Here is a 72,089-nt window from a genome sequence, read left to right on the forward strand (position 1 = left end):
ATTCAGGTCAGAAAATAAATATGGTGCTACTCTGATTAAGGTCTATTTCGTCACATTAGGTTTATTGTGGAAGAAAGAACTTTAAAACGTGTGCAAAATAAATTAAAACATTTAATTTAACATGGACATGGATGACGGTATGAGTTTTTTTTTTTTTTTTTCTCTCCATAAGGAGACAAACTCGTATGTTCTGCACTGATTTAGTTATTTATTTAACGATTCGTTTTTTTTTTTTTTTTTTTTTTTTTTTCAGAGTGTCGTGGTCCCTTTAAGACTCGTTCCGTCATGAAGGCGGTGACGTTCGTCGCATATCTTGTCGGCGTCTCGGCGAGTGTGCCTTATCTGCTCTGGTTCAGTACAAATCTAGACCCGGGCTCACTTCCATTGACGGTTCGCTCATTTCCGATGGCATGTCATCATTATAGGGTTGAGTCATCTCATCTCTCAGGTTGTACGGTGCGGATATCGGCTTCAGCACACGGCCGGTGATGGTCGCACACGAAGCTGGAGAGAGACACCGAGGAGCGGCTGTGATTTCTGCGCTCCCTCGGTAAAACACATCCGCAGTGATGGACGCTGTACACTGCTTATACTATATATACTATATAATGCATTCGTGTAGATTGACATTTATCTTTTTTTTTATTATAAGAACAAATATGCGTTAATTGTATTAGGTTACATTAGTGAGTTTGTTGTCTATCTTGAGTTTTGAGCTTATGAATGTCTGTGGTTGCGCGTGCTTTCCACAGCTTAAACTCCGCGTGCCAACTCATCACAGCGCGCGCCACACGCCCGTGACATACGGTAACCAGCTTCTGTGTGTATGGATGTAAACATCTTTCAGATGAGCAGCAGATGGCATCAGCAGAACAACTAGGTAATGATGTTTGTTGCACGTCAGGATGAGAGAGACACACACAGGGGCGTAGCAGTCATTTTAAAAGTGGGGGGACACATCTGTCAGTAGGTGGCTAGCACAGACCCAACACTTGCATTGCAGTATTAATATATTCAGGGTTGGGAGGGTTACTTTTGAAATATATTCCACTACAGTTTAAAGTATACATGCTGTAAAATGTCATTTGTAACGTATTCCGTTAGATTACTCAAGGTCAGTAACCTATTCTAAATACTTTGGATTACTTCTTCAGCACTGGTAGATTTTTTCACTTGTTTTGACTATAAAAGCTCTGCCAGTACAGTAAGACAAAATACACATGTTAAAACTACATTCTCTGAAAAAACTAAATATCTTATGCAGTGTTGTTTCTAAAACAAGATAAATCAAACTGATTTTGTTTTAAGGATTTTTAGGGTACGTTTGCATGACAACGATGTACTTAAAACGGAATGGTTTTTCCTTTGCATTTTTGAAAAGTTTCGCGTACAGACGATAACGTTGTCAAAATGATCCCTGTTCACATGGATCCACAAAAACGACTAAAAACGCTGTATTATGCATGCCAGGCCAGTAGTTGCCGATGTCACTTTGTAAAGAAACACTACGCGCCTGCGCACATAAGCATTCTTCCACAGAGAGTTGAATAACAACAATGAAGATGGCGAAAGCATCGAGCAATTTTTTCTGGACGGACGATGAGGTTGCTTTATTACTACAATTACTTTGCTGGAGAAGCGTCAATAAACTCAAAACCTTGAGCAGCACAAACACAGTCCTGTAGTCCGCCATTGTAGTTTTGAATGTCATGCGCTTTGAAGTACTGGCACGCATGCCTATAGACTGAACTCTCAAGATTATTCAATGAACTGCTCATTTTTACCATCACTTTGTCTCCTGCCTTCTTCTGTATTCCCCCTGCTGACTCTTGGGCTGGTAGGAGAGTAAGTTAACATAAGCTGTTGATGTTGACTGGATTTGGATATCAGACAGAACTCTGATATATGGATATCTTCTGACGGAGAGAGAGGTCTTGTGTACACTGGATCTGACATGCGTTTTCACTGCCTCACGTTTTCATATTCCAAGCATATCATTGAATACTGTACATGGCATCACATGTCTGTCTATAGGCTATATACATAGGCGGTGGGTGAACGAATTGCAGGGTAAAGCTACATCAAATAAAATTAAGTAAATAAATAAATGTATTTGTATTTTAAATGTTTTCCCATCTGAAGCCATACATTAATTTCAAGATTTTCAAATTGCAGGTTCTGCTTACTGTACAATGTTCACACTCCATACAAAACACTCCAAATGAATAAATAGTTGATTATTGTTATTTGCACAGACACCAGTATTCATACTGATAATTATACATCTCAAATTGATGCCTATCAATCCATCATTCTTTATATAACACGTAATACGCGTGCGCATGTCATCATTGTTTACACAAATTTGCCTTTTTGTATGTTTACACGGAGACGATAACGGCATCGTTTTCAAAAACTTGCACTTTGAAACCCGTTTTCAAAAGTTTGCGTTTTCAGGCCCCAAAACGCCGTTGTCGTGTAAACAAACAGCCAAAACGCATAAAAAGTTTTCCATTTTAGTTGAAAATGTTGTCATGTAAACTGCCCCTTAGATATTTTTACAGGAAAACAATACAAAATGTATCAAGAATATGATTTTTGCCCTAATATCAAAGGTCTTACTAGAAAAAAAAAAAAAGAAATTATGATCCAACGTGAATTTTCTTGATATAAAAATTTGATCGTGCCTGGTAACGTGTGCATGTAAAATGGCTAGAAATAGTATTTTAGCTTAGCGTAAAGCTGACAATTTACACAAGGTTTATTTCTATTTCTTCTGCTCCAAACTTACTTCAAACTTACTTCTCTGTCTGCTCGTATGAATGTAACACATCATAAGAAAGTGTTTCACTGCTGTTCAAATGCACTTTGGATCACATCATTTATATGTATAAATGTTTTCCATCTGAAAGGACTAAATATTAAATCAAAGAATACTGTATACAAATCCACCATTTGGACTCGGTATGGGTTTAGCTTGGAAAAGCGAGGGGGACAAAAATCGCCTTTTTAAAGAGTGCGGGGTACGTGTCCCCTGCGTCCCCTGTGGCTGCTTTGCCCTTGGGGACACACAGAGAAAGGGTTGTCAAACTTTTCTGACCCAGACACTCTCTCTCTCTCTCTCTCTCTCTCTCTCTCTCTCTCTCTCTCTCTTTATGAAATGAATAAAGCTTCAACCTTTTGTAGACCTGTTTTTCTTGTGCAATACTTGAATTACATCCATTTTAATCAGGTCACTAGTTAGCTCTTACTACACATACATATGATAAACCATACATTTGATAAACCAGTGGTTTTGTTTTAAATATGGCATGGAGCAGATATGGAGGTGATGACTCCTCTTATGGAGGAGGCAGGAGATGAGGAGGAGGATATGGATGAAGATTCGGAGCAACTGCCGCAAGGCATCACGTGAGTATCATCTGTCAGATGAGACAGAAATTATTATTATGTCTGAGCCGTGATGCAGTGGTAGACACGTTTGAGCCATAGTGCTCAAGTGGGTGATTGGGGTTTAAGATTACAGTGCATCACGTTCCATTCATCTTCTCTCTGAGATAATTACCTTCCTCCTCTTTACTGTACTGTCTTATAGAATGTCACAAAAGGATCCTGGTTTACATATTTGTTTCGGGTAACCTGATCATAAGTGGACAGTGCAGGTTCAAAACATTTTGTAAACATGGACCAAAAAATTGTGGTCTGATCTAATCTTTTAAGCCACATTTGAAGGTAGTTAAAAACATGAATTTACAGTGTAAATGTTATTGTGTCCTGATGCTTCTCAAACAACAATAGGGCCTTCTCGGTTTATTAACATGTAGTAAAATACTGACAAGGTGAGTGATTTTATGTTGTGTTATGTTATGTTAAATGACCCACTCAAAATCCATCACCTGAGACAGATGGTAAGACCAGATGTAAACAGGCCCATTTATATACACAAAAACACTTGCATTGCCTCTTTCTCAACATATCATGTCTCTCTTCATTCTCTTTTGTTCTTCAGGTTTACTCAGACTCTTCTGCATCTCTTAAAGGGGAATATCGGCACTGGGTTGCTCGGGCTTCCTCTAGCAGTGAAGAATGCTGGGATAGTGGTGTGTAACATATCGACTTTTTATACGCTGGGTTACGAAAGCGACAGAACGTATTCTAGATGAGTTTCAAATGCAAAACTGAATCAGAACACCCACTTTGAGGTCCAGCACGTATTTCTGAGCTCACGGGCCTAAAAAGTTAGACAGTAAACACCTTCTGGACATAGATCTTTTAATAAAGCAATAAACCTTAGGAGCCTTGCTTTACAGTGATTTTACCACGGGTAAGAGGGAGTTTTTAAGTAAACAAGGGATGAGTTGAAATTCTGTTTTGTGGTAATGAACAGTATGCCACAAATGCTGTTAATCGAGTTTAAAGGGATAGTTCACTCAAAAATGAAAAGTTTCTCATAATTTACTCACCCTCATGGTATCCCAGGTGTGTATGACTTTCATTCTTCTCCAGAACACTTTTGAAGAAACATAGAAAAATATCGTAGCCCTGTAGGTCCTTAAAATACAAGTGAATGGAGATTTCTCTTTTGAAGCTCCAAAAATCACAGACAGTCAGCGTAAACATAATCCACACGATCCAGCTGTTAAATGAATGTCTTCTAAAGCAACACGATCACTTTTGGCGTGAAAAAGATAAATATTTAAGTACTTTTTTTTAACTCTAAATCATGCTTCCGGTCAGAAGCGGTACCCGCTGTGACGTAATCGCATTGACATTTGAAACACGTGAGAACTGACGCACGTGCGTCACAGCTGGAAGAGCAGCGCTGTTTACAAGTGAGAAGGAGGAACGCTGCACAGAAGCTTCATTGGTTTTGATTTAGATCTGTATCTGTTTTTTTTTTACTCACAATGGTGCATTTGTGTGCTTATCCTAGATGTCTCAACCAAGTGAAGAACATGAGATTACGTCGGTATCATGGCAACGCGAATACATCACACGAGAGACTGTTTGGACTCCACCCTCTCGTGAAGCTTACCGGAAGCGTTAGATTATAGTTAAAAAGTACTTAAATACTGATCTTTTTATGTGTCAAAAGTGATCGTGTCGCTTTAGAAGACATTCATTTAACCACTTGAGTCATATCGGTGATGTTTATGCTGATTGTCTGTGATTTTTGGAGCTTCAAAATAGAAATCTCCATTCACTTGTATTTTAAGGACCTACTGAGCTAAGAGATTTTTCTATTTTTCTTCAAATGTGTTCTGGTGAAGAAAGTAAGTCATACACACCTGGGATTTCATGAGGGTGAGTAAATGATGAGAGAATTTTCATTTTTTTTTTTGGTGAACTATCCCTTTAACTTGTTTTAAACCTGGAACATTCTTTTAATCACTATAACACACCTTAAGTGGCTTATTGAATTTATAAAAGAATGGCAACTGCAATAGAAAACACCAATGTTCAATTAATAGATACATTTATTATTATTATATGTTCCACTACGTAATATAGTCTAGTTCATTAGCCTACCTGCAAGCTGTTTACAGTTGCCAAGCAATGTAGCAACTTGTCGCATGCGATGTGCTATACAGTGCATTTTACAATGACTTTGAATGCGTCTCATCCAGAGTTTTTAGTCATCTGTTTTACATAGGTGAATTTGTTGTTCCACCCTCATTCTAAACACAGCATACTAACTGTTTTAATGGGTGAAGAGGTTAAAAAGTGAGTTCAAATACAGATCAGACTGGTTTGCAAATTAAATATTTGCTCAGCTGGTTTATATTGGCAGCATTGTTTGCTAAAAGGCTAATTGTTATTTAGTTTATGAAGATGTCTGTCCACAGGCTTCAATTGTATTAATTTATTGCTGCCATAAAGCCATCGTATGTAAGCAAAGTTCACATTGAGAGAGAGAGAGATAAGACTGTTGTTCTGGAAGAAACTTTGTTCACTGCAGACAGATATCAACACCCTTGTACATTGAAATATGCACTGTTCACAAATTGAAAAAGATAATAAAGCTAATATATTTTTTCTGTATGCCTAAAACATGGATTTGACATTATTTCTCTCTCTCTCCCTTTTTTTTCTCAAGCTTGGTCCGGTTAGTTTGGTACTGATGGGTTTGGTGTGTGTTCATTGCATGCACATCCTGGTCAACTGCAGCCATCAGCTCAGTGAGCGGTAAGGTTCCACCAATCACAGCCCACTTCAGTTCCAACAGCCAATCACATTTCAGGCTTATTTTCTGAACAAACAATTGGCCCTGGCATGGTATTTAAAGGTGTGGGTCACCTACAGAACACATTTTATTATTTGCATTGTGAAAAGTGAGTGTAGACACCAAGCAACCGTCAAAATGTAGTGTTCCATAGTGTTAAAACTGCATTTCTAGTTTCACTACTGCAATAAAATGTAGGTTGACATAATAAAAACATTTTTCACATCGGCTGGTGAATGGAGACTGAGGCTACTATGGTGCGTACCATCTCCTTTTTTGTTCCACGGAAGAAAGTCTACTAGTTTGGAACAACATTTTGGGTGCACTACCCCTTTAAGCCTTTGGAGGACGTGTCAGTCAAAGCTCAGGTCACCAAAAATGAGTTCCAGGTGACTGTGGCCCCCAGGTAACGCACAGGAGAAGTTTACCCTCTGGAATTCTGAATGGATGTTTGATTCTGGTGGTGATGAAGACCCAAAGGCTGTGACTTCACACTCAGCTCACATCATATGCAGCAATTCAAATGTGCAGACGGTGAGAGAGGCTTTGGATGTGGCATTCTTGAATAAAAGGATTCCTATCACCACATGTGGCATTTGAAGTATTCCCAGATGGAAGGGGCATTCCTGGTGTGTCGCTTTGAAATTGGATTTTGTTCGGGGACTCCAATAAGCAAGAGAGGCTTGAATTGAATGTGTCATTGTAGAAAGAACCAACTTCAGACCAGTATTGGGGAAGCTACTTTGAAACTGTAACTTGCCAAGCTTCAAGCTTCTCATAAACTACAGTCATGCATCTATGGTTGGGAACTGAGAACCGGTTCTTGTTCAGAAGTGGTTTCATATTCCGGAAAATACCAGAACCATTTGGTTTTTGTGACGTTTGACACTAACAGTTCTCGAACATGTGAATTTCCACCAATGTGGTTGAAACATTGTACTAAAATACTCTTACAGTGTTTCCTGCAGCGTAATTCAGCATCAGCGCTGCCCCCAGGGATGCAGGAAATGGGGGTGCTAACCCCAACCCACCCCCTGTTTTCACAGGACTGCAAATGCAATGCAAACAGGGCTGGGCAATAGGACGATGTAATCGGATACCGACGATTTCTGACAAATCATAATGCCGATATTGACGCTCATTGACAGATGATGATCAACAATATCGGAAAGTGACAAAACCATGTAGCTGGGAAGTTCTCATATATATATTAAATAGTAATCCAGGGTGTAAATTAGCACCCGCGAGTCGCGACCTGCCAGATTTCATGTGCAGTGGCATGTCATTTTGCTCACCTTCCTGCCACTGTTGCGGGCGACCTGCAAGATTGTTTTAAGTGATAAATGAAAAGAAGTGCTGTTAGACACAAAGACACGTGCTTAAAGAAACACACTCGATAATATTCTTAAGAACAGATGACAGAAAAGCCGTCGACGCACGTCTGATGCACTGTTTGTTCAGAGGCGTGCAGTGCGAGTGTGTCTCGTGGACCATGTGCATGTAAAGAATTCCCTCTCTATCTTCTCTATTTCAGTCGTCTTAAAACAGTTTGCAAGAATAGTGTCATCTATGAGAATGCTGCAAATGACCTAAGACATTCTCAGGAGGTGCTCTGAGTTAAGTTTGCTTTGTTTCCACAGAACAGTTCGAGCTTAATATGCTTTGTGAACGCAGCTCTGCAGGTTCATAAATTATAAAATAATACAAAAACACCTTGAACGTAAAATTGATTTACACTGGCGGCCAAAAGTTTGGAATAATGTACAGATTTTGCTGTTTCGGAAGGAAATTTGTAGTTTAATTCACCAAAGTGGCATTCAACTGATCACAAAGTGTAGTCAGAACATTACTGATGTAAAAAACAGCACCATCACTATTTGTAAAAAGTCCTTTTTGATCAAATCTAGACAGGCCCCATTTCCAGCAGCCATCACTCCAACACCTTATCCTTGAGTAATCATGCTAAATTGCAAATTTGGTACTTGAAAATCACTTGCCATTATATCAAACACAGTTTAAGCTATTTGGTTCATTAAATGAAGCTTAACATTGTCTTTGTGTTTGTTTTTGAGTTGCCACAGTATGCAATAGACTGGCATGTCTTAAGGTCAATATTAGGTCAAAAATGGCAAAAAAGAAACAGCTTTCTCTAGAAACTCATCAGTCAATCATTGTTTTGAGGAATGAAGGCTATACAATGCTTGAAATTGTCAAAAACTGAAGATTTCATACAAAGGTGTACACTACAGTCTTCAAAGACAAAGGACAACTGGCTCTAACAAGGACAGAAAGAGATGTGGAAGGCCAGATGTACAACTAAACAAGAGGATAAGTACATCAGAGTCTCTAGTTTGAGAAATAGACGCCTCACATGTCCTCAGCTGACAGCTTCATTGAATTCTACCCGCTCAACACCAGTTTCATGTACAACAGTAAAGAGAAGACTCAGGGGTGCAGGCCTTATGGGAAGAATTGCAAAGAAAAAGCCACTTTTGAAACAGAAAAACAAAGAAAAGGTTCGAGTGGGCAAAAAAAATACAGACATTGGACAACAGATAATTGGAAAGAGTGTTATGGATCTTAACCCCATTGAGCTTTTGTGGGATCAACTAGACTGTAAGGTGCATGAGAAGTGCCCAACAAAACAGTCACATCTATGGCAAGTGCTACAGGAAGTGTGGGGTGAAATGTCACCTGAGTATCTGGACAAACTGACAGCTAGAATGTCAAGGATCTGCAAAGCTGTCATTGCTGCACGTGGAGGATTTTTTGATGAGAACCCTTTGAAGAGTTTAAGACCTGTGCCCGTTCCATTTTTTTCAAATTGTAATAGTAATGTTTCACGTTATTAATGTCCTGAATATACATTGTGATCAGTTGAATGCCACTTTGGTGAATAAAAGTACCAATTTCTTTCCATAAGAGCAAAATCTGGACATTATTCCAGACTTTTGGCAGCCAGTGTTCATTTAAATTATCATTATTATTGTGTTTACATTTATACTTTCTTTAGATCTTAATTTGTATAAGTAGCCTAGTTTTCCACCTGTTGTTATAGACGGATATTTGTATTATGGCAAATGAGAGGTAGAGGGGTTGACAATGTAATCGGATATCGCAATATTTTTTCATTAAAATATTGTGAACATATTTCTTGCATATCACCCAGCAGTGAAAAAAAAATCAGTACAAAAGTTTATTTATTGGCCAATGTTTCAATAAGTTTGCATTTTGAGTTGTTTTATAGATGCTTCCTTCATATATTTATGCAAGAATTTCTACATTTATTAGGTGTGCATTTACTTAATTGTCTTTTCAATTATAATTTTACATTTTATGATTTCTTCCTCGAATTTGAAATAGCACATCATATATTTCCTCTTGGTTAACGCACATACAGTCATGGGAAAAAGAAAGTACACCCTCCTTATTCTATAGTTTTACGTATCAGGACATTATAAAAATCATCTGGTCCTTAGCAGGTTTTAAAATTAGGTAAATACAACCTCAGATGAACAACACATGACATATTACACCGTGTCATGATTTATTTAACAAAAATAAAGCCAAAATGGAGAATCCATGTGTGAAAAACTAAGTATACCCTTACTGCTTCCATAGGAATTAAGAGGCTACGTAGTAGCCAGGTGCTGCTAATCAAATGCCCCTGATTAATTGATCATCAGCAAGTGTGACCACCTCTATAAAAGCTGAAGTTTTAGCAGTTTGCTGGTCTGGAGCATTCAGGTGTGTGTTAACACAATGCCAAGGAGGAAAGACATCAGCAATGATCTTAGAGAAGCAATTGTTGCTGCTCATCAGTCTGGGAAAGGTTATAAGGCCATTTCCAAACAATTTAAAGTCCATCATTCTACAGTGAGAAAGATTATTCACAAGTGGAAAACATTCAAGACAGTGGCCAATCTTTCCAGGAGTGGACATCCCAGCAAATTCACCCCAAGGTCAGACCGTGCAATGCCCAGAGAAATTGCAAAAAACCCCAAGAGTTACATCACAGACTCTACAGGCCTCAGTTAGCATGTTAAATGTTAAAGTTCATGACAGTACAATTAGAAAAAGACTTAACAAGTATGGTTTGTTTGGAAGGGTTGCCAGGAGAAAGCCTCTTCTCTCTAAAAAGAACATGGCAGCACTGCTTAGTTTTGCAAAGTTACATCTGAACAAACCACAAGACTTCTGGAACAATGTCCTTTGGACAGATGAGACCAAAGTGGAGATGTTTGGCCATAATGCACAGCGCCACGTCTGGCGAAAACCAAACACGGCATATCAGCACAAAATCCTCATACCAACTGTCAAGCACGGTGGTGGAGGGGTGATGATTTGGACTTGTTTTGCAGCCACAGGACCTGGGCACCTTGCGTCTTTGAGTCTACTATGAACTCCTCTGTATACCAAAGTATTCTTGAGTCAGATGTGATTCCATCTATCTGACAGCTAAAGCTTGGCCGAAATTGGGTCATGCAACAGGACAATGATCCCAAGCACACCAGCAAATCTACAACAGAATGGCTGAAATAGAAAAGAATCAAGGTGTTGCAATGGCCCAGTCAAAGTCCAGACCTCAACCTGAATGAAATGCTGTGGCGGGACCTTAAGAGAGCTGTGCATAAACAAATGCCCACAAACCTCAATGAACTGAAGCAACGTTGTAAAGAAGAGTGGGCCAAAATTCCTCCACAACGATGTGAGAGACTGATAAAGTCATACAGAAAACGATTACTTGAAGTTATTGCTGCTAAAGGTCATTCTACAAGTTATTGAATCATAACGTGTACTTAGTTTTTCACACATGGCTTCTCCATTTTGGCTTTATTTATTTTTTTAAATAAATCATGACATGGTGTAATATGTCATGTTTAGTTGTTCATCTGAGGTTGTATTTACCTAATTTTAAGACCTGCTAAGGACCAGATGATTTTAATTTTGTCCTGATATGTAAAACCATAGAATTCAAGGAGGGTGTACTTTCTTTTTCCCATGAATCACCGAGCACTTTATTAGGTACACCTGTACACCTACTTATTCATACGATTATCTAATCAGCCAATCGTGGGGCAGCAGTGCAATGCATAAAGTCATGCATATGCGGGAGCTTCAGTTGATGTTCAAATCAACCATCAGAACGGGAAAAAATGTGATCTCAGTGATTTTGGCCATGGCATGATTGTTGGTGCCAGACGAGCTGGTTTGAGTATTTCTGTAAATGTTGATCTCCTGGGATTTTCATGCAAGATTTTAGTGAAAATAGATATTTAAAACTTTTTATATATGGTTAATCACTAGACCTATTATTGTATTTTAACTTGTTTTTGTTTTTTGCCATGAAAATAGCCACGGAAGCTGGCATGGGGTTAATTCCCAAACAAATAATTTAGTTAGGATTAATGATTGGATTTCATATACGCCTCTATAAAAATTCTATGTAAATATGCCTTTTAAAAGAATTTTACTGTGTATTTGATATATTATACAGGATATCTGCTGTGTCGAAATCTGAAATTCTCATCATTTGGTTTAGTGTCTGCTGAGAGCAGTAAATGCAATAAGAATTGCATTTCATAGTTCAAATAATTTCTTCCTCCCCAGTACAAAAAGAATCATCAATGGAATCCTTAAGGAACCAGAATCATTAAGAGGAACCGAAAGCAAATCTTGAAATTCCTTACGATTTTCATACCTACAAGCTATTCTTTTGAAAAAGTATTGTAGGCATCCTTCGATCCCGAGGGATCATGGGTTTGTGCCCCTGTTGGACTGATTCGAGGAGCATCTTCTGTGGCTGTGCAATCCAGTCCGGGAGAGCCAGTCCTTTCTGCACTGTGAGCAGCAGTAGGCAGAGGTCGGTCTGGTATCACGGGCGCAGGTCTTCCTGAGGGCTCTAGTTATAGTTAGCTGTAATTTACAAACTACTAAATGTAGCTGTATTATTTTTAAATGTATATAATCGACTGTGATTGCCTTAGCAAACTTGGGTGAAAGCTGAGTGCACATTACTATGGGATTTAAAAAAAACAGCATTTTGTTAAACTACACTGCTACTTACTGGAACAGCTTGTAAGTGGAAAAGCTCCACTAATTTGAAAACAGCTGAGCTACTGTTATGCTACTGAAAAGTTAATTCTTTAAATTAGAAGTGTCACTACTATTGTTACTTTTTACTGCTTCATGCCAATTTTTTGCAGATTATTTATTTTTTATTTTTTTTCATCAATGTAAAAATGTGAATCATGCACATACTGCATTCTGACTGAACAGTTTCTAGTGTTTGGACTTTTCTCCAGTCTGAAAATCTGTCTGCGTGTTCTCACTTTTATAAACAAAAAAAGAAGCTGCTGCTTGCATGAATTTCCTTTTCAAACGCGATCAAAGTACACTCCCTCGGGTCTGACTACAGGAAGCGGGAGACTTCTGTTTCAGTCAGATGTGGGCACACTGTTTTTACCACGTACCAAGTGTGGCAGTGCTTGAGTGAAGAGTTGTCAACCTCATGTTTGTCACTATGCTGTTGACACTTTAGGTAAATCTAAATGGGGACATATCACTGACTTCAATTTTTTTTTTACATAAAGGCATTTATAATTGCTGTTTGAAGCTTACGAAATCATGCACAGGTCACATGACGCCCCACAATAAGAAAAGAAATAACAAATTCTATTTTGTGTGAAAATGAAGTCTATTTTTAGCACCGTTTCATGACAATAAAAGGGATATTTCACATAAAAATGAAAACCCTCATGTTGGTTAACCCATATGTTTTTTTTTTGTTTTTTTTTTTGCGGAATATAAAAAGGCAATATTTAAAGAATGTTGTGATCTCTGATTTCCATACAACGGCAGTGGATATCGATTCACTTTAAATCTTAAAGGCCCAAAAGTGTCATGAAAGAAAGTAGTGTGTGAAAAGTAGTGATGTGTCATATTCCAAATCTTCTAAATGCATCCGATAATTTTGGTGAGAAACAAACTGAAATTTAAGTTATTTTAAAGTGATAATCTTGCCATAGCTCACCTTTACACATTCAATGAGTGCATGAGAGAAGCTTATTCACATGTTCATGTGAGAACTTGCACTGTTTTTGCTTTCGCAAGGTACTTGGCAAACTTCTGGGGACAGATTTGTCCTCGAAGTATCGCGAAATACGCCCCTTATGTCCTCTTTTATTTTTATTTATCTGAGAGTTTTGACTCTCTTTCTCTCAGGAATTGCAAAAAAAAAACATTCTTGACCACTTTGTTTATCCGAACTGTTTTCCTGTTTCTCTCTCTCATGTTTACTCCCAGTTTGAAGCGGTCCCCCCTTGGTTATAGTGACACGGTCGCTGTTGCCATGGAGATGAGTTCCTCCCAGTGCCTGAGGAGAGGTGCTCAGTTTGGAAGGTGAGCTATGCCATCATGCAGTCCATTGGCATGACACCCCACCCAACCTTCATAAGAGAGAATGTGTGTTCATATATATGTGTGTGTGTGTGTGTGTGTGAAAGAGAGATTGCAAGAGGGCAAATGTGTGTGCTTGAATGAATATATTCAGTAGGGTGCTGTTAAGACAGGATAGCGCCTGCAGTGGTATGTGCATCTGATGAATCCCCCACACCAAGAGATATCACGCCCTGAATCCTGCAAACACTTCTTTCTTACCAGGAAATGTTTGCTTCATTTTCACCTGCGTTTGAGAATAGTGACCAGCATACTGAAAAATAAAGCCCTGATAATAGTGGTAACTAACGTTTAGATGGCATATTATAAGGTCTTATTGGACCTTAAAAATGGTTAAGAAAAGGTATTACACGGTTCTCTGGAAAACTTGATTTTGATTGGTCAATCGTGGCATTGTGCGGTCAGATATTTTTGTATAATGACCGCTAAACTAGATAATTGACCCCAGCCAGGCAACATATTTCCTATATTGCTGTGTTAGGCCATGTCCATACTGATACATTTTTTGAAAAAACATTTATTTTGTCGTGTTTATGCCTCTCATCCACACTAGAACTGCATTTTTCTCCACTGAAAACGGAGCACTTCGAAAACTTAATTCTTTGTTTTCATTTTCGTAACATCACTGTTTTCCAAAGTTACGGATTAGTGTGGACATCCTTAGTAGAGGTCAACCGATAGTGGATTTTGATGATACCAATAACTATGGTGGAGGAAAAGGCAGATAACTGGTTAATCGTTTAATAGCTTTTAAAATTGACAGTCTTGGTCTGTCCTTACTATGTCAAAAATGAATATATTTATTGTTCAATCAAAATTTTATATGTTTTACGTAAAAACTATTTTAAGTAAAAACAAGTGAGAAACAAACTGGGGACTTTGAAGTGACGAAATGCTGAAAAAATATTACCAACTATCAGTATTGATTTTTGCCGATAATCGATAGTTCCAAAAGCAACTATCTGCACCGATTAATCGGTAAAACCAATAAATAATTTCAGTATTTTACAATTTCAATAGCTCAAATTTCATGTCCAATAATTTATTTGGTAAGTATTTGTGTATTAAGCAGCCATTATCATGAAAAAAATAAAAACATTTTGGGTGATAGAAGACATATAAAAGATGCATTGATATGTTATTTGTCTCTATTTAATTTTTTTTAATTTTTTTTTTTAATGTATTTAATTTTTTACTTCATAGGCACTTGGTGAATTTCTTCCTGGTTTTGACCCAGCTGGGCTTCTGTAGTGTATACTTTGTATTCTTGGCAGAGAATATTAAGCAGGTAAGTTTACAGTGGTAGAGGGCTCGTGCTCCGTTTTGGTTTAAAAACAACAGCCAATAAGAATCCTGCACTGAACACATGTTATTGTGTGTCTAGGTGATAGAAGGTACTCATTCGAACACTTCTGCGGAGACTGTGCTGTTATACTCCAATAGCTCAAAACAGGGTGCTGTCTCCCCAGACTCACCCACTTTCACCGTGGCTACGGGGCTGGACCTGCGGCTCTACATGGTCTTCCTCCTTCCCTTCATCATCGTCCTGACCTTCATCAGAGATCTGCGGAACATGGCCGCTCTCTCCGCCATAGCCAACCTCTGCATGGCCGTCAGCCTCGTACTGATCTTTACATACATACTCAGCGTAAGTGCGTTTCATCATTACCTGGGTCTTTGCTAGTCTTGCCTAGCCAAACTTTTCAGCAATTCAGTCCACTTTGTATCTTATTCTGGCCAGTAACTGCCCACTTAGATGAAAGAGGTCGTATGACTGACATAAAAACGACCAACCACAGTTCACTTTTTAAAGTGATGTTTAGGGGAGGGTAAATCTGAAATCTGACATTTCTCAGAAAATAAATTGGAAGTGTGCTCAAAGATATCTTGTTAACTTGCTATCAAGTCCCTCAAACTAAATTCTTAAATATTTTTCAAAGATTCAGTGCTATGAATCTCACAAACTGTGGCAAATTCAGCTACTTGTACTTCAAAAGTCTTCCCTATGAACAAAACCTCCCAGAAGTTGCGTAAAGCCATCCAATTGGATTGATAGATGAATTAGAGGTGGACCAATAGTGGATATTTCCAATTCCGATAACTAAGCTGGTGGAAAATGCCGATAACCGATTAATTAGCCGATAGTTTTTTAAAATCGAATTGATAGAATGTCAAAAAATTTTCTTATTATTTTCTTAATATGATTTGAACAGATAAAGAGTCCAAAATGAATAAAATTTCAGATGCAGTTTATTGTTCAACCAAAATCCCAATAATAACCAGAAAAAATAAGATTTGGTGCATAAAGCGCAATTTATATGTGTAAAAAAAAAAAAAGCCCAAAACACACTGGGGACTCTTATTTTGAAATGATGAAAAAACTATCGGCATAGATTTTTGCAGATAACCAATAGTTCCAAAAAGCAACTAGCGGTTTTGATTTAATCTGTAAAACCAATATATCGGTTTACCTCCTAATATGAATCCAAAGCAACTATCTGAACCGATTAATTGGTAAAAACCGATATATAACTGTATACCCCTAGTTCTTAGTATCACTCAACTTTCTTTCTCCTCACTTAATAGAATAATTTCCGAATTTAACAATTTCAGTAGCTTACATTTCATGTCATAAATGTCATTATCTGTGAAACCGATATATCAGTTTATCTCTAATATGAATCAGACAGTCAGTGAACAGACTATGAGAGGTTTGGACACATGCCATCTAAGACTGAGACTAGATCTTTACATACATCCTTGCTGAATGTGTGCATGTCTCTTTCAGCTTATATATTAGGAAGAGTGAGAGTGAAATTTTAGCCCATGAGGCGAAACTTCATCTGTTTTTTTTGTTTTTGTTTTTTTTTATCATCTCTCTTTCTTCTCTTTCTCTGTAGGATGTCAGTGATCCCAGAAACCTGCCGTACGCCTCCACATGGCGAAAGTTTCCGTTCTTCTTTGGAACTGCCATCTTTGCCTTTGAGGGGATTGGAGTGGTGAGATTTTGATCTAATTTGCACTTATTGGTTTTAATGACATCAGATACACCTGCTGTACATTCGCTAAGGTTTCCATAGAGAAATTGTTTTTTTTCTGTTCTGCTTTGAAATATCAGGAGGTGCTCCCATTAAGTCTTAAATGCTGCTTATTCAGGCAGCCTCCTAGCTTTTGAAACAGATCTTTACTCCCTACCAATGAATCACCTTTACTTTCTTTTTCTTGTTATGTGTGTGTGTGTGTTACTTCCTAGGTTCTTCCTTTAGAGAATCAAATGAAAGAGCCAAAACGGTTCCCTCAAGCTCTCAATATTGGCATGGGCTTCATCATCATACTGTACGTAACCCTGGCGACCCTGGGCTACCTCCGTTTCAGTAATGACATCAAGGGAAGCATCACACTTAACCTTCCACATAACTCCTGGTAACTATGACCACACACACATTAAAAAAAGTCTATCATTGACAACATTGATTTTCTCTAGCTCTTCACTATTTGTTCAGTATTAGAATTTCTTGCTGTAGCATCAAGCAGCAGACAGGGGGAAAAAGCTTATTTTACACTGTTAAGAGGCCTCCAAAAATGGTTACTGGTGAAACATCTATTATGTTATAGTTAGGGCTGTCAATTTAACATGTTAATTTAGTGTGATTTATTATATGAAATATAATGCGTTCATTTTGTTTTGTTTTTTATAACGTTCGGTAATGAGGAATATTCCTACCATCGGACAAACTTAATGTACCAGCTTGATGTTTTTATGAATTTGTGACAGTAGCGGACATTTAGCACTTCAGTTGTACAGGCAACACTCCTCGTCAAACCAACGAGCAGTCAGCACAGCCTTCCACAGATGCACTTATGTGCTCAAAGACAGCTGGACCGAGCACGACAGAATGCAGGAATCTCGAGACTACGTTTTGACTTGACAGCAATATGGCTGCAACTAATGGTTATTTTGATAATCGATTAATCTTCGAATATTTCTTCGATTAATCGGATAAACTACATTTTATTTCCTGTTTTATTCAACAATAAAAATTTTAAGAAATGATAAAGGCCGTAAGATTTGAGTTCGATTTACAGTTTATTTTTTTTATTTATTTTTTATTAATTTTGTTTTTTCTTCATGGAAAAGTATGCAAAAAATGTTCATACTCCCTTAAAGATGTTTATGAAATAAGTGTCCTGAGATATCTCACCGGTCTCTGTGACAGCTGTAGACTTTGTAAACAGCAAACAAAAATGTGTCTGCGGATCGTGGACATTGACGCATTTCACCTGTCAATCATTTTGCTTGTTCTCAAAGTGTTGTATTTGAAGTGGATCATTTGAGGCTATGATTCATAATGTTTGTCAGTTGAGGGCACTATTGTGCCACTGTTGACAGCCACAGGAACAAACAATGCTGCTCTTTTGTTCGATTTTGGTCTCAAAATTATCTTTGGAGGGGGTGGGGTTTTGGAATGAGGGGGCTTTGTTAATTCAACGGCTCAGTCACATGAAAGCTTCAAACGCTAAAATCGCTTACAGCACATTTAATTCATGATTCGATACTCTCACAGCACCTTTAATTCATGTTTCTATATGCTCACAAAATTTTAAACAAAACCTGAGTCATGAAAAATTAAGTTTGAATTTTCAATTAATCGAAAATTACATTTGTTGTCAATTATTTTCATAAACAAGAATTATTGATTTTATAAATTAGTTGTTGTAGAACTACACTGCATTCTAAAAACACAGCTTGTGAGACTTGACACAAAGTTACTCCAAAAGCATCCATCGTACGCATGAGTACATAGACCAACAATTTAAAAAAGTGCAGAAGGAAGTAGGGCAAAAATAGGATTATGTTAAATGATATGAAAGCCAACAATATTTGTACGTAAGACTTTTTAAAAATGCTTTACTTGTCTGCTGCCACTGTTTATGATGTAATGTTTTTTAATTATCTCAATTATAATATTTATTATATATTTATAGTTATTTTAATTATTATATACAAAATTAACTTTATTTAGGAGCCTTTCTCCATAAATATTAATATGTGATAAATTGCGATTAATTAATCGGCACATCACGTAATCAATTTGATTACACATTTTAATTGATTGACAGTCCTAGTTATAATTTTCTTTTTTATTTATACTACTGTATATGTTGCATATGTTCAACATATACAGTAGTTTATGTTTGTCAATAGAGAAACATGATTTTTGCATTACATAATAGTGTAGTGACAACATCTACCAGTAGGTGCTAATTTTTTGACACTAACCAGCCAAACCCTGACTCCACGGCTATGTCGAACCGTTGATCTCATGTGGAAAAAATAAGTCTGAATCCATCCCACGTCATGTTCCCTTTCCCATCTCCCTCTCCTTAAGAATTTCAGCCTTCACTCTACTATCTCTAAAGCCCCAAAAGTCCAAAAATAAAATTTACAGTCCCATCCATCAAAACAGACTGTGTTAAGTCCATTCAATTCAGTTATTGCAGCATTCTGCCATAGTGGAGTTAGATTTTGGGAACTAATATTAAACTCCTCGCTGAAGTCTTTGATGCATCTTCTGCAGTCCCTCTGTGCGTTCACTGTCAGAAACATCTGGAGTGATTGATCACAGATCAGAATGAGAAATGAAAACCAGCTGCTTTTTGAGCTTCACTTTAATTAAAGGCTGGCATGTCCAACTAAGTTTTATCAGAGTTTTATCAGTAGCTAAGTTATTCCTAAATCTCATTAGCATCCTGTGAGCCGAGAACAATCTGCCACTTAAAACTGAGCCAATGTCTGATTCAGCATTTTGGAAGACATGTCAAGCAGTGATTGTGGTTTTTAAAACAGCTTTAAACAACAATTCTCAAATTAGTTTATAATAATGCATGTGGTTTTTGTGACCATGTTAAAGGAGATTGCTTTTAAAAAATGCATTTGTCACACCACAGAGCTATTTAAAGGGATCCATCACAGAAAAATTTAAATTCTGTCATTTACTCATGTCGTTCCAAACTCCTTTGACTTTTATTTTCAGTGGAGAACAAAAGGAAATGTTAGGAAGAATGCCTCAGTCACCATTCACTTTTATTATATGGAAAGAAATGCAATGAAAGTGAATGGTGACTGAGGCATTTCACCGAACATCTTGAAAATCCTTTGGTGCCAATATTTGTTTAAAAATGTATCTGGTTCTCGATTCCTAACACCAGTATTGTATCATGATTTGATGGCAGCACTGCGTGGGTTGATAGTTGTTAGAAAATGATAGATAATGCACTCTGCTTTGTTCAAACGTCCCTTTGAAATCACATGTTGAAATCGTGGATTGCATCATTGACGTTCTTGCACATTCTGTGGTTTCTGACTTCATTGAATCATTGCTCTGTTGTTGTATTAATGTGTTCTTATTTTGTGTGTGGGTGTTGCAGGTCTAATCAGCTGGTGAAGGTCTTGTACTCGTTCGGTGTTTTTGTGAGTTTTGCTGTGCAGTTCTTCGTGCCGGCAGAGATTCTGGTTCCGCCTTTGTGTGAGCGTGTGAGAAAGAACTGGAGACGAGTGACTGATCTCAGCCTTCGAGCACTGCTCGTCTGCCTCACCTGTGAGTGTACACACACAGAGTTCCAACACCTAGTGAGCTGCCTCTGCAGGCAGGAATTTTTAAGGTATTATGGGTAGGGATGCACCAATACCATTTTTTTCTCTTCCGATTCCTATACCTGAACTCTCAGTATCGGCCGATACCAGTGTTGTTTTGTTCTTAATCAGTTTAGAATATGTACACTCACTAAGCACTTTATTAGGAAGACCTGTACACTTACTAATTCATGCAATTATCTAATCAGCCAATCATGTGGCAGCAGTGCAATGCATAAAATCATGCAGATACGGGTCAGGAGCTTCAGTTATTATTCACATCAACCATCAGAATGGGGAAAAAATGTTATCTCAGTGATTTGGACCGTGGCATGATTGTTGGTGCCAGACGGGCTGGCTTGCGTATTTCTGTAACTGCTGATCTCCTGGGACTTTCATGCACAACAGTCTCTAGAATTTACTCAGAATGGTGCCAAAAACAAAAAACATCCAGTGAGCGGCAGTTCTGCGGACAGAATTGCCTTGTTGATGAGAGAGGTCAATAGAGAATGGCCAGACTGGTTTGAGCTGACAGAAAGGCTACGGTAACTCGGGTAACCCCTCTGTACAATTGTAGTGAGCAGAATAGCATCTCAGAATGCACAACACATCAAACCTTTAGGTGGACGGGCTACAACAGCAGAAGACCACGTCAGGTGGACCATAGTGCTCCTAATAAAGTGTTCGGTGAGTGTACATCTGAGATATTGTTCCTGTGTAGTGCTTACATGTTGCACAATCTCTAAGTGCTGAAAACATTACACACAGTATCGGATTTAAAAATGTCAGTATTGGATCTGTACATCCCTAATTATGATCGCACTCTCATTACAAGGTATGTATGGGTCATGATGATCTACTAGTCATCCAACAACCAACTAGTAAGTTAGTGATGTTGTTTTGCTATTTTGGAACGCCAGAGGCCTGTACCATGAAGGTTGCTGAACAAACTCAGGGTTTTAGGATTGGTTTCAGGTTGACAAATTCAAACCAATCCAATCAGGCTTAACTGGTACCATGATGCAGCTCATCAACTTTCTCTGTCAACTCAGGCTTCGATTCTGACTTTAAGATTAGTTTACGTGCTCGTGCACATGAATGAGTTACATTTGCAGCGCACAACCAATCGTATGAGAGAACATGATTCACTTCTCACGAGAGACTCCACGAGATTTTCCTCTCTGCTGAAAGCTGATGATTATGAAAATAAGAATTTAAATTAATTTAAACTGTGCAAAAGACATTGTTTAAAAAAAATATAAAACATATAAAAGAAATAAAACGCATTTACACTGCTCAAGTATTCAGCATGAAATCATGAAGACTTAAAACACATTATTTACACAGTACAAGGGATAACTGTAAAATGATGAAGCAATTAAAGACATTTAAGAAACAGCGGCTGCTACGAGAGCACAAGGACTGCTGCAGACGAATGTTGTTTTTTTTTTTTTTTTTTTTTTTTTAATACAAACTTCAAATTGTTACAGAATTAAGAGAGTGGAAAACAAGAGTAAAAAATAAACAAGCATAATAAGTGCCCACATACATATGAACATATAATCACAATAAAATATGCATATACATATATAAACATCCAAATAAATAAAAAAAGAAGAAGAAAAAAATAATTTTATCCAGAGCCTGTCTCCTTAAAGTAATCTTAAAATGGGCTCCATGATTTTATAATCTTCTCGAGTTTGAGGGCAAAAAGTAGGTCAAAAACCCACTGACGGTAGGTTGATGGAGGTGGCAGCTTCCAATTAATTAGTATAAGTCGTCTAGCCAACAATGTGCAAAGTGCAACATTATCAGTCTCTAAGGTAGTCAGTTTAACATTTTCTGGAAGAACCCCAAATAATGCTGTCAAAGGGTTAGGGTCTATTACTGTGGTAAAAATGTCTGAGAAACAACTAAAAAATTCTCCCCCAAACTCTTAATAACTTAGGACAGGACCAAAACGAATGAAACAGAGTTCCACGAAACAGAGTTCCACAGCACATCGTGGACAGGTGGGGTCCAAATCAGGAAATATCTTGTGGAGTTGCACCTTAGACCAATGAATACGATGAACTATCTTAAATTGAATTAGCCTATGCCTAGCGCTAACTGAAGAAGAATGTATCTTTTCTAAGACAGTATCCCAAGTTTCATTGTCTAACATAATACCTAAGTCATCCTCCCAAAGAGATTTTAATAACCTATTAGATGGGGTATGTTTGTTATTAATTATACTATAAATCCTTGAAATGGAACCTCTTTTACAATTATGCTGATTTAAAATACACTCCATGACACCACTAGGAGGGGCGGAGGGGAACTCCGGGATAAATACCGGAATAAATGTGAATTAGACAAAGAAAATTTTTCTTTAAGTTGGTCAAACGAAGCAAAATTATTGTCTATAAATAACTGATCAATCGTAATTAGACCTTGTGACTTCCAAATATTGAAAGCCCCATCAAAAAGCAAAGGTGGAAAGGAAATATTACTGGCAATGGGTGCAGCTGAAGAAAGACACTTAAGCCCTAAAGCTCTGCGTAACTGAGTCCAAATCCTCAGAGAATGTTTAACAATTGGATTCTTAATCAAAATACAATATGTAGGAGGGATGGGAGAACAGAGCAAAGATGTTAACATGACTGGGGAACAACATACAGCCTCTATTCGCACCCAAAGCACACAATTCGCTCTTAGAAAAATTCAACTTACAACTTATAAAAAAAGAAGATATATTTGAAGAGAAAAATGTTACAAATTATTTGTCACTTAAAAGAGCAGAGTTAAAGGACCATTGATGCTGCTTTGGAGGTGCTTTTGGAAAGCTAAGTTCAAGAACAACTGGTGCGTGAACCGATACTACTATGCTTTCATTTGAGCAATCCTGAAGATAAGGAAGAAGTTTATCTAGAAAAAAATAATCAATTCGCGAGTAGGACTGATGTACGTGAGAAAGCATTTCCTTGTCGAGGGGTTTAAAAAACGAAACGCATCACAAATACCATAGTTATGCAGGAAAGATTGAATAATCGCTGCACATTTTGAAAGAGATATAGCTTTTTTTGAGGACCTATCAAGTCGTGGACATATCACACAGTTAAAATCTCCACCCAGAATTAATGAATGAGAATGAAGGTCAGGTATACATGATAAAAAAGAGGTAATAAAGGCAACATCATCATAATTAGGAGCATAGACATTAGCAAGAATTAGAGGGGTTGAAAACAAAGTTCCTGTTACAATGACAAATCAGCCCTTATGATCTGCAATAACTTGTGATACCACAAACGGAGTAGATTTATGTACTAAAATGCCTCAATCCGTAGTCTTGAACTGAAAATGTGAATGATAAACTTGCCCCACCCAGTCTTTTCAATCTAAAATGGTCAGAAGAACAGAGATGAGTTTCTTGAAGAAACACAAAATTGGCTTTCAGTTTTTAAGATGGATCCGAACCCTACTATGCTTAACTGGATTATTCGGACCTTTACAGTTCCAGCTAACCCATCTCACCAACCCATCTTCATTAGCCCTACCACCCATCATTTAAAGAAAAAGAAGAAAAAGAAAAAAGAAACCCAAGTAGTTATACAAGGAACAGTAAATACAAAAAAGCATGTAAAAAATAAAAAAGATCCATGGCCCAATCTTGTGCTCTTGAGATAAACAAAAAAAATAAGAACGTATTATCACACTTCAAGAACCCTAGTGCGAAGACCCACCCCCCGCCCTCATTGCCACCCCCTACCCCGCGCTCTTGACCTAAGCTAACACTCCCCCAACTAGAGTGTACGCTACCCTGAGGAAAAACCCCAATGTGCGTGCGAGATATTGTGTTTCTTATCTCGGACGCATCTCCGCAATCTAATACAAATAAACAAATATTAATATTAAACAATTATCATCTTTAATTGAGATTATCATTGAGATAGTGAATTGGTGGGTTTTTGTTAAATGTGAGCCAAAATCATCACAATTAAAAGAACCAAAGACTTAAACTACTTCAGTCTGTGTGCACTAAATTTATTTAATACACGAGTTTCACAATTTGAGTTGAATTACTGAAATAAATGAACTTTTCCACGACATTCTAATTTATTGAGATGCACCTGTATACAGCACACTCTGAATAAAATTATATGTAGGTGGGAGGATGAATTAAAAATAAAAATTAATCAGCAAGACTGGGAAGAAATATCAAATAATACATTCCATACTACTCAATCCAGTATTTGAATGGAATATGCTTGGAAGATAAAAATGAGATTTTTGTTTTATAACACCTGTCATTCAAAGTAAATACAATAGCATGGTAATAGGGGATTGTTGGAAAAAATGTGGAGAAAAAAATGCTCATTACAGTCAAATTCTATAAGAGTGCACTAAATTGACAGATTATTGGAATTAATTTAATATTTAACTGCACAATAGAAATACATCCAGAAACTGAAAATATATTTAGGGTAATCAGAATAGCAGCTTTGAAACAGATTACAAAAAAATTGGCTTAAACCAGAACCCAATGCAATAATAAGACGTATTTGTTCTTTTTATAAAAGACGTATTTTGTGTACTGCTTATATTGCTTATTGCTTATATTATTATAACTTCAAGTAAAGTACTGTATGTTCATCTCGAGTCCATGAAAGAAAGAAGGGGTTTGGGTGGCATTCACCCCTTTCCATAGCAATCTTAAGCTTTTAATATTTTAAAAACGATTATTTTTTGCAGGTATCATATTAATCCATCATACTGGCTGTTTTAGAGATAGCCTAATATATTATGTTTATATTTTCAAAGATATTTTTTGCTGTGGCTAAAGAGGGTAAATGAAAAGCAATTACATTTGAAATAAAATGCAACACTCTATCTGCTGAAAATCTACATTTAGATTCTCAAATAAATAATTTCATGAAGAGTCGATTTTGTGGATTTCTAAGATTTTATTTGTAAAGTGTGCTTTAAGAGACACAGGGGAGGGACTTGATTGCGTCAGAGATGTCATTTTACTCACAGCTGATTGGTTCAGCATCTGTTAGCGATATGTAATCCAGAACAAAACCTGCTACTGAGCAAGTTAGCCATGTAGCATAAGTTACTATGGAGATGAACACCACTAAAATCCAACCGTCATGGTACCTAAAACCTGAGGTTGAGGCAAACTAATCTAAAATTTACCTGGCTAGCCACCGAAACCTGCTTCATGGTACAGGCCTCAGAACGTGTCTTATGTAAACCGCATCCTAGTAATACACATCCACATCCAAATAGTCGACTAGTTGCTCAGTCTTGTGCATCCCTCATGCAAAGACTGTTAAAAAATGTTGGCAGCGTATTATGCTTCCCCCTAAGATACTGAGCCTAATTTTGGACAAATTATAAGGTGGCATTGCATGTATCCGTAATTGAGAAGGCAATGCCAGAACACATTGTTGATTTTACTATAAATATAAATTTTACCCAATATTTGTGTGTGCTGTGTTTATTGCGACATTAGATTAGCAACATGTTGACATCAAACTCTATTTAGCCGTTGTGTCACTTCTCAGTGTATTTCAGTTTCTTGCATAATGAACGCCGTGTGTCAAGTTAAACTTTGAAAAACTTTATTACGTTCTCCATTCTGTTATGCTCCAACAAACTGAACCAAAGAACGCATCCTGCGTGAACGGCTCCTTAAAAGGCAGCTGCCTATGTAGGCAGTAGACGGAGAGGCAGCGACCCTCCTCCCCTGTGATGTTCTGTTGTATTACACTTTCTTCATCATCCTCCTCCCCACTCCATCCATTTCCTTCGATCCTCAGTTTCCCCTCTATCATCTCCTAATTCTCCAACTACAGTAGTATTCATTGGTGATGAGAGAAGCAATAGATGATGGATGGATCCTGTGAACGAGCACAAACATGAAGGCTTTTGGATTACTGTGATATGTTTTGTATCTTTGGATAAATTGAATCTGCCATTGAACCGTGAACCTCCCAGAGCCCTAAATTATGGAAATAAATATTCGTTTAACACTGACAGTCGTATAGGTACCAGTGAGAGAGTGTTGCTCTGATAAAGAGGAAGAGAGCGTGTTGTAAGAATTGAGTGCAAATGCCAAGAGAGTGAATGAAAAAGTGAGCGATGGTGTTTTTCTAGTTGAAACATAGTTTGAGACTTTGTGAAACACTGACTGTTGGAGCTTATGCAGTAAACCGCATCAATCAAATTATCTAGCATTTTTGCTATCTATCTTGTGTTCCAACTATTGTTCTGTCTGTTGTTTGAGGTTTCAGTCTAGTTATGTAGTTTTAGTTCTAGTTATCTATCTAAATATTTTTCTAGCTATCTGTATTTTTTTTTTTTTGGTATCGTTCTAGCTACCTATCGTGTAGTGGTGCACTGATCAGGAACTTTGAGACTGATACTGATCACCATTGTTGTTGCTTTTATTTATTTATATATATATATATATATATATATATTAACTTGAAAGCTTTCATCACATTCCCAAAGTGTCAGAAGTTTACATACACTTTGTTAGTATTTGGTAGCAATGCCTTTAAATTGTTTAACTTGGGTCAACCGTTTTGTATATCCTTCCACAATCTTCTCACAATAAGACGCTGAAATTTTGGCCCATTCCTCCAGACAGAACTGGTGTGTAGGCCTCCTTGCTCGCACACGCTTTTTCCATTTTGCCCACAAATTTTCTATCAGATTGAAGTCAGGGCTTTGTGATGGCCACTCCAATACCTTGACTTTGTTGTCCTTAAGCCATTTTGCCACAACTTTGGAGGTATGCTTGGGGCCATTGTCCATTTGGAAGGCCCATTTACAACTGAGCTTTAACATCCTGGCTGATGTCTTGAGATGTTGCTTCAATATATCCATATAATTTTCCTTCCTCATGATGCCATCTATTTTGTGAAGTGCACCAGTCCCTCCTGCAGCAAAGCACCCCCACAACATGATGCTACCACCCCCATGCTTCACGGTTGGGATGGTGTTAGTTTCTTTTTCCTCCAAACATAACGATGGTCTTTATGGCCAAACAGTTCAATTTTTGTTTCATCAGACCAGAGAACATTTCTCCAAAAAGTAAGATCTTTGTCCTCATGTGCACTTGCAAACTGTAGTCTGGCTTTTTTATGGTGGTTTTGGAGCACTGGCTTCTTCCTGAGCAACCTTTCAGGTTATATCGATATAGGACTCGTTTTACTGTGGATATAGATTCTTGTCTACCTGTTTCCTCCAGCATCTTCACAAGGTCCTTTGCTGTTGTTCTAGGATAGATTTGCACTTTTCGCACCAAACTACGTTCATCTCTAGGAGACAGAATGCATCTCCTTCTTGAGCGGTATGATGGCTGCGTGGTCCCATGGTGTTTATACTTGCGTACTATTGTTTGTACAGATGAACATGGTACCTTCAGGCATTTGGAAATTGCTCCCAAGGATGAACCAGACTTGTGAAGGTCCACAATTTCATTTCTGAGGTCTTGGCTGATTTCTTTTGATTTTCCCATGATGTCAAGCAAAGAGGCACTGAGTTTGAAAGGCCTTAAAATACATCCACAGGTACACCTCCAATTCAGTACACCTCCTATCATAAGCTAATTGTCTAGTAGGCCATTTTCTGGAATTTTCCATTTGAAGTTTTCTGAAAACTTAAACTTAAATTTCTGACCCACTGGAATTGTGATATAGTCAATTCAAAGTGAAACAATCTGTCTGAAAACAATTGTTGGAAACATTACTCATGTCATGCACAAAGTAGATGTCCTAAACAACTTGCCAAAACTATAGTTTGCTAAAATTAAATCTGTGGAGTGGTTACAAAATGAGTTTTAATGACTTCAGTAATGAAGTGTATGTAAATTTCTGACTTCAACTATATATATATATAATATAATATTATTATTATTATTATTATTATTATTGTATTTTATTTTATTTTTAAAGTGCCCTCTGCTACACTTTTACATATATTTATAAATTTTTTTTTTTTTTAAAGTTATATGTTGCAGTTATATGTTTGTGCCTCACACAAATTACATTGTTTAAATCAGGGCTGACGATTTAACGTGTTAATTCTGTGCGATTAATTATATAAAAAATAGCACGTAATTAATTGTGTGCCCGGACCGTAATAAGGAATATTTCTACCATTGGAGCAAATCAAGCTTGAAGTACCACCTGTTTTCAGCAGGGGACAGTAAGCAAAACGCCAGCTGCTTAGGCAACACGCATCTTGTATGAGAACAAACCACACATATATATATATATATATATATATATATATATATATATATATATATATATATATATATATATATATATATATATAATTTATTTTTTTATTATTATTGCAATTATACATCACAAAACAGGGAACATTCAACAACGTAAGACACAATAACCAGGGTGAACACACACAGAACAAACATAAAGGGACAAGGAGCAAGATTCAAGACAGAATAGGATATAAAAAATAATTAAACTAAAGAATGCACTAAAACAAATGTTTTGACATAGAAAAATATAAAGATTCAGTCTTTCTATTTTCTTTTTTAAAATATTTGAAGCTCTGGAATGATTTCACAAAATCACAGATAAATAAATTTAAGGAGGGCTTGCATTTTTTCCATTTACATGTATGAATGTGATATTTACCCAGCAATAGTACCATATTAACAATATCAGAAATGTGGGGATTCAAACTGCTTTTATAAAAAAAGGATATCTTGTAGAACAATAGGAGGAATTGTCTAAATTTTTACTGACAACCAGTTAACAAGTAATATATATTATATACATCAAGCCAAAATTGTGAAGTAAATTCACATTGAAAAAAAGGTGATTAAGTGTTTCAGGGAAGAAAGAACAGAAAACACAAGGATCCACCTCGAAATGAAATCTTTTCTGTAAAAATTCACCTACAGGGTAAATCCTAAATAGGATTTTGTAATGAGTTTCCTTAACCTTTGGAGTAACAGGGTATGCAAGATAAAAGGTGAAAGATTTATCCCTTACTGAAACTTCAACATCTCCTAGAAAATAACACTGAAAATCACCAGTGATAATACGCTTAAACTCTTTATAGATAAGTTTGTTACTACACTTATTATCAACTACTTCCAAATTACATATTTTCAAGAAAGGCAGAGAAACAACAGGCCTAGATACAGGACCAGATAAACTACTTCAAATTATTCTTAACAAACCAGTGGGTATAGCTTTACATACTTTATTATAACCTTTGATTGTAGTTCTAACTAATAAAATCATTATAAGAAAAAAAAAAAAAATTCCCTTCTGCATCTAATAAATCTTGAATAAAAATAAAACAAACCACACTTACCAACAGCAGACAGCACAAGATGAGAACACGTTCTTGCGTTCAAACAGCTTGAATGAGAGCAAATCCAAATGTAGGAATCTCAAAACGTGTGAAGATTCGAACTAAGTTATGCTTAACACAGCGACCTTAAAACGGTATGTTTATGAAGCGACCCAACCAAAGTGAGACTCTCCGTCTCCGTCTGACATGTGTACATTGACGCGTTCTTAGAAAAGCCCTTATAATAAATCTCTGACTGATTGACGAATTCAATTGAAAAATGGATTGCTTTGAACTGTAGGCCAATGATTGGCTTATGTTCAATAACATGGGAATAAACAATGTATTGGATTCAAAATGCCAACATTTATTTGAATTGAAAACAGTTATTAATAATTCTGTTATAATTATCAAATATCATTGTGACATACTAGCAACCATGAAAGAGCATCACACAGCAGAGATCACAAATAAGAGATATACAGCCACAACATTAAAACCACCTGCCTAATATCATATAGGTTATCTAGCTATCTATATTGTTCAAGTTATCTAGCTATCATTCTAGCTATCTTGCTCTCCTATATTGCTCTAGCTTTCGTTCAAGCGTATCTGTATTGATCTAGCAAGTGTTCAAGCTATATAGCTATCTTACTATCTATATTGTGCTAGCTATTTACTGTTTTGTATTAGCTTTCTAACTATATATTTCTAGCTTTGTATATTGTTCTATATATAGATATTGTTCAAGCTATTACCTATCATCATAGCTATCGTTTATTGTAATTTTTCTAGATCTTGTTCTTGCTGTCTACCCAACATTATAGTTCTCACTAGCCTTACTAGCCTTTTATTTATATCTATATTTATGTAGATTCTTTCTTTCTAATTTTATTTATTTCTCTCTTTCTCTCTCTTTATTTTTTTGGGTTCTTTCTTTCTCTTGTTCTTTCTTGCTCTCTTTCTCGATCTTTCTATCTCATTCTTCTCCTCTTTTCTTACTTTTGTTGTTCTTTTTCTTTCTCAGTCTCTTTCAACCCCTTCTCTTCACCCTTTTTGTCCTATATACTATTCATTTGTCTATCATATGTTCTGTCTGTCTCTTTCCTCTCATTGGATATATCACAGTCTCTCTTTATAAGATTTCCTTTATTGCATTCATGTCTCTTGTTTTCTCTTTTGTCCTGACCTTGGTCGGTCACATACTGTTCTCTCTCTCTCTCTCTCTCTCTCTCTCTCTCTCTCTCTCTCTCTCTCTCTCTCTCTCTCTCTCTCTCTGTCTGTCTCAAAGTTTCAAGCTGTAATTTGCAGACTTGAAAGGAACATGGACACCTTGTAAATCAATTTTTTAAAGAGAGCTACATAATGTCCCTTTTTAAGCACTGCATTGCCACTGAACACTGATTCTGAGAGATTTATAGAACTCGGTACTAGATGCCAATGTGCCATTTGGTTTTCCCAACATTTATAAAGCATAAGTTTTAAAATAATAGATTTTTAGTTGAAAATTACAACAAAATGTCCAATTCGATTTATTGCTTAGCTGCACTTAAAATTTAGGAATTATGTATTTCCTAGTTAAAAGGTATTTGGAGGGGAAAAGTGATGGACAGGACTTGATTTTGTCCATTTGGGATTCGACTGGATTATATTATTGGTTAATGTTTGTACTCGCCCATTGTTTCCTATTTAAGTTCCACTCTAAAATAGAAATAGCTTTTTGATCTCGGTGAAATGGTTTTTAAAAATCCTTGTCCAGTTACCTTGACAATCTGGAAAAGGAATGGAAGTGTCATGGAAAAGTCATAGAAATGAATTGGTCAACAGGTGTGTGAAGCCTGAAGTAGGGTTGACTTCGTTGTATAACCATAAATAATACATAATATTAGAGCCATATCACATAGAACTACATTTTGTGGATCTCTTGGATGGTTTCATTCTTCATGAGGCATTTTAGTGGAAGTTCTTTAAGACATTTTTGGAAGTTCTCCTTTGGAGTAATGAACTCTATAGGCTGCAGGTCTGTGGCCTGTGCTGGTAGATAAAGAGATGAAGTTCTCACTCCATCACTCATCTTCTCTTTATCTCTCTTTTGTTCTTTCTCTTTGCCTGACATGCTTCCTTGTGCTGTGGCCCAAGGCCGTGTCCTTCTCGAGTACTGTGATAGATTAGCGTGAGTGTTGTGTGTGGATGTGTGTGTGTGTGTGTGTTGGTGCTGTGTTATATAGTGTGTTTGTTGTGGTCTATGTCTTTATTGTGTGTTTGAGAGCTGGGCCAGAGTTGAGGGACTCATTCAGTGTCTGGTCATTTATCTCCATCTTCCTGAGGCTCTGTGAGTTATTACCTGCCCGCCTACGGAGACAGGCCCATCATGGAGCTCTCCATTGAGGCCTGTCGCGGAGCTCCATGATCGGGCTTATCACGCAGCTCCATGCTGGGGCCCATCTTTGAGATTTATTTGAAGACTTTCTCCAAGACATCACTTGAGCCTGAGACCTTCTGTATGGAGCTTTATGGGCAATCAGGTCTGAAATGGGACCCTGCTCTCAGGCCAAGGTGTTGTGCAAGGGGTCAAGCTTTAACATGGCCCAGTTAGCCTGGTAGATACCCAAACTACACCATTCTGCTGCTTAAAAGTACCTTTCTCCATTGACAGCCATTAAAAAAGTAGCCATGTATTCAGACGAAATTTGTTTGCAAGCAACATATAAATGGTAAATATTTTATTATACTTAATGTTTCATATATACAGTGTGTGTGTGTGTGTGTGTGTGTGTGTGTGTGTGTATATATATATATATATATATATATATATATATATATATATATATATATATATATATATATAAAATATACACACACACATACATACACAGTTGTGCTCAAAAGTTTGCATACCCTGGCAGAAATTGTGAAATTTTGGCATTGATTTTGAAAATATGACTGATCATGCAAAAATTATTTATTCTTTTATTTAAGGATAGTGATCATATGAAGCCATTTATTATCACATAGTTGTTTGGCTCCTTTTTAAATCATAATGGTAACAGAAATCACTCAAATGGCCCTGATCAAAAGTTTACATACCCTTGAATGTTTGGCCTTGTTACAGACACACAAGGTGACACACACAGGTTTAATAGGCAATTAAAAGTTAATTTCCCACACCTGTGGCTTTTTAAATTGCAATTAGTGTCTGTGTATAAATAGTCAATGAGTTTGTTAGCTCTCACGTGGATGCACTGAGCAGGCTAGATACTGAGCCATGGGGAGCAGAAAAGAACTGTCAAAAGACCTGCGTAACAAGGTAATGGAACTTTATAAAGATGGAAAAGGATATAAAAAGAAATCCAAAGCCTTGAAAATGCCAGTCAGTACTGTTCAATCACTTATTAAGAAGTGTAATATTCAGGGATCTCTTGATACCAAGCCAAGGTCAGGTAGACCAAGAAAGATTTCAGCCACAACTGCCAGAAGAATTGTTCGGGATACAAAGAAAAACCCACAGATAACCTCAGGAGAAATACAGGCTGCTCTGGAAAAAGACTGTGTGGTTGTTTCAAGGAGCACAATACGACGATACTTGAACAAAAATGAGCTGCATGGTCGAGTTGCCAGAAAGAAGCCTTTACTGCACCAATGCCACAAAAAGGCCTGGTTACAATATGCTCGACAACACCTTGACACACCTCACAGCCTCTGGCACACTGTAATTTGGAGTGACAAGACCAAAATAGAGCTTTATGGTCATAACCATAAGCGCTATGTTTGGAGAGGGGTCAACAAGGCCTATAGTGAAAAGAATACCATCCCCACTGTGAAGCATGGTGGTGGCTTACTGATGTTTTTGGGGGTGTGTGAGCTCTAAAGGCACGGGGAATCTTGTGAAAATTGATGGCAAGATGAATGCAGCATGTTATCAGAAAATACTGGCAGACAATTTGCATTCTTCTGCATGAAAGCTGCACATGGGACACTCTTGGACTTTCCAGCATGACAGTGACCCTAAGCACAAGGCCAAGTTGACCCTCCAGTGGTTACAGCAGAAAAAGGTGAAGGTTCTGGAGTGGCCATCACAGTCTCCTGACCTTAATATCATCAAGCCACTCTGGGGAGATCTGAAACGTGCGGTTCATGCAAGACGGAGTGTTCGACTCAATACCATCAATACCGCCTTTAGCTTTGATTACGGCGCGCATTCGTCGTGGCATTGTTTCAACAACCTTATGCAACATCACAACATTTATTTCCATCCAGAGTTGCATTAATTTTTGGCTGACATCTTGTATTGATGACGGGAGAGTCGAACCACTCCGCAAAGTCTTCTCCAGCACATCCCAAAGACTTTCAGTGGGGTTAAGGTCAGGACTCTGTGGTGGCCAATTCATGTGTGAAAATGATTCCTCATGCTCCGTGAACTACTCTTTCACAATTTGAGCCCACTGAATTTTGACATTGTCGTCCTGGAATATGCCCGTGCCATCAGGGAAGAAAAAAATCCATTGATGGGATAATCTGGCAGTCAGGTACTCAGCTGACTTCATTTTATTGCCACATAACGTTTCTGAGCCTATTTATTGATATAGTGTAGCAACAAATCGGTTCACCTTTGCCAGATTAATATTTTTTTCACTTAAATGCTTGAAATGAACTTTAAATATTTTTCATTTTTATATAAAATATATTTTTTTTAACATAATTTATATAGTCTAGTAGCAAATCGGTTCTTGTAACAACTGTTGACATTTTTTAAAAACCTTTCATTAAAATATTCTGTCAGTTAATTACATTTTCTGTTTTTCTGAGAAAATGTGTGGTCCTTCCCCTGTTAATTACCATAAATTTAGCACCAATAATTATTGACATCATCTTCATGAGAACCCATAAAACATCTCATTCTTCCAATATTATTCAGATTAATTTGGTCATTGTTTGTTTGTTTGCTAGATCATTATTCAATTTGCCTTTTAAATTCATTTTCTCTGAATTCTAGCCTGTTGGTTTCTTTTGTACGACGTTGTGGCTCATACCGAAGTGTCTAACATTTCATCCTGAGGATGGCAGCAGCAGAGTGGAGAAACCAAACCATTCATGCATGTTTGTGAAAGTGTTCAGAATGTACGAGTGTGTGAGAGAGAATGGAGTGTGTGTATCTGTGTGTGCCTCTAAGAGAGAGAAAGAGAGATGATGTAGCTTAGAAGGAGGAGAGCAGGTTTGTAACACTTCACACTTCAGTCTCATGAATTAAACAGTTTACAGCATCTGTTTGTGTGTGATTTATGAAAGGGTGTAGGTAGCGTTTTGGAGTCATTCCACTAAAAGCTGTCTGGATAAAAATTGTTTTGCTTTTGTTTTCAAGTGAAAGTAAAGGGTTTTGTATTCCACGTCAGCGGAAAAGATGAATATTGATTTTTGATTTAGTCCTTCAGCTGCAACTTTTGCATACACCGGTCCACAAACCACTAAACCAGTCAGCACATCAGAGAAACACACTGCAGTGTTAAACTATGGATGGATGAATCAAGCTATAACTATTATGATTGCTCATACAGTTGAAGTCAGAAGTTTACATACATCTTAGCCAAATACATTTAAACTCTTTTTTTTCACTCTACATTTAAAATACGTTTTTCACAATTCCTGACATTTAATTGTAGAAAACATTCCCTGTCTTAGGTCAGTTAGGATCACTACTTTATTTTAAGAATGTGAAATGCTAGAATAATAGTGGAGATGATTTATTTCAGCTTTTATTTCTTTCATCACATTCCCAGTGGGTCAGAAGTTTACATACACTTTGTTAGTACTTGGTAGCATTGCCTTTAAACTGTTTAACTTGGGTCAAACATTTTGGATAGCCTTCCACAAGCTTCTCACAATAAGCTGCTGAAAGTTTAGCCCATTCCTCCAGACAGAACTGGTGTAACTGTGTCAGGTTTGTAAGCCTCCTTGCTCACACGTGCTTTTTCAGTGTGGATATAGATACTTGTCTAAATATTTCCTCCAGCATCTTCACAAGGTCCTTTGCTGTTGTTCTGAGATTGATTTTCACTTTTCACACCAAACTACATTCATCTCTAGGAGACAGAATGAGTCTCCTGTACTATACTTCAGTTTTCCACATGGTCAAACGCTCAGCCTTTAAAAGTATACTCTTGAACGCAAGCCCATATGGACGCATTTGAAGCATGTGCACAATGACTGCTTTGTGATAACTCTTTTAGCATGCAAAGATGCAGACTGTCTGTGTGTCTAGAAAACTAGGTTGCACCCCTACAGTACTGTGCTGATGACGGAATTTGCGACACACATACTGTGCGCTACACATACCGGCATGTGGACAACTGAAGTATACTTTGGCCTTAATCCTAAGTATGAAACCTAGCTCTGGTTGAACACCTAGTAAAACACCTGGCAAACACCCACAACCCTTTAATTTCCCATTCCTTCATACTCTCTCTTTGTCTCTTTCTTTCTCAGGCGTAACGGCTGTCTTGATACCACGCTTAGACCTGGTGATCTCATTGGTCGGTGCAGTAAGCAGTTCGGCACTAGCGCTCATCTTCCCACCGCTGGTGGAGCTCATCGTGCTCCCCAGCCGGCCCCCTCCACTGCTCCTCAAAGATCTCTCCATCGCCATCCTGGGCTTTATCGGCTTCCTTACAGGAACCTACGTGACGGTGGTGGACATTATTTATCCTGACGACCAAGGACAGACCCGTCTCCACGATGACGGGAACTGGACCACACCCACTACCTCGCCACCCTAAAGACCAAGTGCATAAACTAAGGACCAATCAAACGTGAGGCACAGTTGCATAGTAAAGCCAGGCGTGCTTTCATTCATTCCTTTTTTTCAGATATTTTTACCCCAGATTAAAGGAATAGTTCACCCAAAAATTTAATTCTGTCATTATTTACTCACCCTCATATCTTTCCAAACCCTTTTGCTGTTTTCTTTTTCTGTGGAACACAAGTAAATGTAAGAATTTTCAAGCAGCTCTTTTCCATACAATGATCACAGCTCAAAACATGACAAAAAATGCCAAAAAAGCACCATGAAAGTAGTTAACAGAGTCAGAAATGAAGGGGACTCGGGGCAGAAATGCACCTAAAATTCAAACTGTAGGGGTAAAAAATGCCCTCTTAATGAATTCTTCTCTTTAATTGTTTTTTATGTATTTGTAACATCTGCTATAGTTCTTAATCTATTACAGTCCTAGTTATGTTGGTTTTAATTCTTGGTGTAATAGGTAATAAACTCTCAATCTTGAAATGTTTTATTAATGAATTGAGTAAATTGATGTATTTGAGATAAACAGATGGGCCACAGTTTGTTTTATGCCCTCATGAAAGTCAAAAATCACCCTTAAAAATCAAATCCAGAGGCAAATATTGCCCCTTTATGTAAAAGTACATTTTTGACACTGGTATTCCAAACAACTTGTGTTTTCCAAGTCTTCAGAAGGCATAGAACAGACCAAAATTTAAGTCATTATTCACTGATAATCTAAGGGTTAAAACAAGAAGATTCTTTAAAATATCCAATTTTTGTTTCCACATAAAAAATGGTCATATAGGTTTGGAATGCACATAAAATGTCCGACCAATGGCAGATGGGGGGAAATGTTCTCAAAACCTATTTGAAAACTATTTTTGCAATTCCATTTGGTGACAATATTGGCGCAGACATTACACACTTCACCTTTAATACTGTAACAGCACAGGCTTGGTGCATACACATACACTGACACTGTCAATTCTTCCTATAGGAAGTGAGTGATGACAGCTCTGGGACTGACAGCCCATCTTATAGGGGTTGAATCTTTTATATAGATCAATTTTTATTTCATTCCACAGGCACGCACTGCTGTGCCCCAAGGTGTGTTGTTGTGCGAGCATGTGTGTGCATACTGTATATGTGCGCATTGTTCGCTGAGTGATGGCATGCGTGGGAAATATTTCCTTCATGCAGGCTTATGGACTTTCCATGACTCTACCCCTTTCCAGATTGAATGGCATTCATTCAATCAGGTCTCTGGGATGGGACCATATAGCATGACAAGCCATCGGCTTTTAACACTGAACAGCAGAATATATTGCACACTGTAATATGGACCCTCAAGAATGTACAGACATACTTGCTGACTTCAGAGTTTTTATTAATAAACTAATCTTTACTCCTCCTGAGGCTTGTGATATTTGGGATTTATTTTTTTCACTCGTGCAATATTCTCTGCAAATAACTAATGTTAAATACATTTTGAGATGATGAAAAAAGTGACAAATATATTGAAAGCTATTAAACTGTTAAGTAACTAACAGACCGATTCAAACTTGTAATTTTACATCTGTTCTGTAAAAAGGCAATGAAGGAAGGCATTCAGGAGAGTTTAAAGGAATGTTCCAGGCTCAATAATTTAAGCTAAATTGACAGCATTTCTGGCATAAGGCTGATTATCACAGAAATCCCAATCGACTCGTCCCTACTTTAAAAAAAGAAAAAAAAAGAAAAGCAAAAATCTGGGTTACAGTGAAGCACTTACAATGGAAGTGAATGGGGCCAATGTGAATACATTAAAATACACACGGTTTCAAAAGTATGGACACTGTAAGGCTGGTACCAGAATGTCAATGCCCAAAAGGCGCTGTTTCTAGTAAAATTCAAAGGACTCTGTGAGAACCAATGTCATAAAACTCACACAGAAGAGCATCTCCACCTAAGACAACACACCCTACTGAGCAAGGACCATAAAACACAAATCTCACATCTGCCCCCTCTCTCACCCCAGGTCACTTTCGGGTCACCAAAAACTAAGTTATGACTTATCCTGTTCTGTAATGTAAAAAGTTTTCTGATCATACATGTTTGGTATCATTCAAGAGGTCTCAGTGCAACTGGTAAAACGGTCTCATTCCCTTTCAGCAAAGTCAAATCACAAGTAAGATTTAAGAACTTAGTAAAATACTGCATTCTATCAGGGACCAGATGCTGTATGCAGATTAGGTGCATTCATTGTAAACATCAAATGACCTACTCAATCACAAGTTTCAAAGGTCTACTTACAACCTACTAAATTGTAAACCAAATCCTGAATAACATCAAACACACACATCTGAAATAACTAGAATCATTTGGTACTTATAAGGAGAAATGACAAAGGAATCGGGGAGTCCGTAGTCAGATATCCCTCACAGTTGCTGTGTGTAGTTTTTCTCTACCAAGGTCACTGTCGCTGTGTGTTATTTTTATTGCCAGGTATGTTCCTCTGACTTATATCTGATCATATGTGAAATTGGGTTTGATTGAATTCTTGTAATAATGTTTTATATCCTACCTGGCAAATACATTTTTATTATTTGATTTATTCTTAATTCTTCCGAAATCATTTGTGACTGGTAGATAGTGTAAGACCATTACTGAAGCTTAATGATAGGAGAATCCATGTAAGACTTCAGTCACTGCTTATCGTCCATTATAGCAAGTTGTGTGTATGTGTCTAAGTGATGGTATCATATGATTATGAGAGAAGCCAAATCAGATGATATTTAGATTACCCCACAACCTCTGACTATGAACTGAGCTGGCGATCTTGTGACGTGAGATCCATGTAATTGAAATAACGGCCGGCATGAGACTAAGCAACATTCAAGTATTGATCAAAAGGACAAATGAAAATTAAGATAATTCAGAGTAATCAATTACTGAGGGGTCATGTGATGCTATGCAAGAAGCAGACGTGTGAGCGACGAGCTCTGCGCACTTTGCTAAATTTTCAATAATTTTCATGTTATAATCTGGTGAATTTGATACACCCAGTTACACAGTTGCTCTTTGATGCAAAACATGGCAGGGAAGTCAAAATCCTCGGGCTCTGGAGACATTAAAAGATTCTTACGTGTTCAGGATGAAAGCCCCGATAGGCCTACAGACCAGGGACTCGATTTGGATGGCACGGCGGGAGAAGGAATCCAGCATCAGTTGTCCAACATGTCGGTGATGTTGACGAAGATTCTTGCTGACTTGGAGGATCTCGCTGTAATACGTCGATCGATTACGGCGATGGAAAAAAGATTCTTTGAGCTAGTTACAAGAGTGTAAGATGTTGAGGGACGAATCGATTTTCTGGAATCTTCGGAGAGGGAATTAACCGCTAATCCGCCCACGACCAAAGTTGATTTGGAACATCTCCTTGAAAAGCTTGAAGATCTTGAGAATAGAAGCCGCAGGAATAACGTCAGAATTGTTGGAATTCCTGAGCATGAGGGGGGCAGAGATATGGTGAAATTCCTAGACGAGTTTTTCCCCGAGTCTGCTCGACATAACAGGCCACAAGCTGGAAATCGAGTAAAAAGCTCACAGAGTCCCGGCTCACAGATTTGCTGAGGGAGACAGGCCCCGACCGATTCTGGCCAGATTTCTGGGACCATCCGATAAAGATCTTGTGTTGCGCCAGACGAGGAGCAAAGGGAAGCTTTCTTGGAAGAACCATAATATTTTCTTGTTCCCGGACTTTGCGAACTCGACGAGAGAAACGCGATCGGTTCAAGGAATGTACAAGGAAACTCTTACATCGGCGAAATATCTCGTTTGCTCTGATGTTTCCGGCCAAACTGAGAATAGAAACGAAGGTCGGTCGCAAAGTATTTATATGTCCCAATCAGGCAATGTCTTTTATAGAATCGATGGCTGAGTAAACCATTGGATGTTTCTCATGTGAGTGGATCAACTCGCTGTACTTACTCTTGAGGAAGCTGGGCGACATTTTGGGTTTTTTGCATTGGCTCCGCCGTGCGGCTGGAGCTTGTTTTGTGAATAACACTTTTCTTTAAAGAAACTTTTGCATTGAAGTTCCCTGCCAGTTTGAGAGTGGACACTACAGATGACCGCAAAATATCTACATGCTCACACAAAGGATGTCTTTTATAAAGCTGACGGATTGCGTAAGTCATGGTATATACGTTTATGCGGCCTCCGAGTGAATTGACTCGACCATCCGGGGAACCGGGATGCTGGTTTTGTTTCTTTTTATATTGGTTCCGCCTAGTGGCTGGAGCTTGTTCTATTGAATAACACTCCTTTGGAACAGCTGTGGATTAATTTGTTCGTTCTTCATGCTTATTCCTCCTGCTGGCTGTAGTTTGTTTTGAGCTTTTTTACGGGACATTGGAATGATTACGTCATCCGTTGAACTCACAACAGCCAGCTCACTGAACATATCTGAACTGTTTTATATCAGCTGGAATTTGTTGTGTGGAAGATCACACCTTTGAGACAGTTCTGTGAATGAATCTACATGTTCTTAGTGTTCATTCTTCCTATTGACTGGGTTTATTTTACAAAGTATTTTCTTTTATGTAATTTTGAAATTTTAAAATTGAGCAATCCGATGGCAAAGTTGTCATGGGGGCTTGTGGGCGTTCATGGACCTTTTGAGTTTAAAGGGATTGTCGCCAGTTGGCGCTGTCGTGCGCGGGGTTAATGCGCACGTTCTTTTTTCTGTTTGTTTTGTTCAGGGGGAAGTTTGGGGTTTGTTTGTTTCACTAATGGGGAATGTGGTCTGTATAATTTTGTTTTTGACAAACAATTAATTTTTTCTACTATATCAAAATGAGTGTTAATATGAGTGTACTATCTCTCTCCACATGGAATGTGAATGGGTTGGGGCACCCCATAAAAAGAAGGAAGGTTATTACTTTTCTTAAATGTAAGAAATATGATATAGTGTTTCTTCAAGAAATACATCTCTCCCCGCAGGAAGCTGAAAAATTTGGGAAGATATGGGGTGGACATGTTTTTTTTAGTGCTGGCTCAAGTAAGAGCAAGGGAGTCATTATATTGGTAAATAAACATCTACAATTCAAATGTCTCAAACAGACTAAAGATAAATTAGGGAGAGTCATTATTGTTTTAGCAGAAATTCAAGGGCAAAGGTTAATTTTGGCTAATATTTACGCACCTAACGCTGATGATCAGAGCTTTTTTATAGATCTTGAAGGGATGCTGCAGGCCGCCGGCACCCCTCATGATATAATATTGGGAGGAGACTTTAATCTTTTGATGGATTCAGTCCTTGATCACAGTGAAGCAAAAGTGTGTAAACCCCCTAGATCAACACTGACACTTCACAGGATGTGTAAAAATCTTTGTTTTTCGGATATTTGGAGACTTTTGAACCCATCTGGTAGGGACTATACATTTTTTTCATCAGTCCATAAGATTTATTCTAGAATAGATTTTTTTTTTTTTGGATATCCAAATCCCTCATTTCATCTGTTATTGATTGCTCAATTGGAAACATTTTAGTCTCAGATCATGCCCTGGTGAGTTTAGAGGTGTTGCCATATAATGAGAAAAAGAAATCATATAGTTGGCGCCTTAATGTATCCCTTCTGCAAAATCCCGATTTCCAACAAATGTTAAAGACTGAAATCAATGTTTATATGGAGACCAACTGGTCCTCAGTATCCTCTGTGTGCGTGGCTTGGGAGGCACTTAAGGCGGTTCTTAGGGGTCGGATCATACAGTATGCCTCATTCATCAAAAAATCCAAAGCACGAGAACTCGTGGAGTTGGAAGGAAATATTAAAAGTGCAGAGGCAGAGATGAAGTGCCGTATGTCAGCTGATGGCCTCAGAGAATTGACCTGACTGAAATACAGGTATAATACTATTTTGTCGTGGAAAGTGGAGTTTTGGTTATTCAGGGCAAGACAGTCATACTTTGAGTCGGGTGACAAAGCAGGGAAGCTTTTGGCTAGATATATAAAGCAGAGAGAGTCTCTTTCTATCATTCCCTCAGTGAAATCTGCTGGTGGTGAAATATTTACCTCAGCCATTGATATTAATAATGCCTTTAAAGAATTCTATATTGATCTTTATAGTTCCACGTCTTTGTCTACTGATGAAGATATTAGAAACTTTGTGGAACCATTAGATCTTCCTAAACTGACAATTGAGCAAAAAAACTCTCTTGATTCTAAGATAACCTTGGAGGAGCTTGATGAGGTAATTAAGTCCCTACCTACTGGCAAGGCTCCGGGGCCAGATGGTTTTGCCGTAGAATTTTTTAGATCCTATGCTACAGAACTGGCTCCACTTTTGTTAGAAGTTTATACTGAATCATTAAAGAATGGAAAGTTTCCACCAACTATGACACAAGCCCAGATCAGTCTGATTCTTAAAAAGCGAGTGTAAAAGTTACCATCCAATCTCCCTGATCCAAGTAGATGTAAAAATATTGTCAAAAATTTTGGCTAACCAATTAAGTAAAGTTATGACATCTCTTTTACATATAGATCAGGTGAGGTTTATTCAGGGCCGTAACTCTTCTGATAATATCAGGCATATCATCAATATCATGTGGTCAGTAGCGAATGATCAATCTCCGATCGCTGCCATCTCACTTGATGCCGAAAAGGCGTTTGATATGGTAGAATGGGATTATCTTTTTAAGATTTTGGAAATGTATGGGTTCGGAAGTACATTTATTGGTTGGATTAAGTTACTTTATAGACACCCTGTAGCAGCGGTACAAACAAATGGATTAATTTCAGATTATTTTACTCTGAATAGGGGCACTCGGCAGGGCTGCCCTCTTTCCTCATTATTGTTCTGTCTTGCCCTGGAACCATTAGCAACCGCGATAACAAAGGAAGACGATTTTCCAGGGGTGACAGCGGGAGGTGTGGCGCATAAGCTTCTGCTTTACGCAGATGATATTTTATTATTTGTCTCTGAACCTACTAGATCTATGCCTTGCCTCCACAGAATTATTAATTCCTTTTCCAAGTTCTTAGGATACAATGTCAATTGGTCTAAATCCGAAGCTTTGGCGCTGACAGCGTACTGCCCAGACACGGCTTTCCAGCCGGGCGCCTTCCAATAGCCCAAACAGGGCATTAAGTATTTGGGGATTTTATTCCCAGCAAATTTGTCTGATTTAGTTAGAGTTAATTTTGACCCTTTAATAAAAAGTTTTTCGAGCGATGTGGGCAGGTGGGCTTCATTACATTTATCGATGATTGGGAAGGTTAATGTTATTAAAATGAATTGTATTCCAAAATTCAACTACCTGCTTCAGTCTCATCCTGTAGATGTCCCCCTCTCTTATTTCAAGCAATTTGATAGCATAGCGAAGTCCTTTATTTGGAATGGTAAGCGCCCCAGGTTAAATTTCAATAAGTTACATAGGCCGATTGACAATGGTGGGTTAGGCCTACCCAAGATTTTGTTTTATTATTATGCGTTCGGTCTTAGACATTTGGCTCATTGGTCGCTTCCACCTGAGAGAGCCCCTCCCAGGTTTTGTATTGAAAAGGATGTTCTTGCCCCTATCTCACCACTGCAAAGCCTTTCAATCAAACTTGCCGGAGAGGTTAAGTAGCACCCCGTTATTTTGCATTTGCACTCGATATGGACAAAAGTGTCCAGAGTGTTTAATTCGGATATTTATTTAAACGCAGCCTAAACTATGTATTAATAAGTCCCCTTTTTGTTGGTCAGATTGGACTGTGAGGGGGGTTAATACACTTGGTGACCTATATGATAGTGGAGTATTGAGACCTTTTGAAAATTTGGTTCAACATTTTGGCATTCCCAGATCTCAGTTTTATAAGTATTTAGAGCTTCGCCACCTACTCTGCACTATTTTTGGGAGTGGCACGCAACCCCCTAAAGCGGCAGGTACTTTGGGAGAGGTGATTGCTGCTTTTGGAAAAGGCCATGAAGCATCAGTGTATTCCTCCCTACTAATTCAGAATCTGGGGGATGGAGCCTTGACTTCTCTCAAGAGAGTATGGGAAAAAGATTTTAATTTGGTACTGGAGGATGAAGTGTGGACTAAGATTCTTAAAAATGTCAAGTCTGTATCTAGAGATGCAAGGGTTCGCCTTATGCAATTTAAGATTTTACATAGATTTTATTGGACCCCCTCTAGATTATATAGGCTTGGTCTTAAAGACACACCCACTTGCTGGCGATGCCAGTCAGAAGTTGGAGACACTACCCATGTCTTTTGGGGGTGTGTTAAGATCCAGGAGTTTTGGTTGAGGGATCAGAGTTATTTGTGTGATGTTTTGAACACTCAGGTTTTGCTTTGTCCCAGACTCTGTATTTTGGGTGATGGAGTGGTCATGCATTTAGGAGATAATCACATACAAAATTGGGTTCTGACCAGTCTCATGATCAGCAGGCAAGTAATTTTAAGGGGTTGGAAGTCAAGTGGAGCACCCTCTTTTTCGGAGTGGTGTGTGGCAATGGGGAGGGTAGCTGCATTTGAAGAAGCGGTAAGTAGAAGGCTGGTGTTTAGGGACTTATTTGTTAAAAAATGGGGCAAATATTTAGTTTTTTTCGGGGACCCTCGGGGAGGGGATGTGGAGAGTGTAGTTTAGTTTAATCATGTATGCTTATTATTATTTTATGTGTAGATATATATATATATATATATATATATATTATTTTATTATTTTTTTGGATTGTGTGTGTGTTATGTGGGACCACAGGGGTGTTCGTTAGGGGTCAGGGTGGGATTGTATTAGTAGGGTTTAAATGTAAAATGTTGATTCTTTATATAGGTGTTGAGTTTTTTCCACTGTCATGTGCATATGAATCAATAAAAATGTTAATTACAAAAAAAAAGAGTAATCAATTACTTAGATCAAATTAAAAGAATTATCACAAATTAGTGCTGTAATCTAAATTAGAGGTCAACTAAAATTAGAGGTCAACTAAAATTAAGAGTCAGTTGATAAAGTGCAAATTAATAATAAGTGTTTTTGTTTCAGCGCTCAGAAAAGACAGAACAATGCAGAAACCTTCAGGGGCCATTCTATTGGAATCCGACATCGAACTAATAGGTTTGGTTATACCCATTTTGTTTACAACACAAGATGTAAACAGTATGAGTGTTAACATGATTTCAGTGTGATAAAATCGCTTACTAACCTTTTCTGTGCAGTTTTACATCTTTTGTTGCCATGACAACGTAAAGCCATAAGCCCTAAACCCTAAAACGAATGTAAAAACATTGATTTAAACAACTTTACAGCTCAAATAATACACAAGTTTTAACAGAAGAATTAACGTAAGGGCTTTTATAAAATTATAAGCTTCCCACTTATGCTTTTAAACAGAAATTGGCCCCATTCACTTCCATCATAGGCATAGATTTATGTAAGGAGGATAGGGATATGTCCCTACCAACTTTCAGAAAATCAAAAATGTCCCAACCAATATTTGGGCAATTTTAACACATAAAATACTTTAACTTTATAGTATGTTTTTTATTTGATTTTAAATGACTATAAAAATTCTCAGTATCATTATTCATGTGTAAATTATTATCCGACATCTTCTGAATCGGTGCATAAAAGGTGTTGTCACGTGGCACCTGTTACTTTTTTTGCCGCTGGTCAGGATGCACCAATCACAGTCATTTGTGGCTTTTTTAATCACTTAAGTATCTTAAGTAAAATCCTTTAAACTAATAGATTTAAACAAGCATGCAAAATGTCCCTACCAACTGTCAAACCAAACCTACACCCTTGAAAATTGCAGTGGAGAGACAAGTCAAAACAAATTGTGTTGATCAACATTATGCAACAAATGCTTTCGACTGAGCTTAACTTGTATTAAAAACCCAGAATATTCCTTTAAATTAAACATGGAATACAACTTAATACAAAATAAATGATCCAATATGCAATATTCACAAATATAAAGACACTCAATGTGCACTAATTAAATGTTTGAATTGGCTATTGTTGATATCAAAATTGTCATCTACAATCTCCACTGTCATTAGAATTAAAATGTGTCAGCTGATTGCCACAGCAACATGTTTAATATTGCTTTAAATAGAAATACAGATCTGTCTTGTCACCTTAGGTTTGGACGGTTCCTATTTTTGATTAATTAAATAGATCTGGGTAAAGCTATTGTTGTGATACCAAACAACTCTCTCCTCTCTCTCTCATTAGTCGGGTCTTGTTTGTATTCTGCTCATGCGTGCTCTCCTCTGCAGGAAGCTGGACACCTGACAACTGGCATGCGAACCAAAGACAGTGAGAGAGAGAGAGAGAGTTGGAATATGAAAAAGCAAGAGGCAAAATGCTCAGATCAGAGAGAGATGGAGCAAATTAGAAGCTGAAAAACAGAGGGAGATGGAGTGCGAAGAGAGCGAGCGAATCGGAGAGGGAGAATGAAAGAATGAGGGGGGACTTTGCACGAGTGCGGGGGTGGCAAGGAGTGTGTGAGGGGAGTCTGTCGGGCACGTGAGGACAGAAATAGACTTCTCCGAGCTAAATATAGCACAGATCAGAGAGTGCGAAAGATGGAGTAAGAAAGAACTCGCCTGTTCTTTTGGAAAGTATTTCTGAAGCAGTGCAACATCCAACCCACCAGCTTCATTTCGGAAATCTATTTTAGATGTTCACTAAATTTAACATCTGTCATTCAGATGAGAGCATTAGGACTCACTTTAAAAGCGTGCATAATTCACAGAGAAGGCTCGCAACGTGATGTGTATTAATAGGTGCAGCCTGCGAAAAAGTATATTTAGTTTCTTTCTTTTATTCCCCTGTTGTTCTTCTGACACATCTATAATTCTGAGTAACGTAAGTGCATGTTTGTCTTTGAGTGTATAGCTATGTCTGAATTCGCATTATGCATTTAAGAAAGTAGTTCCCGGCCGTTAGTAAAGCATGTTCTTTCCCAGATGACACACATACATCTCTGAGATGTCAGTTTTAAGTAATTACATTTGGAAAGCATCAACATCTAATTAACATTTGCTAGACATCTTTAAAAGATACATTTTTACAAACAATCTAAATCATAAACATCTCAACATCTCAAAGACATCTGCTGAATGTCTTACTGACATTCGCGACATGCTTACAGTGCTGTGAAAAGACTGATTTCTTCTGTTTTTGCAAAATCTAACATAAAACAAACGCAATCTGAGTAAACACAAAATACAGTTTTTAAATGATAATGTTATTTGTTGAAGCAAAAAAGTTATCCAATACCAACTGGGCCTGTATGAAAAAGTATTTGCCCCCTTAGTTACTAAATCCCCAAATCTATGGAACTGCATTCATAATGGGGTTCAGCTGGACTAGACACACCCAGGCCTGATTACTGCCAGACCTGTTCAATCAAATCAACACCTAAATTGAACTTTTTCAGCAGCATGAAGTTGGCTAAAAGGTCTCACCCAGTAGCACACTATGCCAAAGTCGAAAGAAATTCCAGAAATTATGAGGGAAAAGGAGATTGAAATACATCTGTCTGGGAAGGGTTACAAAGCTATTTCAAAAGGCTCTGGGACTCCAAAGAACCACAGTGAGAGCCATTATCTCCAAATGGAGAACACTTGTCACAGTAGTGAACCTTCCCAGAAGTGGCCGACCTTCCAAAATTCCTTCAAGAGCACAGCGACGACTCATCCAGAAAGTCACAAAAAAGCCAAGGACAACATCCAAGGAACTGCAAGCCTCTCTCGCATTAATAAAGGTCACTGTTTATGACTCCACTATCAGAAAGACACAGGCCAAAATTGGCATCCATGGAAGAGTGGCGAGGCGAAAACCACTGCTAACCCAGAAGAACATTAAGGCTCGTCTGAATTTTGCCAAAACACACCTTGATGATCCTCAAAGCTTTTGGGAGAATGTTCTGTGGACTGATGTGTCGAAAGTGGGATTGTTTGGAAGACATGGGTCCCGTTACATCTGGCATAAATCAAACAGAATTCTACAAAAAGAACATCATACTGTACCTACGGTCAAGCACGGAGGTGGTAGTGTGATGGTGTGAGGATGCTTTGTTGCTTTAGGGCCAGGGTGACTTGCAATATTTGAGGGAAACATGAATTCTGCTCTCTACCAGAAAATCCTTAAGGAGAACGTCTGGTCATCGGTCCGTGAGTTGAAGCTCAAGCGCAACTGGATTATGCAGCAAGACAATTATCAAAATCATAGGAGTAAGTCCACCTCTGAATGGCTCAAAAGAAGCAAAATTAAATTTTGGAGTGGCCTAGTCAAAGTCCTGACTTGAACCTGTTTGAGATGATGTGGCATGACCTTAACCAGGCAGTTCATGCTCAAACCCTCCAATGTGGCTGAACTAAAGTAGTTCTGCAAAGAAGAGTGAGCCAAAATTCCACCACAGCAGTGTGAAAGACTGATCTCCAGTTATTGGAACCATTTGGTTGCAGTTGTTGCTGCTGAAGGTCTCACAACCAGCTATTACGTTTAAGGGAGCAGTTCGTTTTTCACATGGGTAATATAGGTGCTGGATAACTTTTTTGCTTCAATAAAAAATATATAAACTCAGCAAAAAAAGAAACATCCCTTTTTCAGGACACTGTATTTTACAGATCTTTATTGTAAAGGGTTTAAACAATGTTTTCCATGCTTGTTCAATGAACCATAAACAATTAATGAACATGCACCTGTGGAACGGCCGTTAAGACACTTACAGCTTACAGATGGTAGGCAATTAAGGTCACAGTTATAAAAACTTAGGACACTAAAGAGACCTTTCTACTGATTCTGAAAAACTGCAAAAGAAAGATGCCCAGGGTCCCTGCTCATCTGCATGCCTTAGGCATGCTGCATGGAGGCATGAGGACTGCAGATGTGGCCAGGGCAATAAATTGCAATGTCCATACTGTGAGACACCTAAGACAGCGCTACAGGGATACAGGAAGGACAGCTGAACCTCCTCGCAGTGGCAGACCACGTGTAACAACACCTGCACAGGATCGGTACATCCGAATATCACACCTGCGGGACAGGTACAGGATGGCAACAACAACTGCCCGAGTTACACCATGAACGCACAATTCCTCCATCAGTGCTCAGACTGTCTGCAATAGGCTGAGAGAGGCTGGACTGAGGGCTTGTAGGCCTGTTGTAAGGCAGGTCCTTACCAGACATCACCGGCAACAACGTCACCTAATGGCACAAACCGACACATTATTCCATTTCTGTTAGTTACATGTCTGTGAAACTTGTTCAGTTTATGTCTTAGTTGTTGAATCTTTTTATGTTCATACAAATATTTACACATGTTAAGTTTGCTGAAAATAAAAGCAGTTGAAAATGAGAGGACATTTCTCGAGTTTATATTTGAAAACTGTATTTTGTGTTTATCTCAGGTTGCCTTTATGTTATATCTCATTTGAAGATCTAAAACAATTTGGTATTAAAAATACACAAAAATAGAAGAAATCAGGAAGGGGGCAAATACTTTTTCACATCACTGTATTGACATACGTCTTATAGACTTATTGCAGAAGAGTAAACTACATAAAATGTATGTATTCCAGATGCTAACACACACATCAAATAGACATCTGGTAGACTTATTTTTGACATTGTTTGCTAATCTGGAATACATCTATAAAATGTTCCTCTCTGAGTCAGTAAGACATTCAGAAGATGTCTTTGAGATGTTTATTATTTAGAATGTTTGTAAATTTGATCTTTTTAAGACGTTTCGCAGATATTAATTAGAATTAATGCTTTCCAGAAGAAAGCATCTCAGAGATGTATGTGTGCTGTCTGGGATTCGGGAACATGGTCATTATCCCATGACCCAAATATATGATGTGGTAACAACAACCACAAAAAGAATTTACTCTGGTTTTGTTAAACAAGTACAATTTAACCACAAGGAACTGCTTTCTTGGTATAGCACTTATAGTTGAAAAGAGCCGCCTGACTCGTGGAACTCTGCCAGTTTTTATGGGATTATGCGAGATAAAAGCTGCATCCAAAAGCAAAGGCAGCTGCTTTGCTGCCTAATCAGTTCATAGCTTAATCAGTAGTGTTTTTGTATGAATGTACTGGTCTCAGAACAGTTTGAAAGGCACCTTATTTTCATCCTACCATTTTCCTGCTTTCGTACACAGCCAATGTACGCTAGAATTTTGCCGGATGGAGTAGGTAATTTGGGTATTTTATGCGTGCTGTTTTATGAACACTGAAGATGGTAGTGAAGCATAGACATCATTTATGGGTGGGACATGCAGCATGCTACATCAACAAATATCATGGGACATTTCTGAAAGCCATGGTATTACCATGATATCATGTCCAAAAACCCATGGCAATCCCATAGTACTTTTAGATACTTTTTTGCATGCAATATTTAATTACTATATTCATATGCTATTGTATTTACACAAAGGTTCCATGTCCAAAAAACATACCATGCTACTTTTACCATGCTTTTGTGCATGCAACATACTGTATATATAGTAATGATGATCTCCTCCCAAGAAAAGAGTTGAACGAATGAAATACCGGTTGCGACTCCCTTCTGTGTATGCACACAATGAAATGCATAGATTTCTGTTCTGCCATCTACATGTGAGCATGTCAGTGGAAGACAGAGTGAGACGGATGTGTCTACCTGCAGTGATCAGTAATAGATGAGCTGGTACAGGCTCAGCTAAATGCTCAGAGTAATGGATAACTGTTTCAGATAACGTTAAATCTGCAAAAACCTCCTATTACCAGAACAAGATCAACAGCACCACAGACACTCACAGCTTGTTTAGAACATTAAACACACTTCTCTGCCCTCCCCCTCCACCACCTGACACATCACTGACAGCAGATGTCTTCGCCACATTTTTTACTAATAAGGTTACAGTCTCCACCGAGACTGCCCTGCTGTCGCTGAGACAGGCGAAAGCTGAATCGAGATCATCCGTCCTGATTCTGCTGGACCTTTCTGCAGCCTTTGACACAGTCAACCATCAGATCTTACTCTCTACCCTCTCCTCGCTGGGTATCACAGGAACTGTGCTTGACTGGTTTAATTCCTATCTTTCAGGTAGGTCCTTCAAGGTAGCCTAGAGAGGTGAGGTATCCAAGCCACATCAGCTACTTACTGGGGTACCTCAGGGATCAGTGCTTGGGCCACTTCTCTTCTCTATATACACAACATCACTGGGACCCATCATTCAGGCACATGGTTTCTCTTACCACTGCTACACTGATGACACGCAACTCTACTTGTCTTTCCAGCCCAACGACACCACAGTGACTGATCGAATTTCAGCCTGCCTGGCAGATATCTTGGCCTGGAAATCAAACCAGCCAAGACTGAACTCCTTGTCTTTCCAGCCAAGCCTGCTGTTGAACACAACATCACTGTGCAGCTGGGTGCAACTACAGTAACGCCTTCCAAAACAGTCAGAAATCTAGGGTTAACCATCGACAACAAACAAAATTTCACAGACCACATCTCAAAGACCACAAGATCATGTAGATTTACACTCTACAATATCAGGAAGATAAGACCCTTCCTCTCTGAACATGCCACACAACTGCTTGTCCAGTCACTTGTCATAACTAGATTGGACTACTGTAACGCTCTCATTGCAGGCCTCCCTGTATGTGCAATTAGACCCCTGCAAATGATCCAGAATGCAGCAGCACGTCTGGTCTTTAATGAACCAAAGAGAGCGCGTGTTACACCACTCCTTGTCTCTCTCCACTGGCTGCCGGTTGATGCACGTATCAAATTCAAGGCTCTGATGCTGGCATACAGAACAGTCACTGGGTCTGCTCCAGCATACCTAAAATCATTTATGCAGAGCTACGCGTCCACTAGAAGCCTGCGGTCGGCTAAGGAACGTCGCCTTGTTGTACCAACACAAAGAGGCACCAAAACACTTTCCCGGACTTTCAGCTTCATCATACCACGATGGTGGAATGACCTTCCCAACTCCATCTGTGAAGCTGACTCACTCTCTGTCTTCAAAAAATGACTAAAAACACATCTTTTCCATGAGCACTTAACCAGTCATTAATTAAAAAAAAATAAAAATAAAAAATTATATATATATATATATATATATATATAAAATAAAAATTCTTGTTGCACTTTTAATCTGTTTTGAATACTATTCTGATGCTAGTGAAACTTTGTAGTATGGCACTTTTCATACCACTGTCTCCTTAATATGATTCACTTTTGTTTTCCTCTTTTGTAAGTCGCTTTGGATAAAAGCGTCTGCCAAATGAATAAATGTAATATGTAAATGTAAATGGATGGGAAAGGCAAAGTCTGGCTAAATGCACACAGGGTCAATGTGTGGTGATTGACATGTCATCTGTGTCTGCCAGAAGAGACCATATGTTGTTATTATACATCCTCAGTCAAAATCACTGCAATCCATAGACTATGTATTTGTGCCTTTGTGTACTCCTTGCAAAATAGGAATGCTTACTATTCTATGAATCTAAATGCAGGAATGCAGATAATTTCCCTGCAGAGACCAGTATGATGCCCTAAAACTGTTACATGTGTAAACTGTACATACAAACTGTTCAAAAAGCTATCTTTTAACATCTGCAGTTTAAGTGATCCGCGTCAGTTGTAAAATGGTGAAATAGTCAAGTTATTTCTGAAGCTAACTGTCTAATAGCACTGTGAACAACAATGTTTGGCAGAGCCATCCCACATATTTTATTAGATTAATTGACTTTGTGTCCACAATGTGGTCGGTGCATCTGTGATTCAAATCTGGTTGCAAATCTATTTTTCAATGTTGCAAACGGGTCCAGATAAGATTAGCTCGCTTGTTGAGGTCTGGGGTACAATTAGTGCCAAAACTTAGTCCATGTTTTTGCAAACTGTGCAATTGGAGATGGCTTTTGTAAATTTTAATGCTTGTGGCAAGTTAGTTCTGTTTAACATCTAAATTGTTTCTCCTAGCCAGCAACGTGACCAATTACAGGGTAAATGGAGATTTTTGCTGAAGTCTCCTTCTCATATTTTTCCTGAACAAACAGACTGATCTCACAGTGAAATCAGAAACAGTAGGTTGACTTTTCTTTAAGTAAAATCAGTCTGCGCTTACCGATATTAAAAACACTGCCCCCAGTGGCCAAGGTGGTAAGTGTTGTTGGGTGTTTGGGCACGTGTATGCTCCATTTGCCGGGTGAAATGTTCACAGAGGGGCGCCAAAAGTGTGTTGTGAAGCAAGTTGTTTTCAGCTGTACAGGTTGTAACATAGTGAAGAGGAATGTATAATCTATAAACTGTACCCCCAACCCAAACCCCTAACCTAAACCTAACCATCAGTGGAATAAAAATGTAAAGTTAGAGGGAAAATTGCAACTTCCAAATCACATTTGTTACTGATTATGCGAACGCATAGATTACTTCTTGGTTTCAATGATATCCTGTATGCAGGGGCAGTGGTGGCTCGGTGGTTAAGGCTCTGGGTTACTGATCAGAAGATTGGGAGTTCAAGCCCCAGCACTGCCAAGATGCCACTGTTGGGCCCTTGAGCAAGGCCCTTGACCCTATCTGCTCCAGGGGTGCCATATCATGGCTGACCCTGCACTCTGACCCCAGCTTAGCTGGGATATGTGAAAAAAAGAATTTCACTGTATATATGTGGTAAAAAATAAAATGTTAATAATTGTCTCATTTTCCTCTATTTTTATTTAACATAGATTTTTAGGAGAAACACTTGAGACTAAAATGATATTTAATAGAAACATAACCAAGAACTCCATTAAGTCTCCTGAGCTATAAAAGTGGATCCCCTGAGCAATCAAATTTTCCTTTTGGGTAAATCTGAGTCAAGCCCACAAATAATTACAATAAAGCCAAGGCCAACTACTCTAGTTTGCAAGATCGGGTGTTTTCAGCTGATGCTTTTCTCAACAAAGCGACTTAAAAATAAAATACACAAATCTCGTTTGTCATGGCAATTACCAGCAATTGCTGAGAATACACTCAGCATGCATTCTAAGATAAGGGTGCTAAAACGCCAGAAGAAACCCAGAGCACTCTTAAAATGCATTGATCTTCTAATCATGTTCTCTGAAGACACATCAAATCTAACACAAAGCCATTATATATATTTATATTTATATATTATATATTTGGATATTACAACTCAGCAACAGATGAGTCCCTCAAGGCATAAGTCACTCAACAAACTGTTTGCGTTAAGAACCATGTATGCATAGCATATTCAATATTTGCTAAATATCCCTCCCTGATTTTTAGTTTTAACTTAAATGCACTGTTCAATCTGTCAGATGTCCTTAGCTGATCTATGAGCCTTTTTTTAAAAACATGAGAACTTGAGCAGTAGAAACTAAATGTTGCCTCACCATATGTTTTGTCCTGGTTTTAGGAGCACATTGCATCTGGTTTTAGTACCTTTTGGGAACGTTTTACATCCACAGTATACCCTGGGACTCAGGCCATTTAAAATGAGTGCCTTTCTGAGTTTAAAATACAGTGCATTAGCTGTGATGTGCTGCTATGCCTCTGGTGTGATCCGAGGTTCTGTAATGAGCGTAACTGAGTTTCAGCCGTTTGGTTGACCTTAGAGAGGGGGTTTAGTGCTCCAAACAGCTGGTAATTAAAGCATTACTGAACCTTTCAGTGAGAGAGGTGGACCATGATGATTTTTTTTCTGTGATTTTAGAAAAGAGAGAGAGAGAGAGAGTGTTCTGTTGAAAACTATTTAAAAACATGCATTCTGTTTATCTGTGAGTTTTTATTTAGACATTGATGTAAATGTCTGTAAATGCATACACTATGCAGAGTTTTATGTTCCAGTATTCAATACCTCTTTAATTTCTGCTCAGCCAAAATAAGTCTTCAACTGTAAAGAATAGGTAATAAGTTAAAAAGGCATCACTAGAGTGCATAAGCTAGAGAAAAATGTTATTGCTCAGATGTTGCTCTTTCATAGCTCAGCATACTACGGTACATGGAATTTTCTTTTGCGCTTCATTGAAGTATCAACTTTGTTTCAGATGTTTCTCGTACGTAAACAGGACAATACATGTACTTTTATGGGAAACTATTGAAAAAATGATGTTTTCTTAATGTAAAAATATAATTGAACTATTAGTTAACATTGAAAATTATATATATATATATATATATATATATATATATATATATATATATATATATATATATAGTGCATGTAAAAGAATAAATACATTATAGTTTACTTTTAAAATATATATATTTTTACATTAAACTTAAATAAATGTAAAAGTATAATTTACCTTGTACAATCCCAATTCCAAAAAAGTTGGGAAAGTATGAAAAATGCTAATAAAAACAAAAATTAGTGATTTGTAAATTACATTCACCCTTTGCTATATTGAAAGCACTACAACTACACATTATATGGTGTTTTACCTTTTTTTTTTTTAAATGTACAGTAATTTCAAATCAGATGATTGCAATACACTCCAAAAAAGTTGAGACAGGGGCAATTTAAGACTAATAACAATCTGACGAGTTGAAATAACAAGGTGATGTGAAACAGGAGATGTTAAACAGGTGAGGCAATCGTATCATAGTATATAAGGAGCCTCCAAAAACCACCTAGTCCTTCAAGAGCAAGGATCGTTCGAGACTTGTCAATTTGCCAACAGATGCTTCAGCAAATAATCCAGCACTTTGAGAACAATGTTCCCCAAAGACTAATTGGAAGGATTTTGGCCATTTCACCCTCTACAGTGCACAATATACTTAAAAGATTTAAGGAATCTGGTCAAATCTCAGTGTGTAAAGGGCAAACCTCTGTTAGTCAACACCACTCGCCGCTACGTCCACAGATGCAAGTTAAGACTTTACTATGCAAAGGAGAAGCCATACATCAACACTGTCCAGAAGTACTACCGACTTCTCTGAGCTCGGTCTCATCTTAGATGGAAAGTAGAACAGTGGAACTGTGTTTTTTGTTCTGACGAGTCCACATTTCAAATAGTTTTTGAAAAACACAGCTGTCCTGTTCTTCAGGCCAAAGAGGAAAAGGACCATCCAAACTGTTATCAGTGTCAGGTCCAAAAGCCAGTGTCTGTATGGGCCAGGGGTGTGTCAGTGCCCATGTCATGGGTAACTCGCACATCTGTTAGGGCACCATTAATGCAGACAGATATGGATACATTTTGGAGCAGCATATACTGACATCCAGCACCGTCTTTTCCAGGGAAGTCCCGGAATTTTCAGCAGGATAACTTCAAACCACATACTGGCTGAATAAGCAGAGAGTGCAGGTGCTAGATTGGCCTGCCTACAGTTCTGACCATCTCCAACTGAGAATGTGTGGCGCATTATTAAGCACATCATACGGCAACAAAGACCCCGTACAATTGTGCAGCTGAAGACCTACATAATGGATGAATGGGGGAAAATTCCACTTTTTGTTTGTTAAACATTTTAACAAACTTGTGTCTTCAGTGCCTAAATGCTTCATAAGTTTTATTAGAAGAAATGGTGGTTTCACAGTGGTAAACACTTGACTGTCCCAACTTTTTTGGAGCATGTTGCAATCATCTGATTTGAAATGACTGTACATTTTCAAAAAAAACAATGAAATTCACAGGGTAAAACATCTTATTATGTGTAGTTGTAGTGTTTAATGATTTACCTAATACTTAACTTTGAAAGTTTATATTTAACAAGACAATACATGTATTTTTACGGAAACTAAATGTTTCAATGTAAAGTATGATTTACCTCATAGTTCACATTGAAAATTTATATTATATTCAATTTAAACTATTGTTAAAATGATAGTGAAAAACAATAGAAGTCACTTTGTCATCACATTTGGTTAAATTTTATTGAAATACTTACATTTCTTCTTATTTTTGTTAGGAGAATGGTAGGCAGAATGACAGCCTCCATTCACTTTCATTGCATTTATTTTTTTTTTTTTTCAATAATAGTGAATGGTGACTGAGACTGAGTAAATGATGACAGAATTAAAATTTTTGTTAAATGTCACTGTCCTTTAAAGCTATAATTATTAATTATATCACCAAAAACTAGTGCAAAGCAGGAACAGCATGAACACAGCTTTAGCAAACACCTTACCAGATATCTCCTTTAAGAGCAGGTACACACAAGCTGTGAAATTTCTCGAATCATCAAGTAAATTCGCAGCCAATTAGGAACTTTGACTGCATAATACACAGCGCAGTCAAAGAGGATTTTGTGATCAACACAGTCTAGCTGTACTAAGCTCCACAACTGTCTTTAAAACAACAATCTGAGATATAGTCCACTTTCACGTACTGATTTTCCAGTTAGTAGACATTGCAGCAGTAAATAAACAAATATTGTTTGCACTGCAGAAACTGAATTTCCAGACCCATTGTGAGTTATGTTTGTCATTAGTCATGTGTAATGTAGTTCATCTGCAGAGAAAAGCAGCGTGGATAGCCGTAGCGGTCCATCAAAAACACGAACTCGTTGAAGCCACATTCTGCCGGCTTGCCAATTTTTCATTCTATATGGAAATGCTACCAAGGAGAATCGTTACTAACAATTTCGAGACATAATCACACATTTGACGTAAACTGTCACCAATGTTTAGTTGGAAAAATGGCAATCGTTTGTCGTTGTTTGTATGTACTGCTCAGTAGCGGTCCTAGCTTGCTTGGATGCTAACAAAAGTTTGGAGGGGGTTTGGTGGGTGGGGGAGAGTGATTGTAAATGAGATGGCTGGTGGAGTTCAGGGCTCCCACTTGTCTGTGTGGACGCCTCGTGCCACCACCAGCAAGCCATATCGCCCATGCCTATATCCGCCACTGGTACTGCTGGAGAGACAGACAGAGAGAGATGTAATGCTTGTTTGGATGATGTGTCTTTACCAGTCCAGTGTCTTGGCAGATGGCTTACTGAACCCTTGTGACACTGTGTGAGGGACGGAGAAAGAGAGAGAGAGAGAGATCTAGCTAGATGGAACAGTGTCATACAGTTAAATGATTGACAGCTTTGCCTACAACTACTGTATCTTCCTTCTCTGTCTCTATCTTTCACTCTAACTCATACATTACAGGTACCAGTTAAGGTAACTGGTTTCTTTATGAAGCCAAAAGTTAAAGATCCTGTTGTTTTAACATAGTAGAAAGTAAAAGCAGGCCTGTATGTTTATTTTATCGCTGTTAAAGGGACAGTTCACCCAAAAATAAAATTGTTGTCATGTTCTCACCCTAATATTGTTCCAAACCCGGATGCTTTTCTCCGTTCTGTGGAAGCAGTAGTTTGGCAGAATATTTAGCCTTATCTCATCAAAATTATGTGACTGTGGCGATATTTTTGCAAAATGATATTGCGTGATTCATTACACGTATCGTGGCAGTTCCGAGGTGAAATGCCCACTGTGTGGCTTTAAAACAGAGTTAAATGTTCTCTGAACTTCTTCAAACTGTTTAAGGTCAATGCTCTATCGAGTTTTAAATCAACAAAACTGACCTCCCTACCATAAACCTTGAACCTAAACCTAACTTAGTGTCATAAAAAGCAAATGTGAGATGAAAAATGCAACTGAGCCTTCACTAAGCCCCGCCTTAAAAGCGCTTCTGACCAATCCTGTCTTAGCAACTGTTGCCTTGCCACCATTACTCTGACACGCATTTGCTTTTTTCTGATGACAGCCTATGGAAGTAATGTGTGTTTGAGTACTTTTAAGTGGGGTTTTTATCAAAATAATCAAAAATAATTTAAAAAATCTTGTTGCCGGGTCATTTGTAATAGTGACACGAGTTACCCAGAGAGGATACCCGCAGTGTTTTTCTTTCTTTTTAAAAAAATAATCTTTAAATAAATCTGGAGAAGAGCATGTTATGTATTAAACTGTGTCAGCCATCATTCCCAAATGAACATATAACATCTGCAACGACACCTACATTTGCTCCAAGGTAAATTTAAGCTAATATCTGAACGTTAATTAATTTATGTATTGATTCATGTAATAGTAAAATTGATAATAAATAAACAGTTCAAAGCATCAAAATGAGGGTGTTATGAGACGTTATAAACAGCTCTGTTGACGTATGCTAATGTTATTAGATGTGTAATCGCTATTAAATGAAGTTTTTCAATTTAACAATTTCTTTTACAAAAAATTTCAGATAGATATGCATTACGTGTCACATCATACCAGCCCATGTAAAATTATTATCCATTCCGTTTATGAGAATATTTTGCCAAAAACCGTGTCATTCACGGCAATCTCCCATTCATTCCAATTATAAGTTCTGCAGAGCTTGTCAGAGCGAGCGACTGTAACCAAGTTGGACGGAGCTTAGCAAAGGGTCAATTGCTGAAGCAACCATGTCATTTTGTGGTGCTTCTGTGACACTTTCGGCTTACCTGTTGACTCGTCTGCTTTTCAGGACTCGTACCCTGTGTTTATGAACTGATAATCTGCCATTTTACTCATGATTTGTGTGAAAGTGAATAAAAGTAATTATTACGGTAGCAATTCTAGTGTTCATTTCACCAGGAAGCTGCTGCGATGTGTACAACAATCCACGGAAAAATCATTCTGCAAAACGGCAGTTACAGTATGGTAACGTGATTCTGTGAAACCAATTTGAGAGTATTATATCAATATAATCAATAATATATACATTTTATATTTATGGCAACACCGCTTCATGGTCGAAATTTCTGCCTGTTCCTCATGCTAAGTTATCAAATGGCTTGAGAACACTTGGAATTTAGCGCACTAGGTCATATAGATAATTTTGATGGTGCTTTATTTGGTAATTTTTGGATCTTAAAGGAATATTCCAGGTTCAATACAAGTTGAGCTCAATCTAGGGATGTCAGTTTTCAGAATTTTCAGAATCGACAGTCGTGGAAATTAACGATCAATGAATCGACTAATCCTTAATGTTATTATCGCAAAACGCACGTGGAGGATTCCAATAATTACAGGATTCCTGTACAGATAATTTACATTAATACACTTGAGGAATACATGTATTGGCATTTTCCTCTTAAAATATTGTTAGTTCAGTGTATTTTAATACATTTAGGCTGTGTTTAAGACGAATTTGTGAACTGTTTAATTACTATTAATAAATTAGGCTACTGTTAAAAATAACTTGTATACAAGGTATATCACTTAGCCTATGCATATTTGAGTGAATTAAAACTTCACATTGTGGATCGTGGGATATGTCAGCTGAATGTACCTTCGTGCTTTCCCAGCGATCGATGACGTAATTGTAGGTAGGGAAGAAACAAATCAAATCAAATCACTTTATTGTCACACAGCCATATACACAAGTGCAATGGTGTGTGAAATTCTTGGGTGCAGTTCCGATCAACATAGCAGTCGTGACAGTGATGAGACATATACCAATTTACAATAACATCAAATTAACACAGCACAATTTAAACATCTGTTATACACATAATTACACTCAACAATATACAAATAATAACATACACTGTACAGTATACAATACGCTGTTTTTGTTTTTTTTTTACTATATAGATACACATTATTCAATAAAGGAGATCAACAGTGCTTGTTGTCATGTACTTCAACACACTATCATAGTGTGTGCAGAAAACATTAATGTTCATTTAAAGAGAAGTGCTCCAACACTGTTTACATTGAACCCACTTAATTTTGCATCTGTGCGTCTTCTCCTGTGAACCGGATAATGACATGCAGCCTGCAAGCGCCCTCTAGTGGCAGGTGACTGTATAGACAGCCTTCTCAACATCTGCTGGCTTGATTTCTGAACACATTTATTCTGAAATTAATCGACGATCGATTAGCTTATTATTAATTATTATTATAATTATTAATGACAATTAATCGATTTTTGATCAATCATTAACATTCCCTAACATTACTTGAACTTTAAATAGTTGTTTTTACAGTCGTTTCAGGGTTTATGGCATTATGTCGTCATGGCAATGAAAGTTAATTAAATACAAAAATTAAATACAACCACACAGAAAGGTTAGTCAGTGATTTTATCACACTTAAATCATGTTAACACATATTGTTTACGCCATGTGGCTACACTTTTGAAACAGTGTGTATTTTAACGTTTACGGATTGGCCCCATTGACTTCCACTGTAAGTGCCTCACTGCTTTTTTTTTTTTAAGAAAAGGAGGGACGAGTGTGGTAATCAACATAATGCCACAAATGCTGTCGATTGAGCTTAATTTGTACTAAATGCGGAATATTCCTTCAACATTCCCTGTAACCATTTATTGTCGTCTGCTAAGAATCCTTTTTTGTGTGAGGGGGAGTAAATGATGACAGAATTTTCACTTTGGGTGAGCTATATTCTTTCAGTTTAAGCATAAAAAGTCACTAAACTGTCACTAGAAATGTCATTAGAATGACTGATTAGCACACATACACAAAATGCATAAAATAGAGACTCAGTTGTGTCACTTTGAAATATTTGAGTAAAAGCAATCGTGACGCAATCATGCAAACTTTAGTACAGTCAGCCACGATTACAATACATCACTTCCTGAGAGGGTGACCTTTATGTTGACTAGAGTGTTGGTATAAAATACACACTTGCACATACACTGCACTAAATCTCCGATAAAGTCACTCAAGCTGAGGAGTCGGTTACACGACCCAATTCACCCTCTCTCTCATACATTCTCTTGCACTCAGCGGTTGACATCAGCGGGTCAGTGAGTGGGATGTACTGTGACATCATTTGTGCGATGAGCAGAAAGCTAACAGCTTCTGCTTTGCTGAAGAGAGCTCGTCAAGGGTCCTCATTAGCAAACACCCTTCTAATGAGGGACTCGCTCTGGAAATGAGAAAAATTGGGTAATGCATGCACACATAATTTACCTAGCTTTCTAAATGGGTCTTCCAATTAACTTGTATCATTCTTAAATTAAGCTAATTAATGGTGTTTGCCAAGGCATGTTAAGAGTTAGTGTTCTAAGCCCTTAACTCTTAAAGGAATAGTTCACCAAAATGAAAATTCTCTCATCATTTACTCACCCTCGTGGCATCCCAGATGTACATGACTTTTTCTGCTGTGAAGTGAATGGTGACCAAAACTTTGAAGCTCAATAAAGCACAAAAAGGCAGCATAAAAGTAATCCATAAGACTTCAGTAGTTTAATCCATGTCCTCTGAAGCGAGCTAAATTATTTTGGGTGAGAACAGCTTTTTCCACTGTATTTCTTGACAGTGCAGTATCTAGATCATGATTTCAGTCCCAATAACACTTGTCAGTGCTTGATGCATGTGCAGAGCACTAGATGGCGCAAGGAAGTGTAATCGATCTTGAAATCAAACTTATACATTTTGGTCTGATCTCATCCAAAACCGATTAGATCGCGTCAGAAGACATGGATTAAACCACTGGAGTCGTATGGATAACTTTTATGCTGCCTTTATATACTTTTAGGATCTTCAAATCTAGTCACCATTCACTTGCATTGTATGGACCAAAGCTGAGATACTCTTCAAAAAATCTTTGTATTTTGTGCAGTTTTTTTAAGTAATTACATTTTTGATTTTTGCCTCTTAGACAGTAAAACAGGCGAAAATGTGCCACAACGACACTAGTGATGGGAAGATCGGATAATTTTACTGACTTGGATCTTTGAATCTCATTCAGCAAAATGAACAAATCTTTATTCAAGCCATTTCTTTCATTTTTTCATGTGACAGCCGCATTGGATCTGTACAGGAAACAGAATTGATTAGTTCACCTCACGAGTCGGTCTTCATATAGACAAACAATGTTAATTTTTCTCTAAACAGCTTACGGTTCATTGTGTTGCGGTTGTTTGTATCCTGATAAATACATGTAGTGTGACAATAAAATACATTTTAAAATCATAAGAATTGTCAAGATGAGCTATTTTCATGTATTTAATGCAGGAAGTAATTTTCTGCCAAGTGTAAAATTAAAGTAACATGGTCTTAGATAACTATCAGTAAATCTTTAAGAATCTAAATCTTTAAAAGTCACTTTAAGGCATATTTGATTTGGGTCTACAGTTCACAATAAGACAACAAGGGGATGCATCATGAGGGAAAAATAAATTACTGTTGATTCAAAATCAGTTCAGCAGTCAAGTCAATAATATGGGGCTTTCTAATAGCTTTATAATCTAATATATTTTATGAAGAAAAGATAAAAGTTGTAAAGTTTGGGACTGGGCTTGAATTTAAGGCATCTTGCTTTATAAATGTTATTTTCATTCTGAAAGTTTAAAGCTTCAGCTGACACTTCATAAACCTTATTCACGCTAGCACCATCTTTGATTTATTAATAGGAATGACAACGAGGCTGTGAGGGATAGATCTACATTCTCTTCAATGGGCTGTACTGCAGTTTAAATTGTTTTTGGATTGTTCTGCGGACAAAACATTAAAAAAAGATCTTTCTAAGTACATTCAGTAGACAAAAAACTCCAGACAACATGAGCTGTGGAAAATCAGATGTGATCTAGGAGTTTTTTACAGCTTTATACCCATCGTGCCATTGAAGAGATGGTAAGTCTATCCCTCACAGCCTCGTTGTCATTTCCATTAAAATCAAAGATGGCGCTAGCGTGAATAAGGTCTTACCAGATTCAATGTTATAGAAAAGAACAATCATGACAGAAACATTCACAAAGGTATACACTGCAAGTAATAAAGACGCTAAAATTTGAGACCAGAAACGCTTCGTGAAACTGTAACCTAACAAACTAACCGCTTGTATTTAGTGAAGGTGGGGAGTATGCACTACTTTCTGTTTCCAATACAGAGTCTATGCAGCTGTCACGTGAAAAATGAACGAAAAACTCATACCTAATCCGTGTAGGTCCGTGTTCATTGGTTTTCCGTTTTTGAAATTTAAAAAAACAAAAAAATCAATTATGCTTTGAATTTTGTTTTTTTCATTTCAAAAGCAATAGGCAAAATGGAAAAATTTCTTGTTTTTTGATTATTCGTTTTGTTTAAAAAATCTGACTCCAACCAGGTCTCATAAGAAACCAAATTGGCCCGGTTGCTAGGGAGTGTAGTGTCACATGGGGTAACCTCCTCGTGGTCGCTATAATGTGGTTCATTCTCGGTGGGGCGCATGGTGAGTTGAGCGTGGTTGCCGCGGTGGATGGCGTGAAGCCTCCACACGTGCTATGTCTCCGTGGCAACGCACTCAACAAGCCACGTTTTTTTAAATTAATAAAAAAATAAAAAATAAAAAAGCAAGAAATAAGCTGGTCCGTGTACTTTTGCATCCATTCCTTTTTCTTTTTTTAACCCAAAAATGAAAAACTAAAATGTGTTTTTTTCTTTATTGTTTTTAACACTGATTAATAAAATAAGCAGATACAAACTCATTTCCTGTTGACTATTTCATTTTCTATTTAAAAAGGAATAAAGAGATTGGGGTGTTTAAAAAATTGGTTTACACTTTGAATATTTGATATGCACATGCAAGCGGCACTGAAACGCCCCTTTCATCTAAATTGGTTAACTTGCCCCGTCTTCTGTACTGCTTTAATCCCATCAGCTAGAATTAGCGTGAGAGATCACAAGCCACATCACTTGACCATATGCTGACTGGGAGTTGGTCTATTATATATTATTTTTATTTTTAATTTATTTAAAAATAATTTGTATGATTTTGTAGTGACTGTAGTGCCACGTCCCATTGATAAATGTAATTTAAAAAAGTTTTGTCACTTTGTATAAAAGCCCCACGAGTTAATATGAGTTAACTGAAGTTAATTTATTTTTTACATTTAATAATATATTTACTAAATGTTCATCCAGGCTGAGGCAATTACGTCGGCAGCACTCTACGGCTTGCAGAAATTAACATTGCACTTATGGAGATAAGGTGACTAGACGTCCTAATAACAGGGACATTCCTGATTTTACACGCCGTGTCCCAACGGACCAGTCGGGATGCCTTGTGTCCGAATCTTAGCTATTAGAATTTTATGTCCACTCCAATCCATGTTCATGAGGCCTAAACATTAATTTCGCATTTGCTTTTATCCAAAGCAACAGAACTCTTATTACATTACATTTATCAATGGGACACGAATACACAGGTACTAAAAAATCATACAATGTTAATAAAAATAAAAATAATATATAATAGACCAACTCCCAGTCACCATATGGCCAAGTGATGTGGCTTGCGGTCTCTCACGCATCATCCATTAGAAGAAACACCTTGCAACAACACAATGTTGTGCCCAGCAGCAAGATTCTAATACATATGGCATGCATAGTTTACAGTTAGTTGTGGTTCGGGACAATATTTAATGAAAATCTGGACAAATTTGCAGAGCAATCCCAACACTAATTCTGGTTGATAGGATTGAGGCAGTACAGAAGACGGGGCGGGTTGACCAATCAGATAAAAGGGGCGTTTCAGTGCTGCTCACATGTGCATATCAAATATTCAAGCTGTAAATACATTTTTTAAACAATGAAAGAAAATGAAAATTGAGCCATTTCCCCCTTTCTCTTAATTTTTTTTTAAATAGAAAATGAAATAGTCAACAGGAAATGAGTTTGTATCTGCTTATTCTATTCATCAGTGTTACAATAAATAAAGATGAAACCACATTTTTCGTTTTTCATTTTTGGGTTTAAAAAGAATGGACGCAAAAGTACACGGACCTAAGCTCATCATCATGTTTATTGCCTCTGGAAATAAAAATGAATATACAGCTTGAATATATGATTTGCATATGTGGGTGGGTCTGAAACGCGATTGGTCAACCTGCACTGTCATCTGTCCTGACCCATCAGAATAAGAGTTCAACACGATACTGCTCTGCAGATGGATTAAACTAATTTTTAATTCAGAACATTAACATTCTTCCAGCTTCAAAATTTTGGCACCCATTCATTTGCATTGTATGGACCAACAGACCTCAGATATTCTTCTAAAAATCTTCATTTGTGCTCTGCAGAAGAAAGAAAAATCATACACATCTGGGATGGCATGAGGGTGAGTAAATGATGAGAGAATTTTCATTTTTGGGTGAACTATCCCTTTAAATGTTTTATAAATTATTTATGATTACGTTATGGATCTTAATGAATTTGTCATAACTTTTACATACTGACTTGTCCTCAAAAAAAAAAAAAAATAAGTTCATCTAAACTGTTCTTGTGTTTATTTCATTCTTATCAAATTGTATAATATATATATATATACACACTTCCGGTCAACAGTTTTGAAACACTTACTCATTCTTTATTATAATTGTTTTTTTCTTCACATTTTAGAATAATAGTAAAGTCATCAAAACTATGGAATAACATAAATGGAACTATGGGAATTATGTTGTGACTAAACAAAATCCAAAATAAATCAAAACTATGTTATATTTTAGCATCTTCAAAGTAGTCACCCTTTGCCTAGAATTTGCAGACATGTATTCTTGACATTTTCTCAACCAACTTCTTGAGGTATCACCCTGGGATGCTTTTTAAACAGTATTGAAGGAGTTCCCATCTATGTTGGGCACTTATTGGCTGCTTTTCTTTATTATTTGGTCCAAGTCATCAATTTCAAAAACTTTTTTTTTGTAATTAAATTTTAGTTTTATAATTAAATCAATTAATATGTTGGCACAATTATATTTTTGTCTACAAAACTCATTTCAAACATTTAAGCATACGCCTTCAGAAGATTTTTAAGATCATGAGAAACATATCAGTCAAGGGTTTCAAAACTTTTGACTGGTAGTGTATATATATATATATAACAATACAATTTTTTTAATTTTATCTTACAGCAAAATCTCTATATACAGATACATTTTTTTAAAAAACAATAATAATTTATTGGGTAAAATTAACCCAGCATATTGTCAATATGAGCTGAAATGTTGGGTTAAATGTACAACCCAGCCAAATTTAGAGTGTAGGGGATGGTCGGAATAATCTGAGCTTGGCTCCTCAAATCAAATACTTATTGTCATATATTAAATGTATTAATATCTTAGAAGTTTTTATTTGTAATTTAGCTGACAGATGAAAGTCATGGGAGTGAATTATAACAGTTACATAACAGTTGATCTGTTTCTCACCCACCCCTATCATATCACTTCAGAAGACATGGATTAAACCACCAGAGTCGTCTGGAGTACTTTTATGTTGCCCTTATGTGGATCTTGGAGCTTCAAAATATTGGCACCCATTCACTTGCATTGTGAGGACCTACAGAGCTGAAATATTCTTCTAAAAATCTTTGAGTTCTGTAGAAGAAAGAAAGTCACACACATCTGGGATGGCATGAGGATGAGTAAATGATGAGAGATTTTTCTTTTTTGGGGGGTTAACTATCCCTTTCAGGCATTTAAAAAAAATTTAAACTTTCAAAACAAGGCTTTGTTAAGCCAACATTTGCTAGTTTTAATTACTAGAGTCTAACTGTAACCCTGGACATTTGGCATTTTTGCATGTGAAATAAGATATTAATTAGTCCCTTTATGAAGTTGTTTTCCTAATAGGGAACAAACAAACATACATTGTTTTAAGTGACATTGCATTGTTTAAATGAACTGATTTACCATAATTTAATTAATTAATTAATTTGATCTGACCAGTTTATGACTTTTATTTATTTTTTTATCCCCTTTTCTCCCAATTTGGAATGCCCAATTCCCACTGCTTAGTAAGTCCTCGTGGTGGCGTGGTTACTCACCTCAATCTGGGTGGCGGAGGACAAGTCTCAGCTGCCTCCTCTTCTGAGACCATCAATCCGCACATCTTATCACATGAGCCACGTTGTGCATGACACTGTGGAGACTCCGCATGTGGAGGCTCACGCTACTCTCTGCGAACCACGCACAACTTACCACGCACCCCATTGAGAGCGAGAACCACTAATCGCGACCACGAGGAGGTTACCCCATGTGACTCTACCCTCCCTAGCAACTAGGCCAATTTGGTTGCTTAGGAGACCTGGCTGGAGTCACTCAGCACACCCTGGATTCGAAATCGTGACTCCAGGGGTGGTAGTCAGCGTCAATACTCGCTGAGCTACCCAGGCCCCCCTTTATGACTTTTATTAAATTTTTTGTTGTTTGTTTTTGTCAATAAGTTCCAAGAGTAGCGGTTCCGTGGTTTATGTTATTTATCTTGGTGAGCTGCTCTCTGCTGTAAGAGTGTTTGTGTTTCATCTTCTGCAGACGGACCCGTCGTTAGCATTCAGCAGAGAGTTGTACAAAAAAAAACAACAAACAACGCTCATCTACAACCATCCTTATCTCCAAGAAGTCCTAAGTGCAGTACTGTTACGATGCATCAATGAAGTCCAAATCATTATCTACACTGTTCAGTATGTATAGTACAACACACATCAAAACAAAATCTCCAACAATCTAAAGCTAAACAAGTGTGCTGCACCTGTTCTCCACCACATTCTCTTTTAAACATCACTTGCTAAATCTAAAATCACATCAGCTTGTCCCAGATCAGGTCATCTAGATACTTGGTACAGCATGTGTTGGGGCTTGAAGCCATTGCAGTCTCCTAAAATATTAATGTATCTAGCTTGTGTTTAACATGTTGGTAAGTACTTAATAGCAATTATTAATTTGATACTATGAAGCATATTTTGAAACATTAATGATTAAACCAAGGCATTGTTTAGCTATTTACAAATTGGGGTGTAATTAGACTTTAACGTCATTGCTGTCTCTTCTCAAAACTTTTTGCATATCCATGCAAAAGTTGGACTATTTATTTGTATGAACTTCATAAAATAGACCAAAAAGACCATACCAATTTCTCAGAGTTCTAGGACAAGGGGGATTGCAGGTAAGTTTACTTATTCTTTCTCCTTATAAACTATTGTTAATATACATCGATCAGCCACAACATTAAAACCACCTGCCTAATATTGTGTAGGTCCCCCTCGTGTTGCCAAATAGCGCCAACCCGCATCTCAGAATAGCATTCTGAGATGCTATTCTTCTCACCACCATTGTACAGAGCGGTTATCTGAGTTACCGTAGACTTTGTCAGTTCGAACCAGTCTGGTCATTCTCTGTTGACCTCTCTCATCAACATGGTGTTTCTGTCCGCAGAACTGCCGCTCACTGGACGTTTTTTTGTTTTTGGTGACATTCAGAGTAAATTCTAGAGACTGTTGTGTGTGAAAATCCCAGGAGATCAGCAGTTTCAGAAATACTCAATCCAGCCCATCTGACACCAACAATCATCCATGTGATTATCTAATCAGCCAATCGTGTGGCAGCAGTGCAGTGCATAAATCATGGTCAGGAGCTTCAGTTAATGTTCACCTCAACCATCAGAATGGGGAATAAATGTGATTTCAGTGATTTGGACCGTGGTATGATTGTTGGTGCCAGACGGGCTGGTTTGAGTATTTCTGGAACTGCTGATCTCCTGGGATTTTCACACACAACAGTCTCTAGAATTGGAAAAAGCAGCATTCAATATTCTGCCTAGCTTCTCTATTTTTGTGTTCCAGGGTTGTGTTGGGTGTTCAAAGTGGTTGTTAGTGCTTTGCTGTGCGGTTGCTAGGGTGTTCTGATTGGTTGTTAGTATGTTGCTGTGCAGTTGCTATGGTTTTCTAAGTGGTTTTGATTGTTGCTGTGCGGTTCATAGGGTGTTATAAGTGGTTGTTTGTGTGTTGCTGTGCGGTTGGGGTATTCTGGTTGGTTGTTAGCACGTTGCTGTGCAGTTGCTAAGGTGTCTTGTAGTGGTTGTTAGTGTAATGGGAGCCAGCTGATAGATAGCTGTGCAATGTGTATAAACATCACTCTCCTGACATCAAGAGGTGCACTAGCGACTGATGCTAAAGGCTTTAGCCTCCTTGTTAGCACACCCACCTCCCATGTCAGAGACCCCAGTTCAAGTCCCATACAGAGTGGGTAGAACAGGAGCATCACATTAGCATTTTGCTAGGGTGTTCTGAGTGGTTGTTAGTCTGTTCTGAGTAGTTGTTATTGTGCTGCTGTGTAGTTGCTAGGGTGTTTTAAGTGGTTGTTAGTGTGTTGCTGTGCAGTTGCTAGGGTGTTCTGAGGGATTGTTGGTGTGTATCTGTACAGTTGCCAGCCCTTACAAAAAAATCTAAACTAGCCGCAAAGTTGCCAAAAATTTGCTGCAAATTTGCCGCTAATTATTTTCACATGCAAATGAGCTTGTGATTCGCCGCAGATGTTAGCCAGAAGTTTGCAGCTCATCACCACTAGAGGTGAACCTGCAGCAAACCTTTGGCAACAATGGACAATTTGACACAAGTTTGCCGCAAAGCTAATTTGCATGTGAAAATGATCTGTAGCGAATTTGCAGCAAGTTTTCGCAAAATTTGCCATGAACTCTCGATTTTTGTAAGGGAGGGTGTTCTGAGTGGTTGTTAGTGTGTTGCTGTGTGGTTGTTAGGGTGTTCTGTGTGGTTGTTATTGTACTGCTGTGAGGTTACTAGGGTGTTCTATGGTTTTAGTGTGTTGCTGTGTGGTTGCTGGGGTGTTTTAAGTGGTTGTTAGTTTGTTGCTGTGCAGTTGCTAGGGTGTTCTGAGGGGTCGTTGGTGTGTTGCTGTGTGGTTGGTGGGGTGTTCTGAGTGGTTGTTATTGTGCTGCTGTGCAGTTGCTAGGGTGTTCTTCTAAGGTTTTAGTGTGTTGCTGTGTGGTTGTTGGGGTGTTTTAAGTGGTTGTTAGTGTGTTGCTAGGGTGTTCTGAGGGGTTGTTGGTGTGTTGCTGTGCAGTTGCTAGGGTGTTCTGAGTGGTTGTTTTTGTGTTGCTGTATAGTTGCTAAGTGTTCTGAGTGGTTGTTAGCACATTGCTGACTTTCTATGTGGTTGCTAGGGTGTTCTAAGTGGTTCTTAGTGTGTTGCTGTGCAGTTGCTAGGATGTTCTAAGTGGTTGTTAGTGTGCTGCTGTGCAGTTGCTAGAGTGTTCTGAGTGGTTGTTAGAGTGTTGCTGGGGTATTGTAAGTGACTGTCAGTGTTTTGTTGTGCGGTTGCTAGGGTGTTTGAAGTGGTTGTTAGTGTGTTGCTGTGTGCTTGCTAGGGTGTTCTTAGTGGTTGTTATTGTGCTGCTATGGGGATGCTAGGGTGTTCTAAGGTTTTAGTGTGTTGCTGTGTGGTTGCTAGTGTGTTTTAAGTGGTTGTTAGTGTGTTGCTGTGTGGTTGCTAGGTTGTTCTGAGTGGTTGTTAGTGTGTTGCTGTGTGGTTGCTAGGGTGTTCTGGGTGGATGTTATTGTGCTGCTGTGGGGTTGCTAGGGTGTTCTAAGGTTTTAGTGTGTTGCTGTGTGGTTGCTAGGGTGTTCTGAGGGGTTGTTGGTGTGTTGCTGTGCAGTTGTTAGGGTGTTCTGAGTGGTTGTTATGGTGTTGCTGTGTAGTTGCTAGAGTGTTCCGAGTGGTTGTTAGAGCATTGCTGTGCGATTACTTGGCTGTTCTTTGTGTTCCAGGGAAGAAAGAAAACCATACGAGTTTTGAAAGACACACTGGTATGTAAATGATGACATAAATTTCATTTTTTGGTGAACTATGCCTTCAAGATGGGATCTCCTTCAAACAGAGCAAGAAGCTTCCAGAATCTTTGTTTCTTTTTTTTTTTTTTAAGACAGTGTTGGACAGGGTTAAAAATGAATGGGGGGTCAGGGCAAAAATGCCACAGAATTAAAAATGTGGAGACAAA

The 72,089-nt window shown here is 37.8% G+C and overlaps 1 protein-coding gene across 3 annotated transcripts; it reads left to right on the forward strand.

Annotated features, from left to right (window-relative positions):
* The first annotated feature begins 281 nt into the window (after positions 1–281).
* Positions 282–37,820, forward strand: LOC127430165 (proton-coupled amino acid transporter 4-like). 3 transcript variants are annotated; one of them, XM_051679704.1, is made up of 12 exons: positions 282–550; positions 753–880; positions 3,321–3,411; positions 4,010–4,100; positions 6,098–6,186; positions 13,529–13,624; positions 14,885–14,969; positions 15,066–15,329; positions 16,582–16,680; positions 16,935–17,104; positions 20,111–20,280; positions 36,120–37,820. In XM_051679704.1, the coding sequence occupies exons 2-12, from the start codon at positions 859–861 to the stop codon at positions 36,407–36,409; spliced, it is 1,467 nt and encodes a 488-aa protein (XP_051535664.1). In that variant the 5' UTR covers positions 282–550; positions 753–858; the 3' UTR covers positions 36,410–37,820. The 3 variants fall into 3 exon arrangements, with proteins under 3 accessions (XP_051535664.1, XP_051535663.1, XP_051535665.1); XM_051679703.1 differs by lacking the exon at positions 282–550 and having other exon boundaries at positions 827–880; positions 3,321–4,100; XM_051679705.1 differs by lacking the exons at positions 282–550; positions 20,111–20,280 and having other exon boundaries at positions 827–880; positions 3,321–4,100.
* Positions 37,821–72,089: the final 34,269 nt, after the last annotated feature.

Source organism: Myxocyprinus asiaticus, chromosome 39 (assembly GCF_019703515.2).
Source record: "Myxocyprinus asiaticus isolate MX2 ecotype Aquarium Trade chromosome 39, UBuf_Myxa_2, whole genome shotgun sequence".
In the NCBI taxonomy this organism is placed as follows: domain Eukaryota; kingdom Metazoa; phylum Chordata; class Actinopteri; order Cypriniformes; family Catostomidae; genus Myxocyprinus; species Myxocyprinus asiaticus.

Excerpts from the sequence above, each read along its gene's own strand:
- LOC127430165 (XM_051679703.1), top strand. The coding sequence starts at position 3,852 with ATGTTGTGTTATGTTATGTTAAATGACCCACTCAAAATCCATCACCTG. Across the intron at positions 15,330-16,581 it reads TCTTTACATACATACTCAGC|GATGTCAGTGATCCCAGAAA; the intron begins GTAAGTGCGTTT and ends CTTTCTCTGTAG. Across the intron at positions 17,105-20,110 it reads AACCTTCCACATAACTCCTG|GTCTAATCAGCTGGTGAAGG; the intron begins GTAACTATGACC and ends TGGGTGTTGCAG.